General features: G+C 44.3%; 3 protein-coding genes across 4 annotated transcripts in view; all 3 read left to right on the forward strand.

The window, feature by feature from the left end:
* NPTXR (neuronal pentraxin receptor) overlaps positions 1-2,909 on the forward strand; it is a 44,809-nt gene extending 41,900 nt beyond the window's left edge. The window contains exons 4-5 of the mRNA XM_015419212.1: positions 1,091-1,270; positions 2,685-2,909. Coding sequence (XP_015274698.1) covers positions 1,091-1,270; positions 2,685-2,909 — 405 coding nt within the window. The remainder of the gene's footprint in view (positions 1-1,090; positions 1,271-2,684) is intronic.
* A 14,307-nt stretch (positions 2,910-17,216) lies between these two features.
* DNAL4 (dynein, axonemal, light chain 4) lies at positions 17,217-28,504 on the forward strand. Of its 2 annotated transcripts, none has more exons than XM_015419205.1 (4): positions 17,217-17,292; positions 23,197-23,384; positions 27,116-27,199; positions 28,258-28,504. In XM_015419205.1, exons 2-4 carry the CDS (start codon positions 23,313-23,315, stop codon positions 28,420-28,422), a joined length of 321 nt encoding a protein of 106 aa, XP_015274691.1. In that variant the 5' UTR covers positions 17,217-17,292; positions 23,197-23,312; the 3' UTR covers positions 28,423-28,504. The 2 variants fall into 2 exon arrangements, with proteins under 2 accessions (XP_015274691.1, XP_015274692.1); XM_015419206.1 differs by having other exon boundaries at positions 17,245-17,292; positions 23,194-23,384.
* Positions 28,505-35,825: 7,321 nt separating this feature from the next.
* Positions 35,826-59,820, forward strand: LOC107117117 (extracellular serine/threonine protein kinase FAM20C-like). Its single transcript, XM_015419170.1, has 10 exons — positions 35,826-36,322; positions 39,248-39,423; positions 41,401-41,479; positions 44,055-44,147; positions 45,680-45,795; positions 46,275-46,455; positions 48,502-48,611; positions 56,250-56,331; positions 58,587-58,646; positions 59,547-59,820. The coding sequence occupies exons 1-10, from the start codon at positions 35,826-35,828 to the stop codon at positions 59,818-59,820; spliced, it is 1,668 nt and encodes a 555-aa protein (XP_015274656.1).
* The last annotated feature ends 1,334 nt before the right edge of the window (positions 59,821-61,154 follow it).

Consider the following 61,154-nt stretch of genomic DNA (forward strand, 5'->3'; position numbering starts at 1 on the left):
ATGGGAGAGAGATAAAAAGGTTTATTCACTTTCTCCAGCCCATGCATAATTTTATAAACCTCTATCATGTCCCTCCTAAAAAGTCCCATACTCTTTAGCCTTTCCTCATAGGAAAGGTGTTCTAACCCCTTAATCATATTGATTTCTCTCTTTTGTACTTCCTCCAGCTCTGCAGTATCCTGTTTGAGATATGGGAAGCAGAAGTGTACCTACTATTCCAAATGAGGATGCACCATCTTGGCATTACAAGGGCATTACAATACTGGCTGTTCTATTCTTAGTCCATTACCTAATAATTCCTAGCACCAAGTTTGCCTTTTTCACTGCTGCTGCAAGTTGAGTTGAGCTCTCCAGGAGGAGGAGAAGTAGGGAGAAATTGTCAAGGTTGTCCCTTCTGCCTTTTGCATCAGTGTAGCCTCTGCTGCTGTCAGATGCCTTCTTGTGCTGGGGGCAAGGAGACATTAGATCCCACACTAAGTTGTCTATACATTTCACTGTATGTGCCCTTCTCGTAGATAAAAAAGGCAATTGATCTGTCATGCACACTACTATCTACTCCAACCAGAAGAGACTTCCCAAAATATTCTCCTGCTCTTTGGCCTGAGAGCCTTTGAACAGGAGATGCTACAAACAGAACCAAAGACTTTCTGCACCCAGAGCATACGATTTGAGTCATGAACCACCCATGATGTTTTCTAAAACACATATTCTAGCTTTCCCTTAGCTAGGGGGATTTGATGCCACAGCTCCATGAGCAAAGACCAAGTATGTTTATCCCAGTAAGCCACAATGGCTCCCATTCTCCTCCCTTCATAATCTCCCTTCAGATATGATATTCCTGATACAGCTCTAAGTAGAAATCCGTTATCTCTGTGTCTTCTTCCTGCTTCATTTCACCTTTTGTCACGGGCATTTTACAGCCAATGGGAAAGGACTGCCTTGTGTGCTTCTCAGCAGCTGTAGAGGTAGTGGTGATGTTAGCAACAAGCAGAAATCATCAGCGGGAGATCATTCCAAAAACTGAATTGTGCTACACACTGCAGGACAGAGGCCTTTCCCATTAACATGACTGTTCTGTTTTGTTGTAAAGGTGACTCAGCTGCCCACGAGTCTAAAGGTCGGGACGTGGCACCACATCTGCATAACCTGGATCACACGGGATGGCATATGGTCAGCGTATCAAGATGGAGTAGAGCGTGGGGGCAGTGAAAACCTGGCATCCTGGCATACTATCAAACCTCATGGGGTCATCATCCTGGGCCAGGAACAGGTAGGTCTAAGTCCTGGGTTGTCTTGGGAATGGCAAACCTAGACATTGTTTAAGGAATCCACCCAGCCTTTGTGGGGTATTTGTCAATCTCAGTGAAGAAGAATTTCACCACATTGATATGGGGACACTCCCTATTCACATTCTTGACATACCACATGTATTAACTTTGAAACACAAAGCCACACAGAGCTTCTCTCTTGGATCTAATGTAGACATTATGTAGAGATGTGGTCCTCAAAAGACATGCCCCCACATAGAAACTTTCCAAATTCTTGCTGCATTTTAATGCAAAATCTGGACATTCAGAGAGCCAACCCCCCTCCCCCAACCCTGTATCACTCTGGGCTTTGTGTATCCATTGTATCTCAGAACTACCAAAATATTATAGTGACAGAAATCTCTGAGGTTATGGAAATTAACAAAAAGCTGCCATTTGCGCACTGGTGCCTTAATGCAGGAGCGCATATAGCTCAGTGCTAAAACACATGCTTGGCACACAAAAGGTTCAGTCTCTGGCATCTCCAGCTGAAAGATTTGAGGCTGGAAATGCCACTGCCTGAGACCTTGCAGCAGACAATACTGGGCTGGATGAATCAGAGATCTCATTCCTTATACCCTGCAGCATCTTCACTGTTGGTCATATCTCCGCTCCAACCCTGTACTTCATTGGCACTGTGATTATATTTGCCAGGCATGGTATTCCAGTATTTATTTTGTGCAGTAACTAGAGCCTCACTGTCATATGACTCCTTGGTTGCCTCTTCTACCATGTCCAGTTCTGTCCATCTTTGCGACAGCTCCCCCAGTTAGAGTCTGGCATGACCGTTTTTGTCGTGTCTTAAGGAAGCCCTACTGCTCCAGAGTCTGGGAACCAACTGCTATTTTTGTTTATTTCTTTCAAAGTTTTATCTTACCTTTCCACCAGTTAGGTCTTCCAGATTGTCTACAAGAAGTGGATAGCAACAGTGCCTGGGCTATTCCTGCCACATAGCAGCAGTTAGGAAAGAGAACCATAGAGATATAAAGCTACAGCAGCTCCACTTATGAACAACATATTATAGTTCCCAAGCTGGGCAAATGCTGTGTTATTTAGCAACACAGTTTGTTTTTCTGCCTAATCTCAGGACTTCTGCCACTATGATTTGAAACCAGGGAAATACTCCTGTGACTCTGAGTCCCTTTATGTTCCTCCCAGATAGGATACAGTGGGGAATAAGACAATGGCAATCTTCAGTTACTTTATTCTCTCTTGCTTCTCCTCCCCTTCCAATATTTTCCTTCCATGTCTCCTCCTTTTATTCACCCCTTTCGTCTTCATCTCCCCATTTTGCTCAATTTGTCTGCTGTTTTCTTCCTTGAAATTATTCTCCTCTTTCCCTCCATGCTTCCTCCCCCTCCAATGTAATGCCCACAGGATACACTGGGTGGGCGCTTTGACGCAACTCAGGCCTTCGTCGGTGAAATTGCTCAGTTCAACATGTGGGATCACGTCCTGACGCCAGCAGAGATCCTGGGTCTGGCCAACTGCACCAGCCACCTGCAAGGCAATGTCATCCAGTGGGATGAAAACCTGGTCGAGGTCCATGGAGGGGCAAGCAAGAGGAGCTTTGAAGTCTGTGAGGAAAGGAAGAAGGCGTGAGAGGTCCTTGTCCCTACCAAAAGAAAGGAGCATGGAAGCTACTGCCGTTTCTTTCAGCTGACATAAAGAATGAGACAGCAAGGGGTCCTTTTCTTTTTCCATACAGAAACATCTTGGATGCTGAGTTGTTCTGCAGAATGTTGTGTGTGTGTGCGTGAGAGGGAGAGTGTATGCATGTGTGCAAAGAACAAGGGCAGCCTTCTGAACTTAATGGAATTGTGACACTGTGTTTTTCATTGTTCTAGTAAAAGTCTTTCTGATTCGTACCTGTGAATGGCAAGGGCCCTCCACCTAGAAAGCTGGGGTGATAAGAGGGTGATAGCCATATTTGAACAACAGGCCAGTAGCTGAGGTAGAGGATGGGAAGTTGTTGGTGGAACTGCTATCACCAACATTTTGCTTCTTTGACGTTGTGTCTGATACTGTTGGGCACTCAGTGGGGTTTGTTGGAGCTTTAGAACCTGTATGGTGGTGGCATTTGCCCATGAGAAGCCATTGATAGTCTAGGAATACACAAGCCAATATTCCTGTAGTTTCTGCATGCTTCTGCCAGGAATGTCCCGCCAAGTTCTCTACCTTCTGGCCTCCATTGCCTCAAGTAGGCAGTGATGCCAAGTCATTCCACCAAAGCCTATGTACTAGATTCAGATGATCTTTCTTTATCGCAGTGATCCAGCTTTCCACCTCAGATGAGCTGTGTGAATTGTCACATGCTCCTGCAATTCTGTTGATTTTCACAGAGCACAAGATTCCAAATTCCTTTTGTCAGTATTATTTTTAGACAATTCTTGTGGCAGCTTTTAAAGGAGGAGAGCACAAGTGGCAAGCAGAGTAGTCTGACATTTATGTCCAATCCTTTTTCTCCCATAGGTTTTCTTCCCTATCCCTTGCATTCCTCTAAGGGCTGATACACACGTGCATGTTCCTTATCTGATATCTTCTCATGTTGATGACTTGGAGCTGAACCCATGAACTGAGTCTGATGTGACATAATATGAAACCTCTCTCTGTTCCATGATGACCATTTCACACATTTAAGCCACTGTTTGGGATTTCAACCATCCAGTGATGTCTGTGCATATGTAAATCAGCCCGTATTCTACAGAACGTCTGAAATCCAATTCACTTTCTGACTATTGACCCCTAGCAGATTGCTTCCACTACTTAAAATAATGCTGGGAAATACTGGAAGGGATTGCAAATATGTCCTTGACCAGGAAGGAATCAAAAAGGAAGGTACTTGCCTTTTGTACATGTTCCAGGCTCCTTCCAAGTCCCATGGGGACATTATAACTCCTGGGCCTGTACAAGGTACTAGGCTTCCTAGCCCACAGATTTCCAGCTGAGCTCATAGCTGTTCATTACCCCCAGTTAGTCGAGACACACACACACACCTTTGAGGCTTCTTGTTTGGACTTATAAAAATATTAGCCATGGTAATTTTGCTTTGCATTCTTATGTTCGCAATATGCTCTTGGTGCATTAACGAAGTACCATATTTGGAAGTGAATGACAGAAGATGTATGTTACTGACCTGTTGCACAGTTACCACAAATCCTCTTTCCAAAGTAGCAGCAGTAGCTGTTGCTGAGTTTTATTTCATGAGAAGAAGTCTACTGGATCAAACCAAAACTCCTTTCAGTCCAGCATCCCATTTCCCACAAAGACCAGCCAGATGTCCCTGAGAAGCCCACAAGCAGAGCACAAAGTCAAGAGCCCTCAACTGCTCCACTCAGTGGCATACACGCTGCAAAGGTCTGAAGGCCACATGCCATGCTTGCATGCCATGCACAAGGAATCAAGACACATTAAACACGTGTAAAGGCTAGAGAAATGGCATATAGCTTTCCGTTCTGGGCCTAAAGTCACAGAAGAAACAGCCCTTTCACGATTTCTGTCTTGCTGAAATGCCAGACAGAGGCACCCCTTTGAGGACATGTGCTAGCAAATTTATAGGCTACTTGAAACAAGATATACCCATCTGATACTCATGGTAATAGAGAGTTGCAGCAGAGTCCTGCTTTCTCAACAAAGACTTCCCTTAGTTGTAAGCAAAGGTGAGGGAGCTGTTTAGTCACATATTTCTTTGGTAATGTCAGCTTTTAAGTTCCACGCCACCGAACACAATGCTTGGCTATATTATGAGCACTTCACATATTGCGTTTTTAGGTGTACTCCTAAAATGAGTTCAGTGTGCAATGCAAGGCATGAATGTGACCATGTGAATGTTCATTTGAACATGTTTGTATCCTACAGTTATGCTTAGCAGAGAGCGAGGACTGTTTGCATCTCCATATTGAGTGTGCACTTGATGGGAAAACTAAGGTTAGCAGCCTCATAGTGTGGAATGGAGAACAATCCAAGAAATCTGGATTTCTGGTTGAGGTGTAGTCCAATCCTGTGCAGATTTATTTTGAAGTAAATCCCAATGAGTTCAATGGAACTTGCTCACAAGTAAGTTTGCTTAGAACTGCAGCCTGAGTTACTTAGCTCACTCTCTTTTCTCTGTCCCATCTGACAATTAGGCATTTATCAAGTATTTCTCAATTCACTGTGAAAGATGCAGTGATTCTCCCAGTTATCTCTCCCCACTTTAAAAAGGAGTTTAGTTCAATTGCTTCTCAATTCCACCAGCTTTTGTATGGTCTCTCTTCACTACATCTTCTAGTAGAACGGAAGGGAGATCCAGATCTGTTGCATTTTTTACATGTTTGGGCTGAAGATTTCTTCTGTTTTGGATTTTGGCATAAGGCATAAGGCAAGTCTTGTTGCATCCTGAGTCTGTGACTGTGTGCACCTCTTCTGTGGCTCAAAAGACAAGGTAGAGGTAAACTAAGGAGGTTTTCCTATACCCCAGTCTGAACACAGTATGGTTAAGCCATCATCTGAAAACCAGATTGGAGCATTTTAGGATTTTTCTACACAGACACCAGTCAAACTTGTTTAACAATCCGTCTCCCTCTCCCTAGAGAACCCTGGGAATACTGTTTCCTGAGAGGGGCCATGATCTGTAACAGAATTCTCAACACCTCCACCAAACTATAATATTTATCATTATCATTAGCTTCATTTACTATCTGCCCTTTTCACTTTGACTCAAGGTGGGTTACAAATACGGTAAGTATTCAGTCAACCAGCAAGTGAGATACACAGGATTGGGGGGGGGGGGATTGTATTTAACAGCAAAGATTCCTGGTAAAACAGAATAACGGTGCATGGCTGGGAACTTCGGGGGGGGGGGGGGCCCGGTTCCAAAGAGTTGAAAGGAACCAAAAGCAATCTGTTTCAACCACTTGCCACAAAAGAGGACCATTCCCACATGCTCACACCTATACCTTCACATGTTGGTTTGAAAGTGAAAGAGTCCAGGGCAGGCAGAACCAAAAGCAGATCCAAACACAGAGCCCAATATTTTTCTATGGACCTCAGGGCTGAACCTGTTTAGCAGCACCTTGGGTAAAGGACAAAAGTTTTTGATGAGTCTGGAATGGGGCACAGTATATTAGCTATATAATTGCTTACGATGTTCTGCTTAAAGGCTGAGGGGGAGGGAGAAAATGGCTGTACTCCTTGCTGTTCCAGCAGCTGGCCAAACATCTAAAACAAAATAGCCATGGGTCACTTGACAATCCTAGAACTGACCTTTCAGGGAATTCCTTAGTATCGTAGCGGCTTTTTTTGCTACTAGTCATTCTGATTCAGGATTTGTTGGTTGCATGTGCAGTGACCCAGTATACACATTACATGGACCATGTGAACACTAGTTTGCCAGCTAGATGGGGTGAGGGGAGCGCCCCCTCCCTTTAATAGAGGTTTAATGTGTGGAAATCGGCAGTTAAAGCTTTTCACGCATGAAATTAAATAACCTCTCCTGATGTTTGCTTGCCGATCAAACTGTTATTAAAGGACAGCAAGACGAACCGATTTAAAAGCTGGCACCTCTATGTAAACATGATTGCATGGATGACTGGGGCATTGAAAGTAAAATACCATATGTGTGAGCCGGCCAGCCCTTAATCGGCCAAATTCTGTGATTAGATGCCATGGCTGTGAAGTAACATAGCTGTGCCCTTCCCCTGCCTACTGTTAAAGGGACATGGATTCCAACCAATGGATTCCAACAGCCATTCTCTGACATGCTTTTTAAATATGTCCTTTCCCCTCCCCCTTTCCCCAGCCCTGGCTTGTTCCATGCCATTACTAGGGGAGGGGGAAGGATTTATGGTAGTATCTTCAGCTACTTCTGTAGTAAAGAAAAACAAAAGGAGGGAAGGAGCCTTGATAACCTATTAAACCTGTTCAGGATTTGGGAGGCCGGGGAGGTTTGTAAGCCTTTTGAGTGCCTGATATCACAATGGTTTTGAAACCTATGAATCCACGGATAACTACATATATGTCAGATATTATTCTCTGGGGGATTTTGTGATTGCTTGTGTCATATTTTGCTTCTTTCCCCATCTGAAATGTCCCAATTGACATGACTGCTGATACAATAAACTTTTTGTTCTCTCTCTCTCTGAACAAACCAGGTGAGGGAAGGCAGAGTAGAGAAAGTTACTTCAGCTCACACTAGTGACAATTTTGGGATCTTCCTCTAAGGATTATTTTAGAGGCTGAACTTTTAAGGGGTGCATGTTACAGGAACCATGTGAGGTGGGCACAAGCATTTCACTATGCGTTTAACACAAAAGGATACTGCAGGGAACTGCAGATCGGAAGGCTGGTAGTTCAGCAGTTTGAGACCCGAGTGCCACATGAGCGAGTGAGCTCCCGTCTCTGGTCCCAGCTCCTGCCGACCTAGCAGTTCGAAAGCAAGAAATTGCAAGTAGATAAATAGGTACCACTTCAGTGGGAAGGTAACAGCGTTCCGTGCGCCTCGGTGTCTAGTCATGCCGGCCACATGACCACAGAAACATCTTTGGACAGCGCTGGCTCTTCAGCCTGGAAACGGAGATGAGCACCACATCCCTAGAGTCGGATTTGACTGGCTTTCAAGCAAGGGAAACCTTTACCGTTACCTTTACCTATTGTCATCTTGCATTTTCAGTGTGTGAAATAAGCAGGTACCTGCCTCATAAGGGTCGCTATTGGTACACATCAATTTTTAACATGTACCCTGGACAAGTGTTGTGTGAAACAGCCCTCAAATTGTCCTACTGCCAAAGGGACCAAAAACCCTTCTCAGAGGGAGGAGAATATATGAGTGGGTTAGAAGTTGGCAGTAATCATGCCATCTAACACTGTGATTTTAATGCACCAAGATTTAGGGGGGAAAGTAAATTCTCTCTCTCTGAGCCACTTTCTCGCTCTCCTTCTCTTTCCCCTCTTCCTTCTTTTGTACAGCTGTTAAACTGGAATTGACATGTGTGCACACATTTGTGTCATATGTATTTTTCTTTTGTATATTTGATCGTTGACAATAAACTTGGTGTTTATATTTGATTCTCTTTAGGACATTCGGGGAGTTGCATAAGAGACAGAAAAGAGTTCAAGAGATGTTGTAGAACCCAGACAAGAGTATACCTGATAATGGCCTAGGCCATACATACAATATTCATTAATATATATCATCTTCTCCCACACAAGTTGTCTTACTGCTGCTGTGTAGATCTTCAGAGGGCTTGGGAGAAAGGCTGAGGGAGGAGGGATCTTGAAAGAGAATGAAATGATAACTGAGAGGGTTAGAGGGCTGAAAACTCATGTGAGGTACAGCAATTGCTGGTAAAATGCCTTCTGCTAACCACACTATGTACAGTGATTTTACAGACATGGTGTCTAAAGGGTGCATTCCATTCACTCCTCCATAAGTGCCATATTGTCTTGCTATGGCTCTGAGACAGAGCAGGTGACTAGCCTGTAGCACAAAAGACACATATTGCCCTCAAGATCTAATGCCACAGTTCATAGTCCCACAGCTTTTTTGACTCGGAACCCAAGGAAGATAACCATTGATTAAATTTTATTTATTTAATTAGGGTTTTTGCTTGCCGTGGGGCTTAGGGCCGTTCACGACAATTTGATTCACTGTAGTGTAAAATAAGTCCAAACCATAAAAAGTCAATATTTAAAACATTCAGAGCATTTAAACATCTCAAAACATTTTAAAAACAAGATGGCAGTGCTAGCATTCAGCCATGGGGGGGGATGGTGTGCCAGCAGACGTAAGGAACCATCGCTGGCCTCAACCAAAGGCCTGGCAAAACATCTCTGCCTAACATGCCCTGTGAAACTTGAATAGATCAGACAGGGCATGGATGTCACTTGGCAGAGAGCTCCACCAGGCTGGGGCCAGGGGAGAGAAGGCCCCCTGGTTGAGGCCACCTGGATATCTTTTTGGGGCCGGGGACCACCAGAAGATTCTTACCCACTGAAATTAATGCTCTTTGAGGAACATACCTTGAGAAGCAGTCCTGAAGGTATGTAGGTCCCTGACCATTAAGGGATTTAAAGGTAAGCACCAAAACCTTGAATCTGATCCAGTGGTCCACCAGCTACCAATGCAGTTTGCGCAGCACTGGATGTATGTATGCCCTCTGTGGGGTCCACGTAAGGACCCGCGTTGCCACATTTTGTACTAGTTGAAGCTTCTGGGTCAGTTTCAAGGGTCCGACTCTTCACGACCCCATTGACCACATCATGCCAGGCCCTCCTGTCTTCCGCCGTCCTCTGGAGTTTGCTCCGAACAGTGGATCAAGATCACAGGAGTCCTATGAGGCTGCTCTCATTAGTTGTCACAGATTGTTATTTTTGTAGCAGGTCTTCAGCTAGGAGCACAGTATTGCAGCTAGAAACAGTAATCACAGCAGGTCTAGGAAACACATAGATGCTAATTAGTGTATAATGGACCAAAGTTTCCTCCCCATTAACCAAGCTTACACTGATACAGAACTGTATGCAAACATAGCACTTAGTTATTCTCTTTCTCTCTCTAAAAATCAAGAGTGCAGCAAACCACACAGAGCAAAAATCCAAATCTGTACTACACGTAAAAATATATTCATTATGGGGAAACCCAGTTACGAAAAAATACACACACCTTCTCAAATCCTAGCATTATTTAACACTGTTCGGTCTCTGCTTTGGGTGAAATTACTAATCCCAGAGGTCCAGACCTTTATGGGTAAAGGTTTATGGGTATGAGTTCACTGGATTTTGCCCCATGGTTTCTGATCTTTCTCCAGATGCCTGTCATAGCAGCAGGGTACCCAATTCAACAGAGGCAGTAATGTTGATTAGACCTGAGGATGAGATGGATCTTTGATCTGTAAAAAGCACCAGGAAGTGCTTCTCTATGATACTGACATCCTCCCAAGTGCCAGGCTACATGCTGCTGAGAGGCAGAACAAAGTGCCATGCTAGGGGTGCCAACTCTGGGCTGAGCAACTCCTGGAGTTTTGGGGGCTGTGCCTGTGAAGGGCAGAGGTTGGGGAGGGATCTCAGCAGGGATTTTATCCCACAGAGTCTATCATTTGAAGCTGCCCTTTCCTCCAAGGGAACTGATCTCTGTAGTCTGGGGAGAGTTGTAATTCCAGAGAGAGCCAGTTTGATGTAGTAGTGGTTAAGTGCACAGAGTCTAATCTGGGAGAACCGGGTTTGATTCCCCACTCCTCCATTTGTAGCTGCTGGATGACCTTGGGCAAGCCATAGTTCTGTCAGAGCTGTTCTTGAAAGAGCAGTTCTTGAAAGAGTTCTCTCAGCCGCACCTACCTCAAAGGGTGTCTGTTGTGGGGAGGGGAAGGGAGAGGAGTTTGTAAACCACTCCTTTGGGTAGTGAAGGACGGGATATAAATCCAATCTCCTCCTCCTCCTTCTTCAGAATAACTCCAGACCCAACCTGGAAGCTGGCAGCTCCATGCCACACTGAGAAGTTAGAGATACATATTAATTCTTTAACCAAATTAAGCTTGCCTTTACATAAACACCACACTTATACTAGAGTATAAATGAATTTAAAAAGAGGGGACAGAAGAAAAGGGAAGCAGGGAAGAAAACAAGTTTGGGGAAGTTTTGGGGAAAGAGAACTAGGAGGGGCTGTGACTCAGGGGCAGATCACACACATGTAGAACATCCCAGGTTCAGTCCCTGGCATCTCCAGTAAATCTCAGCAGGTGTTGAGACAGACCTTTCTCTGCCTGAGATCCTGGAGAGCCACTACCATTCAGAGTAAACAGTACTGCGCTAAATAGATGGATGGTTTATTTATTTATTTAAAACATTTATATCCCACTTTTCTCCTGATCAACAGGACTCACAGCAGCACATGCTCTGTCTCTCTATGGGCAGTTTCATAAGCTTAAGGGAAAAGAAGTTGTGGGGAGGAGGGTTCTTGTAAGGGTGTGCAAAAGAAAAAACACTACGGAGAAAACAAAGAATGTCAAAATGAAAAGAGAGAAATGCAATGGAAATAATTTTGGGGGAGGGGGGAGAAGAATGTGATCAGAGATGACCAGATCCTGTAACACCAGAGAAGAACCTAAAATCAGCTTTCAGTCTTCTTCAGTAACATTGTAGCGGGGCCCAATTTTTTGCAGCCATGTAATTTCTGTGGTTACCTGACATTCTTCACACAAGAGCCCAATCATTGTCCACTATGTCTTCATTAAGGAGAAGTATTATGATGACTCTAGGCTATGGGACAGAAAGCATTAGGAAGCTTTAATCTAGAAAAATATTTGATACAGATCAGCATGAGGAGACAGAGCAGATCAGGTCTGAAAGCTGATTCTGCATTGTTTTTCATTGTTATGAATGTCAGCTCTGCATCCTCTACTGCCTCCTCTCCAATGCTTTGTCTGTACCGTCCCAAATCCACACGTTGGTTCATCTTTGGTTGCACAGAGACACTCAATGAGCAAATGGGATCTGCAATCACAAGTAAGGACTGCACACCCAAATTGGTTGGTTTATCCATTGTCTGCACTCAGATGGACATCTTCATACCACAGATTTGCTAAGGCACCCCTTCTGTGTCATCACACATAGTGCCAATTCATCCCACTCCACATTTTAGAGATACAGTCAATATAACTTGCAACTGTTTCTTCAGGGATCAAAATATCAGATGAGAGGCAGCCCCCCAGGCATTTCCCCCAAGCCCGGCAGGTCTCACTGTTATTCAGAGCAGATCAAGTTACTAACAAAGAAAACTGGTGAGGGCTGAGATCAATTACATGAAACCCAGGAAAAATCTACTCTAGTTCAATATTTTATTTTCCATCCACAAGTGCACTTCAAGGCAACTAACGATCGTAATATTAATTCTTCCCCAAAAGTCAGTATCATAAAACACAACACACATTTAAAATCAATGCATGGAGAAGACAGCACACTTTTGTCCTGTGGTCCCTCTCCCCACTTCCACTTATTTACCGGTAAGTCTTCTGTATTATTGTGTATAGATCTGCATGGTACACTTTACTGGGGCTTGGAGCTGATTACCATGATATGAACAATTTGTGTCATTTCAGGAAAAAAATAGGCACGTCTCTTTCATCACTCATAGTACTGTATGTATGGGATGGGAATAAGATTAGGAAAGACATTAAGAGTAGGGCTGCCGACTCGGGGAGGGAAATACGCTGCCATTTCTTCCAGGCTGGCAACCCTAGTTATGAGTGTCTACTAGAACCAGATAAATCATATTTAGGTCTTGGTCTGTACAAAAAAGGCCCATCACCATGTGGCAGTCGACAGCAGGGCCAGTGCTCTCAATCCCATGCCCATTCATTGGTTATCATAATTTCTGTTTGTTGGATTGTCAAGAAGAAACAGAACATTCAAACCAGGTATGGTGGAATTCAAACACAAAGATTGTTGTTTATTTTACAACATAATAGGATTACAGGGGAAAGGGAAGAAAGAATGACTGAGATCAAAGAGCCATTTTCCCCAGATAAATAAATAGTTCCACATAAAGAATTTAATTAAAACGGTACAGTAAAAAAAAGTTATAAATATGTATGAATGTGGGAAGTTTCACAGAAAACAACAGATGATGCAGCATGCCTAACAATGAAAAAAAATGGATGGAATTTTTGAAGCATGATTATACAATGGAAAGAAAAATCAGATGGTTGAGACTGAAGCTAAAAAGAGGAAATTAAAACAAGCCTTTAAACTCTGTATGGAAGCTCCTTAGGGATGCCAAAAGGGTGTGCATGTCATCTTGATTTTAAAGCAAATAGGAAATGAAGCTGAGTAATAGGTCAAGGTTCAGAGGTCATGGGAGCCACACACAAAAAAGTGTAGTTTGACAAATGGAAATTGGGTGTTGATGAAAATAACAGAAAGAGACATAGCCTTTCTGGAAGACAGTGCTATAAATATCTTGAATAAAATTTTGTTGGTCTTAAAGGTGCCACTGGACTCAAACTTTGTTCTATAAATAAGATGTAAAAGTAGGAGAGAGCTGGAAGAGTAAGTAGCCAAATATGTAGGGAAGAAATACCAAACACATTGTAACTGATTAGCATTTCTGAAATTCTGGCCTACACAACTTATGACACATTATATTACCTAGGTTGTTGATTTCTTATCCCAGAACCTCAACCTTCTCACTTTGATTCAGAATTCTTGTATCCCATTTGGGGGGAGACGTCCAAAGTTATCCTTCTTTTCCACCTGTTTTTCTCATGACAACACCTTAATTCAACTTCGGCTATAATTTAAAATAGGTACTGCTTCGGTAGGGAGGTAACAGCATTCCATGCACCTCGGCGTTTAGGCATGCCGGCCACATGGCCACAAAACGTCTTCAGACAGCGCTGGCTCTTTGGCTTGGAAACAGAGATGAGCACCGCCCCCTAGAGTCGGATTCAACTAGCTTTCAAGCAAGGGAAACCTTTACCTTTTTAGTGGTGGCTAGAGGTCTCCCGCCATTACAACTGATCTCCACATGACAGAGATCAGTTCACCTGGAGAAAATGTCTGGTACTATACCCCACTGAAGTCCCTTCCCTCCCCAAACCCTTCCCTCCTCAGGCTCCACCTCCCCAAATCTCCAGGTATTTCTCAGTGTTGGCAACCTTATAGCCGGATCTCATTAGAACCTGGAAGCTGAGCAGGGTAGGCCTTGTGTAGTACTTGTATGGGAGACCACCAGGGAAGTCCAGGGTTGCTATGCAAAGGCAGGCAATGACAAACCATCTCTGCTTGTCTTTTGCATGGAAAAGCCCTATGGGGTCGCCATAAGTTGGCTGCGACTTGGATGAAACTTTCCATCATCACCAGTGTCCCACCCTTCTCTGCCCTCTTCTCTCTCCCTTGTAAAATTGCCCCCAAAACTCCACTCCACTTTTCTAGTAGCCCTGCCAGAGGAGCAAAAGCAGCCAGTCATTTAACTGTATAAATATTGGAGGATACACTATTATGCAGAGAGAGGGAGGGGAATACAGAACCCAAACTCCTCTGCACAGCAAACCATTGTGATTGGTCTAACAGTAACAGGAAAGGGAGAAAACCTCTCCCCAGCTATTTAGTATAGCATCCAACGTACTTATACACTTGCTGGAGACTTGGTATGAAGTGTAGTCATGATACCCAACTTACTGCTGCTGCACTATGCAATTTTTTCTGTTTGGGAAAATACCAAATTCAGCTATCAGAGAGAAGGATACTTTGATAAGAAGATTGCTCTTCAAATGGGGTTTTGCTTATGGGGGGGTCACTTGCTGTCCACCCACTAGGTCATATTGTCTAATCTGACTTACATTGACTTCTTAGCACAATTTCTAAACTAACCTCCAACTGTGTTAATTTAAGGACCACCACATTTTCCTGTTAGGCTTTGCCTTATAAGTGACATTTGTGTCTCACAGTGCTGGAGGGACATTTGACTAATGGCTGCCTTTTCACAAAGAGAGAATGACACTTTTTCTTCTCCATGATTGTATCAACTGTCATTAGTATGACTTGAAATCCTGTTCTGCATCTATCACTTTAGCTTGCTGCACAGGTTGGGCTGCATCCACACTGTGCGTGTGTGCACATGCATGCAAAAATGTGCCCCAGCCAGGGCAGCAGACGCCAGTAGGGTGGGAACACGCAGCAATGATGTCCATGTATTCTTGTTCCCATCCCTATGCACTCCACTAAAGCATAACAGCACAGCTTGGCCAGGAAAGGTACAAAACTCTTCAAAGTGTTTAAAAGGGGGGAAGGGATACTGAAAGCAGCTTAACTTTGCCCCCTGCACTGGAGACAGAGGGAGCATTCACATGGATGCTCCCCTGAATCCATTATAAAGAACCCTTTTAAACCAGATCACAGTAGGTATATTTTTTGCTGGTTTAAAGGGAACAGGACCAGCAGGAAAGGTATGAGTCACCCTCACAATGAGCACAACATTCATAGCTTGTGGGCTGTGTAAACTGCTTGATAGGTCACAAGCTGTGAACTTGGAAACCCAGTTATACCAGGTTTAACACAACAAATTTGAATGGCTGGCAAAACCTGACCCTACACTACCACTGCCACCATCACTGTTGACAGTATAAATTGGTTGTACAACTGTCACAGTCAGAGGCACCTATTCGACACTGACCATAACATCACTTAGAAAAGAGGGGGGGGGGATCTTCTCCATACTCAGGCAATTATGGTGAATGATTAATTTTTGCTTTTGTCACTGTTGTCTCCAAACAGTATACATTTCCCATTTGCCTTCTCAACAGTATCTGAAGGTGGTAGCATATAGTTATCAAAGACCAGAGGCTGACAGCTCAAATTCCACTAGACAAGTATTCTGAAACTGAGGTTAAGTGGATTTGTTCGATTTATACCCCACCCTCCCCACCAAAGCAGGCTCAGGGCGGCTGTTTGGCGAAAGGGGGGAAGGGTCCATGGGCCCTTTGAAAGGTCAGAGGGTGAGCCCGTTTCACACCTATTCAGCTAACATGAAAAACAAGGCCTTTCGGTTTCCTAGAAGAGGGGGGTAGGGTTCCTCAGTCTCAGGGGATGGAATCTGTTTCCCTGTCTTTTAAAGGGAAGGAGTTTACAGAGATACCACCTGCAGTCAGCTAGCTCCAACTGGTTGCTGGTAACCAGCCAGTCTTAGCCAGTGAGCAACAGAGTCAGTTGCACCAGGTGCCATTCTTGGGTGGGCTGACTGCCCAGAGCCCCATCCCATCAAAGGAGGGGGGGGAGAGCAGGCTCCTCCTCCTGCTTGCACCTGCCCCATCTGGGACTAGGGTTGCCAGCCTCCAGGTGGGGCCTGGGGATCTCCCAGTTTTACAACTGATCTTCAGCTGACAGAGATCAGTTTCCCTGGAGAAAATGGCTTCTTTGAAGGGTGGATATGGCATTGTACCTTGCTGAGGACCCTCTCCTGGATCCACTCCCAAAATCTCCAGGTATTTTCCAACGCAGACCTGGCAACCCTATCTGGGGCTCAGGCAGCTGGCTTCTGGCAGCAGGTTTGACCTTGCTTGGCCCTAGTGGTGGTGGCAGTGATTCCGGGGGCCCATCCTGGACTTTTGCCCAGGGTCCAAGAATCACTAAGACTGCTCCTACTTGGAAGGATTTTTTTTTTGTAGAGTCACAAGGGTCTTATGCCAACCCCATGGGGTTTTCAAGGCAAGAGATGTTCAGAGGTGGTTTGCCATTGCACTGCAAAATGCAAACGCCATCAAAGAGCTTCCACTGATTGTAATCATATATTAGGTTACCCATTACTAACCCTAAATTGGGACCTGGAGATCTCCCACATTACAACTGAACCACAGTCCCCCTGGAGAAAATGGTTTTAGAGGGTGAACTCTATGGCATTATACACTGCTGAGAACACTCCCCTCCCCAGGTTCCACTCCCAAATTTCCAGGAATTTCCCAACCTGAAGTTGGCAACCCTAGTAAAAAAGTGTTATTTTTACAAATTCAAAAATAATATTTATAAAGACGGCAGCTTCTACACCACAGGGGCTGTCTGGGGACTGGGTGAAGCAAAAGCCTCGTTATAGTTTAGGGCTTATAAAACGAGCCATTGCAAGCCTGGGGAAAAATTAAATTATTAATTATCGCTATTCTTGATGAGGATAGCTGATGTCACACCTGCAAACTTCCCTGTGTCTTTTTGACATGAAAATGATACAGAGGCTTGAACTTCTGAGACTCTCACAACTTTCCCCACATGCCACCCGGGGTTTCATCAGGCAATTGATTGGGAACCTAAACTTACAAACACTAACTCCGCCTTCCGAAGAGGCCGAAGGACCTCTTTACATAATAGACAACAATAGAAACCTATCCAGACCTTTGTACCGATCCTTCTCGCCCTATAGTCAACGAGAAGGCGGGTCTTCCGGGGTCGGTTGCTAAGACAAGCACGTTTCTCTCCTTAACAACCACTGGGAAGCTGGCGTCTGGGGTATTGGGTCGAGGTGACGCAGGTGAGAGAGAACGAGCAGGTTTTTCGGTTACCGCGCGTGGGCAGAACCGCGTCCCGTTACTTTCTCAGGCGCACCGGAGTAGAGCCTTGCGGGCTCCCGCTGGCCCGAGATCCCTCCATGCACTTCCTTGCCCCCATTAAGGGGCCAGCACTCTCGCCGCACTCTCGGTGCTTCTGGTCCCCACACTTGACTGTCCTGGAGCAGCCCGTGCCGCTTCTCCCTTTGCCTTGGGGGACGACCGTCGGCCTGGGTATGATCTGCCCACGTCACAGTCCGTGCTCGCCACACACTGTTGTTTGACACGGAAATCGTCGCTCCTGGTCCTGGAGAAGCCTCGTTCGCGGAAGGGGCCCAGGGCCGATCCTGCCATTACCGCTATGATCCAGGTCAACTCTTGTTGGCCTCATTAGGTGGCCTTAGGCGCGCGCGCTCTCGCTCTCCTCTCCCCCCCCCCCCCCCCCCAAGCCGAATGCGATATGGAGGTAATATTGCGCTGCGGGACTCTGGCAAGGATTGCAGCAAGAAGTGCACGTGGCGTTCTTTGACAATAAAAGTACTTTATGAATGCTGAATGTCAGGCAGAGGAGGCAGCTTGGCAGAGAGAGCAGACTGTCAATTACTTAGTTTGTTGTGCTTTATTAAGAACTGAATTTGAATCAGAGGTCCATCAGTGGCTATCAGCCACATAGGGACTCTGGGGCAAGTGATGCTCTGTCATCTTGGTGCTTGGGGGGGTCAACAGTGGGAGGGCTTCTAATGTCCTGGCCCCACTGGTGGACCTCCTGATGGCACTGGTATTTCTGGCCACTGTGTGATACAGAGTATTGGACTGGATGGACCTTTGGCCTGATCCAACATTGGCATCTCTTATGTTCTTATGAATCAGGATTTTGCATCAAACTATTTCCAATGATAATGTTATCCTTCGAGCCTTGAGCGTGTGCAGATTTACTTACTGGTGGGTAGCCCACTCTCAAGCAGCTGGGATCAGGGCAGGGATTTCCAGGTTAGCAGATGTCACTGTTCAGGAATGAAACTCTGGGAATTCTTAATTCCTCATATTTGAGGGAGCCCCCCCCCCTTCATGGCTTGAGTAAAGCAAATAGGATCTGCTGAAAGTTTTTCATAGGTAACAATTCTAGGATACAGTGATGCTTCAGAATTAGCAAATCAGTGAAACTTTTGTCATTGCTTCACCAGTATAAGGATTGCAGATCTTGAATCATGTACTGGAAGCCATGTGATAGTTGATAGATAGCATACCATTTGGCATGGGGGCTGGGTAGCCTGCATGTCCAGCATTTCCGAGGATGTAATGGTGGACAAGCCACATAATTGGAGGTTCTATGTCACTGCTTCCCAATGAAATTATAAGTACAAGGTGGCTATTTTGTGGTTCTGACAGTGCAATCCTAGGCAGTTACACCCTTCTAACTCCACTGAAGTAAGTAGATTCAGAAAGATATCACTCTGTTTAGGGTTGCACTGTGACTGTCAAATATGAGGACAACATGCTAACTGTATTTTTCCCGTGAGCAAATGTCTTGGTATTTCAGTCCTAAGACAACTACTTTCATTTTGTTTTGTTCAGATGTTGTACTTCCTCCCTGGCATAACTGCTGCCCAGGTGCCATGGGAACCTAATATATTTATTTATTTTTACATTTATACTCCACCCACCCTGTAAACAGGCTCTGGGTGGCTTACAGAAGACGGCCAACAGGCCGATACAAATAAAACAATAAAAATATTAAAATCCCTTAAAAACAATATTAACAATAAAGTGCTCACTACATCAGAGTAACCTTAAGATGAATGGTTTGTGTCTGCATTCCTTTTGTCTTCGGGTCTTAAAATCAGTCCCGCTGGTGAGGCTCAGAGTGGGCCAGTCCAATATTCCGGATTGATGGTAACTATGGTGGCGGCTCCTATTTGAAAGCCTGGCGGAAGAGCTCCGTCTTGCAGGCCCTGCGGAACTGTGAGAGGTCCCGCAGGGCCCTGATCTCATCCGGGAGCTTGTTCCACCAGTAAGGAGCCGCCACCGAAAACTCCCTGGCCCTGGTAATGGCAAGTCTTGCCTCCTTGGGGCCCAGGATAGATAGGCATTGTTGGGCCCCAGACCGTAGTGCTCTCTGGGGCACAAATGGAGAATGGTGGTCCCTCAGGTAAGCTGGACCCTGGCCATATAGGGCTTTAAAGGTAAGCACCAGCACCTTGAAGCGAATCCGGTAAGCAATTGGCAGCCAGTGCAGCAGCCTAAGCACAGGCTGGATGTGCTCCCGACGCGGGAGGCCCATCAACAGCCTGGCCGCAGCATTCTGCACCAGCTGCAGCTTCTGGATTTGGGACAAGGGCAGCCCCATGTAGAGAGTATTACAGTAATATATCTGTTGCTAAGGTCAGTACTTACAGTATTTGGAGTATCCATCCACATAGAATAATATATCCCTAGAACTGTGGGCTGTGGACTCCCACCTGCTGGCTCATGAACTCTTATAGAGTTCACACTGTATTTTTATTGCTTTTTGGAGGGATCTGCTCCTAGTGCATGTGTGCAGAGAGCAAGGCCACCAGTCCTCTCTTTGTATGAATGCTGAGAGGAGCAGCAGGACAGTGGGATGTAGTTATTCAGCAGTGAAAGGATTCTTCCATGGTTATACCCTTGACTTGTTCCTCACTGCAGTATGCCAGTTGGTGCTCTCTTCTGCTTCCTGTACCCAGCAATTTTGGTTGGCCCCCATGTCTCTGGCCTTGACACCAATGAGGTAACTAGATCCCATTCTTCCTGTCAGGTTCTTGCAACTCACAGGATCCCATGCTGCTGCCTAGGGGTTAAAAATGGAACCAAGGTCTGAAAAGGTCTTAGAAAACCTAAAGACAATGGGCAGAATGGGAGCAATAACATTTTCAGTGAAAACTTCACAGTAAAATGAAAATGGATGATTCACAGATGGAGTCTTATTTTGCAGACAAAAAAGTTTGTACATGAAATACAAAGTTATCAGTATAAAACTAAAGATAACACTTCAGTATGAAATTATAATAGTGAAGCATAGGCAAAAATCTGTACTTGAGCAAAGGATGTCTACAGGATCAGGCAATTGACACAGAGAGTACTCCATCTTTCTGTGTTATACCTCTGAGGATGCCAGTCACAGTTACTGCCGAAACGTCAGGTTCTACAATGCCAAGACCACGGCCATACAACTCGGAAAATCTACAACACTTAATGAACTCCGGTCGTGAAAGCCTTCGACAACATATTGATGTCTACAGTGTGTATTTAAAAGATCTCTCAAAGTTATTAACATGAAAACTTCAATCTTTCATGCTTGCAGATTCTTAGCACTGCTGATTCTTAGTTCAGGCATGTATTCAGAAAACATTGGGTCAGTAGAAGCCAGCTTCCAGTCTCTCAAATCACTGAGACAACATAAAGATGCTGTGCAATCGCATAGTTCAGTTAGAGGCCAAGGACACCTACCAGAAGAAAAACTGTACATGCTTCCCATTGCATTCATTGTGTAAGCTCTTATTTCACAAACTACTCTGCGTGTGGCAAAATTTCTAGCAGCTGTTAAATCACATGACAACTTTTGCAGTAACAACCTTTAAATTCTTCCAGGTTTTCCTGTGGAATGAGGTTTATTGTGGGATGAGGGTTTGTTGTTTATGACTCTGGTTGCAAAAACAGTAAATACAATTAATATTTCACAGATCAGAGAGTAGCTGCAGCACCTCTTTAAAATACTGCTGATGAGGATGACCTGAAATGTTGTTTTAGGTAGACACGCTGGAGAAATTATCTGAGCATCACATGGAGTGTTCTTCCCTGCATTACCTACAAAAAGGCTGGTTGGAAGTGAGAACTAAAAGCAGCACAGCTCATGAAAAATGTAGCAGACAGGCCCAAGTTACCTCACAAATCACTGTTCCTGAAATGCAAACAAACATTTCCAGAACATCCATTTGTAGTTCTAGTATGTTGGCATTATTAATGGAAGCATAAACAAATAGGAAGCTCATCTGTGCAAGAAATGTTGAGAGAAATTAATAACAGTGCTTCTTGTTTACCAGTCTGTAAGATTGCTTTGGGCATATTTAAATGGTTCTGTCTCCCCCTACTTCTATGGCTCATCCTTGGTGTTTGTGGCAAATGTTTAAATGTATATAAAGACATGATTTATGAGGCAAAAACCACAGCTCCAACTAGGCTGAACTTTGTGGTTTGTAAACTGCACAATTTGAGTTCTTTATATAGCTTAATTAATCTAATTAATCAAACGTTGCCCCCTGCACTGGAGTTTCATTTGGTATAGTTGTATGGATTTGCAATATGAAGAGGTGTATTTCAGTGTTTTATCTCAGCGGTTTATGCATTTAGGTATTGAAATTTGGAATGCAACACTGCAGGATCTCTCGATGGGCAGCTGCTGTGAACGCATCAGTAGTCACCATAAGGCTGTGGCTTTATGCTAACCCTCTTCTTACTGCTTTTAAACTACTGGATATATTTGCAGAGGAGTAAAGCACTGAGTCCAAGTGCACTTAGCAATTTAGACTGTTAGCAAGATCTCTTCATTTCTCGGCCTGGGTGATAATACTTAAGTAGTGTTCAAGACCTGCATGTTCTGCTTTCAGGGTTTTTCAGAGATTCCAAAATAGCTTCAACTTCATGGCTCCTCAGCCAGGAGCAGATCTAACCAAGTCCTGTGTCCTCAGACCAATAATTGGGTTGATATGAGGGAAGAGGACATGGAAGTCCTACCCTTTACAAGGGGAAAACCTTCAGGACTGAGAGGATGATAATTTCTTATAATGGGAACCAGTTAATATTTTAAGCCAAAGGGACTAGCAAGAGACAGTAGTTGTTAAAAGACAACAAAATAAGTCCATCCTAAAATGGGGTTTCCATTTCTTGTGTTAATGAAGGTTTAATTTGGATTAAAAATTCTAAGCATTCAGCAGCTTTGCCAGGAAAGATAGAATCTCTCTCATTATAGCTGCCTATGGTAATCTGATCAGTTGCTTTCAAACTGCTACACTATTTGAGGGTGACCAAGTAACCATTAATTAGGCAGGATGAAGCAACAAAAGAGCCACCTGTTGACTGGGTGACTGAGAGGAGTCCATACCGCTAATCACTTCATGAGTGTTGTCCCCTAAAATGGAGCTTGGACATTTGAAAATGGTAATGGGTATAGCAGGTGGGTTAGGATCATCACAGTCACCACAACTGGAATTCTCATTATTGTTACTGATTAAAGTGTGCATGCTATGTTAATAAGAGGTATCATTTAAACCAGGGGTGTCGAACTTATTTGTTATGAGGGCCAGATCTGACATAAATGAGACCTTGTTGGGCCGGGCCATGTGTGTCATAAAATGTAATGCCAGGTAGCGGAGATATAAACTTTATAAAGGACACAAGAACAAAAGGGGTTTTTTTTACTTAAAATAAAATCATGCTTAAAACATTAACACTCTTGCAATATTTTGTTTATTTAACAGTGTCTGATAACTGACACCTCTTGCTCTGAATTATTGCATCAAAATATCTGTACTGTAGCAATCTTGAGTATGCTGTTCAGGTGTGTATCTTTAAGCTGCAAACCTACAATGACGCAGCAGCAGCAGCAGAACTGGAAGAAGAAGCAGAAGACAGCCAGTTTCACTGCAGGCCTGATAGAAGCCCTCTGGGTTCCTCATCCGGCCCCTGGGCCGCATGTTTGACACCCCTGATTTAAACTAGTAATTCAAAGTATCATAAAATTCCAGGTACGTAAGTGACTAATTCTTTATGCTTGACCTTTTGAAGGTTTCAGCTCTGCAATGTCTTCAACATTTTGCTCTGCAGATTGTTGACTGCCTTTCTTTTTGTTCTTTGTTTATTCCTCAAAGCAGCAGAATGCCCTACTTATGCAAAACTGTTTGGCCTGAATTCTAACCATTCGTAGCCTGCGTCTGACTGGCTTCCTGCAGGCTGCTCTGCCACTTTCCAGGGTCACAGTGGACCGGCAATGGCAGACACCGGGGAGGGAAAAAAAGAGGAGGCAGACTATAAGAGACTTCACATGTTCCCACTGATCAGGGTAAGAATGAGACCAAACAGGTATGGTATGTTCTTGACTCAGGTCAGAGAGCTCTGTGCTATTTCATTCTTTTTTCATTGGCCCCTTAATCCAGATAGGAGAGTCAGGACATCCCGAGGTCATTCTAGTGACTATAGATTCTTAATATAGTGGTGAAAATATAACTTCTTAAAGCACATGCAACAATCTTTTTCCAAACAGACATAAGGGAGTTCTTGCTGTTGCATTTGTCTTTTTTTTTTTCCAAGGCTACTTCACACTAGCATGCGTAATGTAATGGAGATACGGGGATCTTGGTGGCCGGGACATATTGTAGTTTAACAATTTCTGAATGATTTCCCCGAAAATTTACTGGTGCCACCATGTGCATCCCATAATATGTGGCTTTAGTTTGGTTTCCATGACCTGGATACTAAATGCTATGTTTTGGAAAAATGAAACTGAAGCAACCCTCTGCCTAACTTGTGAAGGCAAGGAAAGATCTGAGTTACATCCAAGAAAATGTGAGATTAGCACTGCTCACAGAATGGATCTGTTCCATACTCTGCATCATCCCATGTTTCTCTAATAGGAGCTTGGGACCAGTATGGGCTGTACTGTAAAGCGTTGCAGCTTCAGTGAGAAATCTGTAAAAATCATGGATCTTTCCTTGTGGAAATAGAAGTGCCTGCCTTTATGTAAAGGCTTGTACCTTAGAATCCAGCCTTTGGAGTACATTACTGAGGAATCCATGTGAAAGATGTGAAGATATAGTGAGGCCTGTCCCTAATGCCTTTACGGTGCCCTTTAAGTTGTGGGAGAAAATTGGAAGGCGTAAGGTGCAAAAAAGGAGCAACAAGTATAACCAAAAGTAAAAAAGGAGCTAACATAGGCAGCAAGAGTGCATGCATAGTGGATGGGAAGAGAAATGGGCAGTTGAACGTGAGCAGGGATGGGCACAAACCACATTTTTGTGGTTTGGTTCATGGTTCATGGCTAAACCATGAATCAAGCCACAAACTGATAGACTGGTGTGCGAACTGAACTGGTTTGTATCGGTTTGTGAGCCATTTAAAGTTTAAACTCCTGTTTTCTGCTCCTCACGAAAAGTGGTGGGGAGCAGAAAGCAGGGTTTAAATGGCTCCAAGTCACTTAAACCAAACGGCTCAGCTGTTATTTGTGAAGAGCAGAAAGCAGGGGTTTAAAATGGCTCAGAGACATTTAAACACTTGTTTTTGCTCTTCACGAATCGCCACAAACTGCATCAAAACTCATGGAAGTTTGTGGCAACTCTTCAGTTTGTGAACATCACTTCACAAACCATTAACCAGCCAAAATTTGTGATGAGCTTTAGTTCGTCAACTGGTTTGTGCCCATCCCTAAACATGAGTGTCTAATTATGGAAGAAGCAGCAAAAGGAACTAAAGAAATATTTCAAGTATGCAGACAAAGAATAGTCTGGCTTTGCAGAACTGCAAAAGGCAAGAAAACTTGGAAAAATCTGTAGGTTGCGTTCCCATGGAGGATTTATGTGGATGGCGAAGTGATTTCTATCCACAAAGGGTGACTTCTTCATTTCCCCATTTCTGCTGCAGCCTCAAGTGCCCCCAGAAATTCTGCTCCTAGGGCAAGATACACACTCCTGGAATAGGTTCAGGTGGGTAGCCATGTTGGTCTGAAGCAGCAGAACAAAGTTTGAGTCCAGTGACACCTTTAAGCCCAACAAAATTTTATTCAAAGTATAAGCTTTTGTGTGCAAGCACATTGTTTCTGACGAAGTGTGCTTGTACACAAAAGCTTATACTTTGAATAAGACTTTGCTGGTCTTAAAGGTGCCACTGGACTCAAACTTTGTACCTCTGGAATAGTTTGACAAGGTAGTGTAAGTTCTGCTGTTGGAGAGGGGGCAGAATAGGTGACTGCCTCTTTCACCTGTGGAAATCCTCCGTGGAATCTAACCGTAGGACTAGTAGATGTTTACTGGGACATTTAATTGCATGTAATGGAGAAAGGCAGGGTGATCTGAAGCCATTTGGCATCCTCCAAAAGCAGAATGATCCTCATTAACTCTAAAAAAGGTCCTGGCATTTGAACGTCTCCTGGGGTTCTGCCTCTTCCTTTTCTGTGTCCGTGAGACTGCTGGCCTGGAGCCCTTGTTTTCAGGAATTTAATAGCATTTAATATTAGCCATATGGAGAAAGGAGTCAGTGATGCCTGTTTGTCTGTTTTTTTAGGCCCAGTTGTCTCTAAGCAGTAATAGCTGGTGTTCCCAAAATCTGATGAAGGGTAGAAGCGTATCCTATACTTTGCTAGCCGAAAACACACACAGATCCTGAGTGGTGTGTACATGCTGGTCCTATGCAAAATTACTTTTGGCACCACACTAGCAGTCCAAATTCTGTAGTATTTATTTATTTAAAACATTTCTAACTTGCATTTCTGAGTGCTCCGCTTACAACATCTTTTAAAAACAGATAATAAAAACAGTGTGCAAATAATTAGAACCATAATTATAGCAGCACGGAGCAAAACCGTCAACAATATACTGTAGTAAACCACTATTCCTGGAAAGCCTGCTGTCTGACTGAGGCCCTCACAAAAATGGGCCTTTTATAAGTGTCTGAAACTCAATATACATGAAGCTTCTCAGGGAGGCTGTTCTGCAACTTTGGGGCAACCTGGTAGAAGGCCTGCCTATTTAGGCAGCTGTTTTAGTTTCCTGAAATGAAAGGACCTAGAGCAGGAGTGTCGAACTCGTTTGTTATAAGGGCCAGATTTGACATAAATGAGACCTTGTTGGGCCGGGTCATGTGTGTCATAAAATGTAATCCCAGGTAGCGGAGATATAAACTTTATAAAGGACACAAACACAAAGGGTTTTTTTTACTTAAAATAAAATCATGTTTAAAACATTAACACTCTTGCAATATTTTGTTTATTTAACAGTGTCTGGTAACTGACACCTCTCGCTCTGAATTATTGCATCAAAATATCTGTGCTGTTGCAATCTTGAGTATGCTGTTCAGGTGTGTATCTGTAAGCTGCAAACCAGTGACGCAGCAGCAGCAGAACTGGAAGAAGCAGAAGATAGCCAGTTTCACTGCAGGCCTGATAGAAACCCTCCAGGGGCCTGGTTCGGCCCCCGGGCCACATATTTGACACCCCTGACCTAGAGGGATTCAATACTGCTCCAGTTCTGTCCTCCAATTCATTCTATTGTGGGATCCTTCACTGGGGGTCCCACTAATTTTCCAGTCCTCTTCAAAAATACTTCCCCCCCTAAGTTAAACCACTAGGTTTACTTTTAAACAATTCAAAACTGTAGTAGGTGCCACCTGTTTTAAAACTGGAAAACCTCCCCATCACAATACAGAACGGCTGGGTGGAACGACATTAGGGTGGGAAGAAAGAAACAGGACTCCTGTGAACCCTCCTTACTGTGGGTGTCTTTAAAAAATCTCTCTCTTTGGGGCTGCTCAGTCTTCTGAGATGATTAGAGACATCACCCACCTTCCATTGCTTAAACAGGCTTCTCAACAGTAAAAGGAAGTTGCTAGTTCAGAAAATCTCCTGGCACTGTGCCGGACTTCTGCCGTCTTCCCCTCCATACTCATGCTTCTCTCCAAGTATGCGTGTAAGAGAAGGTGCTGTCAAGGTGTGACCACCTGCTAGCAGATGGGGCTGTAAGAATGGGTGCCTTTTTTTGTCAGTGTTGTGATGCTCTTCTTGTGTGTGTGTGTGTTTTCTACCAGCATTCAGACATGCCAGAGGAAATGCGAGTAGAGGCCATGGAGTTGTGTGTTACTGCTTGTGAGAAATATGCCACCAACAATGAGGTATTATAGCCAGCCCTGAAAAGGGTGTGCTTTTTACACCAAAATGTCTCTGGTTCTTTTTGACCTAGCTGAAAGATAAGGGAGAAGACAAAGGTCACTGTGTTGTTCAAATGAGTGTGTGCTCTCATATTATTCTTTTTAACAAATCACAATCTAACTAGTTGTGCAAGCGCCCTCAATCCCATTTCTTGCTTCTAATTACTAAACTTCTATAAAATCCTAGTTGGGCACAGAGGCGTTGCAGCATTCCTGTGCCTGCTTTTAACAGAAGGAGAGTTTGCCAGTTTTCTGCTTCCTGGAGTCTGGCAAAGTAGCAACATGAATTGCAGTCCCTAGTTTCAAGCTAGTCTTCCATTTTAGATAGATGTTCACACTTTTGCGACAGGAGCTGTTTGATCTCAGTTTTCATTTCCCTTTAAAGTGAAATGAGAATGGCAGATCCATAACTGAGACCAACCAGATGATACATCCTTTTATCTACTCCATTCACACATTTTGCAAACAATGGGTGTTATCCTTCTTTTCCTGATGAATATTCCATAATGGAAATGAAGTTGTCTCACTCAACTGGAGGTTTGATGGTTTCTTTTAAAAAGGAGGGGAGAAGATGTTCTGTGTCCTGAGAAGAATGTCATGCAGACTAGGATAGTTCAAGTGGTGCTGGGGAAAGCTGGTATCCAGTTGCACCTTCAGCCTTCTGGGAAGGAGGAGGAAAAATAGCAGCCTTCAGTCTAGTTTTAAAGCTGGAAAGTATTTCCACTCCGTTCTCCACTTAAGCAGAATTATTTTTATAGTATACTGCATTACCTTTTCAGGGTATCTCTGTTAACTCCTTGGATCAACATATATTGGAATTATTATGACTAGGAAGAAAATCTCGGTATAAATATTCTTGTATACTTTATTGGGCTTTCATACATTGGCAGCAGAAGTCCAGTTAGATTAATAAAGTAGAGAAGAGACTGTTATTGCAAATAACACATCCCGTTGTTTAAACTCTCTCTCTCTTTTTTATGCTTCTGTTCCCTTCTTGTTGAATTTTCATTCTCCCCCTTCAGAGTGCAGCCAAGATGATCAAGGAAACCATGGACAAGAAGTTTGGCTCCTCCTGGCACGTAGTGATTGGCGAAGGCTTTGGTTTTGAGATCACCCATGAGGTGAAGAACCTGCTGTACATGTTTTTTGGAGGCAGCCTGGCAGTTTGTGTTTGGAAGTGCTCCTGACATAACTCAGCCTGTGTACCAGCCTGCCACAACCGAGAGATTTTTTCAGAAATTTGATTGGGTTTTTTTGTACCACTTAAAGGGCAGCTTTATTTTTAATAATAAAATGTTGGGCTTTTTTCTTATTTATATACCAGTTTTATGGACAATATTAACGTGTGCGTGCGTGTAAATCTGTTGAGCTACCTAATCCAGCTCATAGGGTTTCTGATTTTACCAATGTGGCTTTTTACTGAGATGATGCAAGAGGAATCAGGGAATGGTGATTTTTTTTTTTTTTGGCGGGTGGTGGGGGGCACAGTTTATGAAGCCATACCTCCCGGATGGGAGAAGAGAGAAGAATCCTAACCTGCAACTGCCTTCTCCATGCTGTCTTCCAAACCTTCCTATTTTCTGGGAGAAGACCAGGGAGGGGGGAAAGGCAACTGGTTTCTCTCTGCCCAGATGACAGCTGCCTGTTTTTGAAAAGCATGCAGTGCCAGCCTTCCAAACCTGACCCGGTGGACGGTTGCTAGGATAATTGCCCTCCCGCCTCCTCACCACACCTACAGAGCACTGATATAGCGTGTAAAGCGTATGGCACACAAATAAAGACTATTTTACATAGCATGCAGGGTGGGATGGGGGGGGGTGTCATGATGGCAATATGTTGTTATCTTGTTTAGAGACGGGTAGTGGGAAGCAGCTCCATCTGAGCTGCCAGTTTTTCAGACTTTTTAAGTACAGTTGTACTTCCATTTGTGTAGAGTTTAATAATGCTTTCGCAAAGGTGTTGATTAATGGAATGACCATAATTGTATTTTGTATATGTCTTATTTGAATTCAGAGTGTGAAAGGGACTTAAATACTTTTTTACAATAATAAAGCTTTTAAAATTCATGGGGCATGTCTGGGGGCCTCACTCAGATCAAGTGTCTGTATGGATGGGAAAGAGAGTTAGTTTTCCATCCATGAGCCAAAGAGGCTGTAATGCAAAGTTGTGAAGGACGTCTTATGATCTTGGAATTTGATGCTGTGACATTTTTTATCCCTGTGAATGGACTCCTCCCCCCCCTTTCTCTTGCGCAATGGGGATTGCCATAACTAGAGACAAGCTGTTGGACAGCATAACCTTTCACCTTAGTAAGTTTTCCATGGGGAATTCCATCACTCATATTCAAAATGTGATAGTTTTGTTTGAGATCCAATACGGCGTCTGCCCCCAAAGGCTAATGACTCTGGAAGGTTTCCCTGTATGAGTTGTTTGAATAATCTTGGAAATAGCGTGTCTGCTGGTGGCTAGGTGTGGTCATGATTACACAGCAGAGGGTTAGTAGGTGGATATTTGTGCTTTGGCATTTTTGGCCCATTTCAGCTCGTCATAATGATTTCACCTGGCCGGTTACCTACATGATAGAGCTCATGTGCTGCAGCAGACAGTTTTAAATGTGCGAAACTGCCTATTAACAAAATATAAAAACAGCTCAATTGTGGCACATTCCTTCAGCATATCTGGGCAGTTCAGCGGACAACAAACACTTCCCACCTCTTTCAAATTACAAATAGTGTCCACTGAATTCACACACCGTTTTTGAGTGTTACAGGGGAAAGCAAGGGATGGAGCAGACTGGCATTGTGGTATGTCCTCCATTTCGAAGGAGTATCTGAACAGTTAACACACATAAACGGTTTGAACACATGAACGTCATTAACACAGTGCTCAGTGCTGTTATAGGGAAATGTGATGTCACAAAACATCCTGAAAAGGGCAATTCACTGGATTTGTCTAACTATCAGTGGCACTCTAATGATTTAGCCCCTTGGAGGAAAAAACGTCAGCATTTCTTCACATATGCACTTTCCTTTTTATTGTTCTGCATCATGGTTTTTACTCTGAATCGCATTAACAAGCCATCTGACTCTTTAAACAGATCACATATTGATAGGGGGGGAGAGAGAGTCCTTCTCAGTGCTGTGATTCTGGTGCAAAGCCTTGGAGAAGAAAAGTAAGTAATCCAAGAATGTGAAGGTGGAACCTGCTTATGTGGAATCACTATGACATTCCAGAAATAAGTTAATACTCTCCATATCTTTATGCACTTTTGGTTATACGTTGGTCATGACAGCACATTCAAGTATCAGAGTGACCCACAGAAACCAGATGACAAGCAAACGCTTATCTCAGCAAACAAATGACCACTTTGCTTATCTATGGTAAACATGCAGTTGACATGTAGCTGCTGCCAGAGATTCTGTGACCTGCGTGAAGCCAGCATGGCCAACCTAATTCAGTGATTCCTCAGCCCTTTCATCAGAATCCACTGCAGGAATATTAAAAACCTCTTGCACTCCCAAGAGAAGAGTGGTCTCTGGAGTTGCCATTAGTGTCTTTCCCATTTCCTTTGCAGTCCATAGTGAGGAATGCTTCTTGGCTCATTTGTAGAATGCCACCCTAGATGTATGCAATAGATATTTGAAATTTTTGATAGTGTTCAATTTAATTGGGTCTCTGTTGTCTGGGAGAAAAGCAGCCATATAAATATTTTAAGTAGATAAAATAATAGTATTCATGTCTTACTCAGTGATTCCATAACTTTATCACCAATGATATTTCTCATAACAAACATATTTCTCCTTAATTAGGAGAAATTTTTTATAATGGTACTTTTTGTTCCACTTTTCACCCATACTTATCAGGGAAAAACCCCAGTCCCCCAGTCAGGGGTGGGAGTCAGTCAAGTCTCTTTAACAAAGGTCTTTATGGATTGCTGGGGTCCAGTGTTCCAGAATGCAGGGTCTTTTAGAGCACACATAATATGCTTTCCCAGTAAGGGGACCAAGCAGGCATGATGCTTTTTAATTTGGGTTAGTTTATAATACATGTTCAGTGATAGCAATGGGAAAGGGCTTTCTGAGCCCAGCAGCCTTCCTGTGGGTCGTGAATGTGACTAATGTATTGTCGTCAAGGAATAGGCAGTGGGCCGCCCATAGCTGTGGTGCGGTGATGTCATGGCAACACATTGTCTAGGGTGGAAATTTGGAAGTTCACTGTCTCCGTCATTTCACTGCATGCTTAGACCTGACTTGTTAAATGAATCTTCCAGTTAATAATTAATGTTAGTATTGAAGAGATGCAGAGCCCCAGGGCTGCCAGATCACAGCCCGACCTCATTCCCACTTCACATTGTGACACAAAACCAGCTGTTACATGGGGCACAGAGAGAGTATTTGGCAGAGCAGGCTGACATTTGAAGGCCGCCAGGAATCCACAGTGACTGAAGTAAAGAATGAGAATTCTAATAGCAGTTAAAGGGCCTTTTCAGGTGCGAGCCTTAAACTGGTTTGTGCTTAAATTGATCTAAACTTTCCTACATCACCCCCATTTTCAGTTGCTTTGTGTTACAGTGCCATGCCGCATAAACAACATTCATGTATTGTGCACATAATATGAGAAAGGCTCAAAGGCACTTTAGTTTCAAGGTTGCCCAAGATGGATTTGTCTGTTAATTTGTTTCACATAAAACACCAAAAACCATTTCCTCTGAAGGAGCAAGGGAGTGGGTGGAAGCACAAGAGTTGCCTTTCCTCTTCCCCGGCTTCTGGGTCAGAAAAGAACTGGCATAATTTAAAATGCCTAAGCAACTATATTTGACCATGTGAACTCCAAGGTGTTATGTATAAATCAGAAGAGAAGCAAGAAAAGAGAAAGTAACTTAGTTGCACTTTCTTGCATCCTTAGAATACTTGGTACCTCTCAAAAAAAAAATCTAGAAGTGGTAGGGACCCTGTTGTTAACAGTTGTTTGTAGGGCTAGAGAGTTGTGCCATTTTACATTACCCGCAATATGTCTGAGACTTTTTCAGACTCTGCTCAAGTTACGTGCTCAGAAGCATCATCCTGTACCATGTGGATTGCTGCAGGCTGCTTGATTCATGACATCTGTGCTGAGATTGTTTCCAGGATGAACATTTGTCCATGATGTTTGCCAGAAGGCCACAAGTCATCACAGTGGACTGCTTGGTCATTGTGTTGGCTTGTTTTTTTGGCACACACCTCTTCCATTTGTATAAGATTATAGCAACCTATGTAGACTCAAGGTCAGTTATCAGCCTGCTGCAGTGGCTACATATTCCGAGATGAATGTCTGGTCTTCTTCAGCAATTAATTTGGTCCAGTGTTCATTATGGGCTCAGATCTGGCTTTCAACTTCAAGTTCAGCTTTGAGGTGTGCAGTAATAATAAAGTACTTTTAGCATGTGCAGAGAACTTTGACACTGGCTAACCACAATCGTTCCCTACTGATGCAGAAATAAAGGCCTGACATCCAAGATCAGGCTGACCTGATCTTGGAAGCTAAGCAGGGTGAGCTCTGGCTAGTATTTGGATGGGAGACCACCAAGGAATACCAGGGGCGTGATGCGGAGGCAGACCATGGGAAACCACCTCTGAACGTCTCTTCCCTTGAAAACCCTACGGTGGCATGGGCGTGCGCACACACACATCTTTCATGCGGGGGAAGCCATGACTCTTCTTGACAGGAAAACGCATGTGTTCCTGGGGCAGCACATCATGTCTGGGTCTCTTCTAGAGCAGATATGGATCCCTTACAAAAATAAAGCTCATTGTCAAAGTTTCTGTGTCATTCACCTCTATCATTGATTCCCACTGCTTGATGCTTCAAACGGAATGAGATCAGCCATTTTGACTGGAAAGCTCTGCTCATGCCAAGTTTCAAATACGGTTGCTATTAAGTGTCCATTTCTTCAGCAAAGGCTCCAGGGAGAAACAGAGCTTACATGGTTTGCCCTGGCTGTGATATTGCTGCAATGCAAGGGAGGGGGAAAAAGAGAAAGAAATATAGTGTTGTCAGAATCTGGGGCGACTGAAAGCATTAGCTGGAGACAGTTACTAGGCAACCATTGCACCATGGGACATGAGCAGAGAACTCGTTGTTCTCTCAGCAGTGGAGGGTGGTTTGTGTGTGTGTGTGTGTGAGAGAGAGAGAGTGTCGCAGAGAATGTGTGGTTGTATGGCATGCAGGTGAGAAAGTGACTCTGTTTTCAGAGAATAATGAGGTTGTTTGCCCACACTGGTCATCCGTCTCCTTCAGTCCCAGTAAGACTCAAAAACAGTAGAAACAAAGATTTGTTACCTTGACTCAGCTGGGAGCTCAGTAGGTGACCTTAGGTGAATAAATCACTGTGTCCCTTTCAAGGCCGTTGTCAAAATATAATGGGAAGACCTCACCCATGCCCCCTTGAGCTCTTTGAAGGAGGGTAGTGATACAAGAAATAATACCCCACTCTTAGGACATGCGGACATAAAACTAAAAAAGCCCTGCTGTATCAGGTAAAGGTTCGGTGTAGTTCCGCATCCCACAGTGGGGATTCCTAAGGCTCTGGAAAACCCGCAGGCCTGGACAATTCAGAATGATGCCGCTTGAAGCCACAATCCCTGGTTTATACAGTCGGTCTTATAATTAAGCTTCCATGGCTGACTGGTAAAAGTGATTTGTTAAATAGCACCTCTAATGCATACAGGGTTGTTGCGGAGCGGGAAGGAGGTCTAAGGTCCCACACTGAGGTGTCTCATATCAAAAAGTGTATATAACTGAGACACCCTCAACAAATCTTTTTCTGCATCAGTGTGGGAGGAGATGAGGGCACCTCTGTTGGAGTCCCTTCCTCATGAGGAAAGGATTTTTAGGTTAGACAGAAGACTGCTAACAGAGAACACGATAGAGAAGCCGATAAGCTACACATGGTTTGGATAACACGGACAGAAATATTTCTTCCTCTCCCCTAACCCTAGAACCCAATAGAATTTATTGATAGTAGCTTCAGAGCACCCTGACCTGGCCAGTTCAGGCTAGCCCACTCTCATCAGATCTCAGAAGCGAAGCAGGATCAGCCCTGGTTAGCAGTTTCTGTCAAGAGCTCTCTCAGCCCCACCCACCTCACAGGGTGTCTGTTGTGGGGAGGGGAGGGGGAAGGAGAGTGTAAGCCGCTCTGAGACACCTTCGGGTAGTGAAGGTGTCTCAGAGCGGCTTACACTCTCCTTCCCCTTCCCCTCCCCACCAACAACACCCCGGTCGGTGGGTGGGGCTGAGAGAGCTCTTGACAGAAACTGCCCTTTTTCAAGAACAGCCCTTATCAGAACTACGACTTGTCCAAGGTCATCCAGCCAGGTGCAAGTGGAGGAGTGCGGAATCAAACCCGGTTCTCCCAGATTAGAGTCACCCCACTTAACCACTACACCAAACTTAGTAGTTGGATGGGGGACCACCAAGGAACTCCAGGGTTGTTACAGAGGCAAGCAATGACAAACCACCTCTGCACTTCTCTTGCCTTGAAAACCCTACCGGGTCGCAATAAGTTGGCTGCAACTTGACATCACTGTCCACCCTTACCACCTTCAGAACAGAACAGCAACAAAAGGTATTTCCTCATACAGTGTATGATTACGGAATTCACTGCCACAGGATGTGATTGTGACTACTGGCTTAGGGGGCTTGGGTTGAGACAAACTCCTAAAAGACAGGGCTATCAGCAGCATGGTGGAGTCTCCAGGTTCCGTGTCAGAGAATGTCAATCCCATTTGCTGGAGGACGCAAGGTGGTGAAGGCCTGTCCCAACCATACCCTCTCTGCGGGCTAACCAGCTACATTCTACAGAAAACAGAACGTTGGCTGAGATGAATTTTTTTTGGTCTGGTTCCACAGAGCTTGTCTAATGTTGCCCATCAGAATCCTAGGAAACTTTTTTTAAAGTCTACTTTTGTTTAAGTTGTGGCTGATGTGTACCACCATTAGGCAACCTGCTTTGAAACTTTTAGGGGGAAGATTTTATAGAGTGATGAATGATGATGTAAGTGGAGAGTGAATGTACCTGAGTGCGGGATGATCGTGGAGGTAAACGGGTGAGATTAGATGGGTGGACAAGAGGTGGGCAGAGAAGTTTCTGAAGGGTTTGTCATATGAGAAGATAATGTTTAAATAGATGAATGGCATTGACCAATCTGCTGTTGCCGAGTGAGAGCCTGGCCTGCTCTTGTTAGCCTTGGCACCACCTGCTCTTCCCTTATCGATGGTGATAAAGCAATCTGCAACCTTATTTCCTGCCTCTTTCCTGCAGAAGAATTCTATACGAAAGGAATTCTTTCTACTAGAAATGGGGTTACATGAGACTGAAAATATTTTTTTTGCATTGCTATAAATGATCGGAGAATACTTTTTAAGCCTTGTATTCTGCCTGGGGAAAAAAAATCTCTTTTTTGGATTGTAATACTGGAATTCTAACTCCAGAAGACCTTTGATCCATCACCGGATGGGATGCTTCTAGCCTTTTTTGTGGCAGATATTGTGCTACTCACACATGGACCTTGCTACCACATTTTGTCTTGCTGATATCTGGGGCTCTGAGAGGATGTTACGCCATCTGCCTTCCGTGCTTCAAAGGAAGTTTAAAGTTGTTCTTTTCTTTCTTCTCCTTTTGGCTCTCCTGATACACATGGTCTTGGATTTAGCATTTTCTTCTGGCCGTGGTTCCTGTGGCTGTAGCCCCAAAATAGCAGATCCCATGGGCCTCCTGCCAGCCGATCCCAGTGCTGCAGTCCAGAATAAGCTGAACCTGAGGATTCTGCAGGACTTTAGCGGTAGTAATGGCTCCCTAGAAAAAGGCTCTCGCTTGCTGGGGGGTACACCTTATCCAGGTGACAGGAGCAACATGGATCACCAAGGTCACAGCTTCAAGCATCAAGAAGCCGAAGAAAAAATAGTATGGGCAGACAGGTCCAAGCTTGCTGCTCTCTTTGATCATCCTCTCTATAAGATTCCAACACCAGCTGTTATGGCAAAAGACAAGCTGTTTGTTACCAACGCCAAGATTAAGTTCCAACTGAAAAGCAGTAGGAGTGATGAATGGTGAGAGACCATCTCTTTCTTCCAGGAATACAGGGACAGTGGTATGGCTCATCCATCCTGGTACTGATCCACTTCTGTGCTGGCCCTTAAATGTAATCTTGCATAGGTTATGAAACAATATTCAATTCTCCTCTCCCCCATATTAGAAGAGTCAGATCCTCAGGGCTGTGGAGATAGAATACTGGGTGACAACACCTGAGACTATGTCTTGTCAACCTTATGCTCACTGGCCTGGCTTTTAATGCTGATTTTTTAAATTCCCATATTGGATATTGCTTCTAATGCTGCTAAATGGTTGGCTTCTGATGTCTTTATTTTGCCTCTTAGAGAGTGGTACTGAGGCATGGTATTATGTAGAGATCAAAAGCATATTGGGCTGGCATTGCTAAGGATATGTTAGGAATGCATGGCTCCCAATATGGGAAGAGGGTTGAAATATGCATGTGCTGTTAATACTTTCTAGGACACGTTATGAACAGGAGACAGAGGTGAGAGCATGCCATGGATTCAGAAGATACACATCTTATATGCAGCTGTGCAATTTGGTGGTTGAATACATGCCTTGCATGTATTGAGCCTCCGGTTTGGTCCCCTGTGATCTTGTGTAGATGAGATCTTTACCTAAAGTTCTAGTGAGCTGAGTTTGAGACCATTCCTGAACGAAATGGATCATTAGTGCTGATACAACCTTTCTAAGTATAGATACATAGAGTTGTATTACCAGTCCAACTGTGTATAATGTATCTATACAATCTATCCTTAGCACAACTTAACAGGGTCTAAAAGGTCTTTCACTAGATCCTGCAGGTGGAAAGCATATGATTTGCTACTGAGCAGGGGTCTTTCCTGAAAATTTCAGAGGTACCACTGTCATGGCCCTTGGTAAAATGGTCTCCACAAGTATCTTTGTTTTGCCAAGAGCATGTGGAATTTTCTCAGATGGTTCAGGTTCCAAGTTGCCAGACCATAATGAAAAGTTCAATTCTTGTTCCATCTTCCCCAACGGAGATAAGAACCTTTTTATCACTTGCAAAATGAGAAGTTTGTAAGGATGGGCCAGATCAGTCCTTAAAGGAAGCCTGAACCTTCTCTCTTTAAAGAGACAAAGACTCTTCTTCAAATAAAAGACTCCAGGCTCCCCCCCCCCTCATGTTTCTTGATTAGACTGGGTGGCATTTATTTTTGAGTGTTCCCCCCCCCCTTTATTTAGGCATAGAGATGACAATAAAACATCCATTTCATAAAAGGGGGGGGGACTTGTACTGAAAGCCATCTGTTACAGAGAAAGGGAAGGAACAACCATGTCTATTGAACAAAAGATAAAATGAGAGAAATGCATTCCTCTTTCCCTGAGTCTAAAACATCTCTACAATGATCTTGACAGGCAGAATAAACTTGTCAACAGGTTCCAGTTTTCATCTTGTGTTGGTTCTGCCCACCTGATGTTCTTGAAGCCATTTTTCTCTGTCTCCCCCACCCTTGGAAAAGCCACAAAAGACTTCCCTTTCTCTTCCCCTTTCTCTTCCCCCAGCTCCCAAATATTTCAGGACTTCAAGCAAGACCTTTAATGCGATATCCTTACCCACTTTCATGCACTTCAAATCCCACCTCTTCTACCAGGTGGAAACCTCTAGAGGGTGCAATGGACTATAGTGTTCCTCTACTGAGTATGTGACTCCCTGTTGACTCAGAAAGAGAAAAGGCAGTTCTAGCCAGAGAAACTGGCTGTGCAGACTTTGTCTCGTGAAACTTATGGCATACTAGCCTTTTGAGTATTAGCAGAGGACAAATAGAAAAAGACCTGATGGCATTTATTTTTGAGCTTTGTAAGGAAGAAAGTCAGTTAATACATTTTTTTCAATAAATAATTTTTTAAAAAATAGGCTGCAGTCTGCAAAAGCTTATGCTGGAATAAAAGAGATATTAATTCTTAAAAGGTGCTCCTCCTTATTTCTTTTCCCAAGCTTCTATCTGACACAAGTTTCCTGTGGAGTGACATGTCACTTCACTACATGGCCCTCTGCCTTACACGGGCTGGGCTTGGTGTTAGGCAATGTAGTGGCCATGACTTGAACGGCCACCTCTACTACTAACACCCAGCTGCCTGGGCTTTCTCACAGCCTTTTCGAATGGGACAAGGCCACCTTCCATACTAATCAAGGCATGAAAAGAACTTCCTCCTGAGCTTCTGTAGTGACTGCTCAAAACCTATTAGGCTAGTATGGGCATCCCTGTGTGACAGTCACTGTAACTGAATGCTGAAGATAAATACAGATTGTGGAATAATCGATGCTTTCATCATATCCAGAACCATCTGATCCTTCCCATTCTTGTTGCCGTTCCTTTCCTCTGCAGCCTCCAGTGACCACTCAAGCTGCTGTGGTCCTAGCTAGTCCAGTGTTCCCTCTAAGCTGAGTTAGTGTGAGCTGGCTCACAGTTTTTTAGCCTCCAGCTCGCTGATTTTTGTCTCAGCTCAGGAAAGATGGCTCCAGAGCAAACTAATTTATGCAGTAGCCAAATAGTTTGCTCACAACTTTAATGCCAGTAGCTCACAATGTAGAATTTTTGCTCATAAGGCTCCACAGCTTAGATTGAACATTGCTAGCTACCATGTTTGATGGTTTACAGGATATACGTGAACCATAGCCTTTGCCAGCACCCAAAATGAGGTGCATGTGTCTCCTACTAATATGGCATTTCTGTAGTTTAAAAAGAATTGTAGCCTCAGTGTTTAAACAAATGTGGTGATAACTCTGGGGGTATACAAAGCGATACTAGGCAATACTAGGCCATGACTAAGATATCAGTGGCCACCTTGGGGAAAGGTGAAGAGATGTGAAGTATTCATTGACAACTTGAGATGCATTTGTTTGACACCAAATACTATTGTTGTTGCGTGTGGTGGTGGGTGTCTTGGATCTGCAGGGTCAGTGGCAGTATGGCAGTCATGGCCCGTCTAACAGAGCAAATGGCAAAGGATCCCTACCCTCCTTGGCTCCGGTTTAACACAGGCATCAACCGCTATGAACTATATGGCCGCCATGACCCCGCCCGTCATGCCTTGCTGGAGGATTTGGCCACACAGGAAATTGTCAGTTCAGGTACTGTGTGCCACGTTCTGATCCCTGCACTGATTAATCTTTGGTTCTTCCATCGTATCTTCTCGCCTCTTCCTTCCTGTTCTCCTTCCCCTTTTGATTTCACTTTGTCTCCCTCTAGGTTTGGCACCTAGCCAGTGAAACCACCCTGACAGGAGAGGTGGAAAGAGAGTCCCTTTTCTCCTGGGTTTTTTTTGCTAGTTCTGCATCAGTGCTAACTCATGAGGGATTTTTCAGATAATATGAATGCAAATGAGGAGAGCCAGCTTTCTTCTATCTCCTAGCAGGGAGCAGGAACAACTCTGGCATTCTGATGAGCTCTTATTTTTTGTTAATTTCTGCACAGCTTTTGGCTTTATCTGCTTAATCCTCAACTGCCACTCAATCTTCATTCCTAACCGTAACCATGCTTTAAATATACCACTGTATTTCCCCCCCTTCTTCCCTCCCTCCCCAAATGTATTGTAAAGAGGCTGGATCCCAATCACTGTGGCTCTGACTATATAAGTAGAGCAATGGTGATGTGTCTTAATTTAAAACCCTGTTCAGCCAGGGACCAACATACCTAATAATCACCTTTTCCTATATAAACCTATGTGTACACTCTGGTCACACATACAATGCTGCCTTATCCTGAGTCAGACCACTGGTGGTCCATCAAGGCCAGTATTTGTCTACTCAGACTGGCAGCAGGCCCTCCAGGGACTCAGGGCAGACGTCTTTCACATCACCTCCTGCCTGGTCCTTTCAACTGGAGAAGCTGGAGATTGAACCTGGGGCCTTCTGCATGCCGAGCAGGTGCTCTGCCACTCTGAGCCACGGCCCCTCCCCATCTTCAGAGGCCCTGCTTTGGTTGCCCCCACCACCTGAAGCTAGATGGGTGGCAACCCCCAGAAAGGGCCTTTTTGGTTGTGGCACCAAAACTTTGGAACTCCTTCCCCAAGGAGATCCGTCTGTCTCTCTATTGGTGTCTTTTGCTAGCAGGTGAAGACTTTTTTGCTTCCTTTGGCATATCCCCCAAAAGGTTACTGGCCCTCCTAGTGTTTGTTTATGTGTTTTCAGTCAAATTATTTTATAATTGAACTATTTCTAATGGCTTGAATGTGTTAGTGTTTGGCGTTTTTTTTTAATGTTCACCGCCTTGTGGACCCTGATTGGGTGGAAAGGTGGCATAAAAACACTTTAAATAAATGAATAAATATTGTGGACTGCCTTGCAGACCCTGGTTGAGTGGGACGGTGGCATGAAAACGCTTTAAATAAATAAATACCCTCAACAGATCTTAATGGCTCTGGTCAACCAGCCAACAGGGATTGGCTAAGGTGACCCCCCCTCACCACCACCACAGGGAGTGGGCAGGTGTGTGTGAGGAAAGGAATTCCTCTTCTTAGATGTGAAAAGGGATGGAGAGAAGAGTGGAGAGCTGCTGCTGCTGAGGGTTGGCTGAAACACCTGGGGGGGGTGCAAAAGCTCTTTCTGGGGTAGCCAATCTGCTGCCTTGTAAAAAATCTTTCCCTCCATCTTTGCCCCAATTGTACACTTGAGCATGAAGTGTACATTGCAAGAAAGCCACAATGCTCCAGCATCCCACCCTCCAAATGGAACCACCTGGGGTAAGCGCTGGAACTTTTCACAGCCTGGAGAAGTGGGTCATGCATATAATCGGAAACCTGCATGTGCAAACAGGCAGCAGGAGGGGAAGGGAGCGATTGAGATGGCAAACATAGCATGGTGGCAAGAGCACCATGACCTCATTATGCCTCTCCTGCTGCTTTTTAATCCTGGGAAAACAAACACACAGCAGGAGACCTTTTCCTCAAACACCCCCATCATTAGGTCTAGTTTGGCCTTTAGAACTGGTGAGCAGCTCCTTAGCGGCAGGAACCTCTCTATTCCCCACCCCCTCTTTTTTTGCTAATGTAAAGCACAATGCACATGGATGGTCCCGTACTAAAAATACTTGCAATAATGTTATTTCAGTCCAGAAGCCTGGAGGGACCCAACTGAAGATAATCATGACCTTTCCCAACAAAGGCAAGGCCCTCTTCAAACCCATGAAGTGAGTAGAGCCAACACCTGTGACGTACCTGCGCCCGTGTTCTGACTCAGAGTCCCTTCCTATGCACCGAAATAATCTTTGCAGGACTCTGCTTGGCAAATAGATAAGCGTGGAGCATTCTTACTTTCTCTGAGTTCATGAGTAGCCAGGAAGTCTTTCTATAGAAATCTGATGGGGTAGCCCCTTTCATTCCCACCTCCACCAAAGGTAAAAATGCTGTGCATGAACTGTAGGGGAAAAAGTGCATGAAGCTTCCTTGGTGGTAATTTCCTCACCGTGCGGGGGTGGTGGTGGAATCAATACCGACTGCCTTGGCTTGTCCCTCACTGTACGATGCCAACTGTTGTTGAGTGAAAGAGGCTTTTCCAGATTTTCCCATGTTCTTGGAATCATCAGCCAAGCTCCCTCACATTCCTAATGACAAGATTGCCCATGGGAATCTCTACCTACTGCCCTGGTGAACAGGGAGGAATACGTCACCATTTCTGCAACTCTTAATCTGGATTGATTATCCCCCTATTCAATTTAGATTGATATTCCTATCTGCAGAACTATAACCTTTCAATGGTAATAACCCTGTTTCAGGTTCTGCTGAATTCTTCTCCTGGTCAGTGGACGATAGGAAGAGAATTTCTTCACATCGTCCAGTGATGGGGATAGGACTGCAGCTGGTCATTTGAAAGGGAACGAAGGATTCTTCTTCCAGCTGCTCCCCCAATCATGTGACCTCTTACAGTGAAGAGGTAGAAGCAACTTGTTTTCAGACTGTTATATCGGACAGATTCGCCTGGGTTACTTTCAGACCAGAGGACGGTGTTGTGGCTTGCTCGTTCATCATTTTTTAAAAAAACTTGGAGATGCCAGGGATTGAGCCTGGGACTTTCTGCATGCAAAGCAGAGGCTCTTCCACGGTCTTAGGTAACTTTCAGGTCCTGCAGTAAATGGAGAACAGGGCCATGCTTGTTGTTGTTGCTGGTTTTCAGTGGAGAAGTGCGACCTCTGGTGGTGAAAGGTTTAACCTTTGCAATTATTTATTTATTTATTTATTTAGTGCATTTTTATCCGACATGTCAAGCCGTTCAGGATAGTTCTCTCTGCCTCCGTTTTATCCTCGCAAGAAATCTGTTGAAAGAGTTAGGCTAGAAGAGAATGACCAGCCTGAGGTCACCCAGTCCAGGAAATCTTCATGATGAGCTGGTGTTTGAACCTAAATCTCCCTGGACATAGTCTAACACTCTGACTTTTATACCACATTGGCTTTGTGCTGTGGATCACTGGGGCCCAAACCAGATGAGATGCTGCAAGATCCATGACCTGATGAAACAATCATTTAAAATAAAATGGAAATAGGAGCTGTGCAGGGAAAGAGAGGCTTTAACCATCCTCCCTCATCCCTGAGATTTCACCAGTTGAAGCTAACATCCCTTCCTTTCATGGATCTGCCAGCAGCATCATGTTTATCTTGGCCCTTGGTTTAAAAAACAATCCCAAACAGTAACCATAATTAAGGAAGCTTCATGTGGATTAGTACAATGTCTAAAGTCATAAACCGTGGTTTGCAATTGGTTGGTAATCCAAAATCAGAAACTATAGTTTGAAGTGGGCTTGTGCTAACTGTGGTTTGGTATGATGACTGAACTGAGAAACCAGAAGCAGAGCTTTAGTGGTTCTAAACCATGGTGGGCTTACATAACTTCCAAACTATGATTTGCACGCTAAACAGAGGTAGCTGCAAACCTTGATTTGGTGTGATGTCTTTGAATGATTGGTTGAATCTTGTCAACTTTAAATCAGCTTGCAAGCATGTCCAGGACCTGAGGTGGGGTGGGGGCAGATGTATATTCACAAGACATAAGAGCACTGCTGGATCAGACCAATAGTCCATCCAGTCCAGCATCCTGTCTCACACAGTGGCCAACCAGTTCCTCTGGACAGCCAACAGCAGGGCCTAGAGGTCAAAGCCTTCCCCTGATGTTGCCTCCTGGCTCTGGGATTCAGAGGATTAGTGCCTCTGAATGTGGAGGTTCCCCTCAGTCACTATGGCTAGTAGCCATTGATAGACTTATCCTCCCTGAATCTATCTAATCCTCTTTCAAAGCTGTTTATTCCTGTGGCCATCACTGCATCCTCTGGAGGCAAATTCCACATTTTAATCACTCTGTGCAAATTATTTTCTTTTGTCCCTCTTGAACCTAATGCACATCAGCTTCATTGGATGCCCTCGAGCTCTAGTGTTTTGGGAGAGGGAGAAAAGTTTCTCTTTGTCAACTTTCTCCACCCGAAGCATCATTTTATAAACCTCTGTCATGTCGTCTCCCCCTTAGTCATCTCTTTTCTAAACTGAAAAGTCCCGGACCCTTCAGCCTTTCCTCAGAGGGAAGGTGCTCCTTCCCCCTCACCCTCTTGGCTGCCCTCCTCTGTGCTTTTTTCTAGCTCTGCACTGTCCTTTTTGAGATACGGTGACCAGAACTATATTCCAAATGAGGCCACACCGTAGATCTATACAGGGGCATTATCAACTGTTTTATCCACAATCCCTTTCCTAATATTCCCTAACTCCTCTCTTCACCCCCAGGCAGACTCGAGACCAGGAGACTCCAGCAGACTTCTTTTATTTCTCAGACTTTGAACGTCATAATGCAGAAATAGCAGCCTTTCACCTGGACAGGTGAGTCCGGTGCAGCGGACGGTTTAACTGTGCTAGATCACTGCACCAGCCTTGGCTAGTTTGAGATCCTGCCACTGGAACGGACAAAGATCTGCCGAGTGCAGCGTGGCAGGGCCCAGCCAGGGCTGTGGGTGTCTGTATCTGACTCCATTCCAGCAGGGCTGGCTCTCTAGCCCAAGGTCTTTGAAGTCAGAGACTGGAGGCTGAAGGAGGAGGAAGCAGAAGGCACAGCCGACATTGATCAGGAAAGGGAGGAAAGGGCTGTCGAGCCATAGCCAACCTACAGCAACCCTGTACAGTTTTCAAGGCAAGAGACTTTCAGAGGTGGTTTGCCATGGCCTGCTTCCGTCTAGTGACCCTGGACTGCCTTGGTGGTCTCCCATCCAAGCAGGGCTATTTTTGGGCAGGAACACGCAGGAACAGAGTTCCGGCTGGCTCCCAAGTTGGCCACGCCCAGCAGGAACTCATTAGCATAATAGGCCACACCCAACAGCAGAAACTCATTTGGATTGGCTACAATTAGGGGTGTGTGGCCTAACATGCAAAAAGCCCTGGGTTTTGACAACAAACAAGGTAAAGAGAATAAGAAGCAAAAGGTGGGTGTGGCTGGATGACCACACTTCTGGTAACATGGGGGTGTGGCCTAATAGTGAATGAGCTGTGCTGTCAGGGGTGTGGCCTAATATGCTAATGAGTTCCTGCTGTTGGGTATGGCCTATTATGCTAATGAGTTCCCGCTGGGCTTTTTCTACAAAAAAAGCCCTGCATCCAAGTACTAACCAGAGCTGACCTTGCTTAGCTCCTGAGATCTGATGAGACTGAACTAGCCTGGGCCATTCAGCAAAGGCTCCTCTGATTTATTCCAGACCTGGTCAGAGACCGCTCAGGTGGCCAGGGGAAGGGGAAGCAGCAGCCTTTCACCCTCTCCTCACCCTGTCCCTACCTTGCTGCCACCACCCCCTGGAAGCCAAAAAAAACCCCACTAAAGCTTATAATCTCTTTTCGTCCAAGTGTCTCTAAAACCAACATAGCAAGCTATGAGTGTCTTGTGGGGGCTTCCCACGTTCTCATACCATTGCCAGGGCACCAAAAATGATGTCCAAACTATCATGAAAGGAGTGAAACTAGAGAGTGTTCAGGGTACAGTGGCAGCAAGGTAAGGACAGGGGAGGGCAACATGGTGGGGGTGGGGTGGGGGTGAGGTGGAAATGGTGGTGGCTCCAGGACTAACATGCCTCGAGTCACCAACCAGTCCAGAGGTTTCATCATAGCTGCCAGCTGCAGAGGCTAACATCACACATCCTATTCCTTCCTCTGCCTATCTGAAGATGGCTTTGTAGCCTAAGTGTGATGGCTCACTGGGCCAGGAACCAGGTCCCTGAGAGTCCCAGAAATGGTATTCTGCATCCAGTGGGAGCCAACAGAAGTATTAGATACAGAAAAGACTGTGATTTGCCTCTAGCTGCATGCCCGGTGTAACCACGAGAGGGGAATTTGTTTGAGTTTCCTGCTTGCTCTTCTTTTCTGGGAAGGATCCTGGACTTCCGAAGAATCCCTCCAGTTTCTGGCCGTTTGGTGAATATAGCCAAGGACATCCGTGACATCACATCCGACCAGAAACTATTTAAAACTTTCTTCATCTCCCCAGGTGAGTATTTTTCCAGCCAGCCACCTTGCACAAGTTGAGCTTATTTGGAGCACCGTGAGAACAGACCTACAAAGCCAAACTGTATCCTGTGTCGTCCCCCCCCCAATGAATAGCGATAACTGTGTGAATAACCAGGCCAGATGTGTTAAATTTTCTCCTACTACGAATCAATGTTCCCTCTAAGCTGTGGAGTCTTGTGAGCAAAAATTCTACTCTGCGAGCTACTGGCATTAAAGTTGTGAGCAAGTGATTTGGCTACCGTATGAATTAGTTTGCTCTGCAGCCATCCTTCCTGAGCTAAGACAAAAATGTGTGAGCTGGAGGCTAAAAAACTGTGAGCTAGCTCACACTAACTCAGCTTAGAGGGAACACTGACTATGATATTGTTAGTTGTTATCATCACATGTCTGGTTTTGCTGGCATTACATTTCCCAGACCTTTGCTTCCCTCCATTTTCTTTTTCTTCTGGGTCACCTCAGCTGGAAACGTGTGCTTCTATGGCGTATGCTCCTACTATTGCTCCACTGAGCATGCCTTGTGTGGCAAACCAGACCTGCTTGAGGGATCCATGGCAGCTCTCCTGCCTGGTGAGAAACTGGCTAAGCGGCGTTCATGGAGAAGTCCCTGGAGGCGTTCTTACTCCAAAACCAAGAAAGCTGAGTATGTTGCTAAAATCAAAGAAAACACCCAGCCTAGAGATGGTTCTAGTTACACAGGGTCAAGGGAAGAGAAGTGACCTAGAATACTGTGGCAAGGGTGTTAACAAGATCATGCTGCACGGGTCATAATATCCCTCTTAAAAATACACACACACACTAAACAACTACATTTGTTGCCAGAATTCAGAAGTGTAGATGTTGACCTTCAAAGCTCTGGCCCCAGGATATCTAAAGGACCATCTCCTCCCATATGAACCTACTTACAGCTCACATGAACCCATGAAGCTGTCCATCAAAGTCAGTATTGTCTACTCAGACTGGCAGTTCTCCAGGGTCTCAGGCTGCGGTCCTCCACATCACCCACTGTGTGGTCCTTTTAACTGGAGATGCCAGGGATTGAACCTGGCACCTCCTGCATGCTAAGCAGATGTTTTGCCACTGAGCCACAGCTCCTTGTCTTCTGAGGTGACGGAGATGGTGACCAGGGTTATGGCTTTCTCAGTAGAGGCACTACATCTGCCACACTCTCTCCCTTTTCCATTTTGCCTGGTGCTTTTTTGATCTGTGCTTAAATGCCAGATGGAAACATGGTTGTTTCTGTCCTGGTTCTGAGTTGTTGTTGTTGTTCTTCCTGATTGTGACCAATGCTCCCTCTAAGCTACGGAGCCCTGTGAGCAAAAATTCTACTTTGTGAGCTACCGGCATTAAAGTTGTGAGCGAGCGATCTGGCTGCTGCATAAATCAGTTTGCTTTGGAGCCATCCTTCCTGAGCGAAGACAAAAATGTGTGAGCCGGAGGCTAAAAAACTGTGAGCTAGCTCACACCAACTCAGCTTAGAGGGAATACTGATTGTGACCTTGTTGTGCCGCCCCTGCGTGTTTGGGTTTTTTAGGAGATAAAAATAGCTTGCATATATGTTGCTTTTAAGACTTGTACTGCATCACCTGTTCACTCTTTAACTACTACCCATTTATATTCATGGCTACTTAGTATTGTGTGTTTTTGCGATGGTGATTTTAGTATGTTCCAGGTTACTTTAAACATCAGGAAAAGTGAAGTACAATATTTTAAATGAATTAATATGATACAGGCATAAGATTAATTAAGCAAATGGGGATCACAGCAGAAGGAACCATGTTCTTTGTTGGCCATGATGACATGGCCGTGTGCTGATATGTCCACCTACCAGCAACACTCACCCGGGGAAGGGTGGTGGTGAAACTACTGAACCATTGCCACTTCACATCTGGCTTGAAAAACTGACATTACAAAATCCTGATTCCAAAGTAGAGACCTTACTCTGCTTCTGGAATTTCTCCTCAATGTCTCAGGGAGTTGCTGCTATGCCTTAAAAGACCCCCAAGAGTCCCTTTCCCCAGTGAACTTAACTCATTTCACTTTCTCCTGCAAAACCCCTGTGGAGGGGTGCGGCATAATTCCATGGGCATTCGTTTATTCCCATATCCAATTGACTGAAGGGAGGGGAAACAGAGACAGAGAAAGCTGGCAATAAGGTCACCAGACACATGACGGGGGCCCACTGGAACAGCCTCTGTTTTGCATGCAGGAGGCACCTGGTTCAATCCCCAGAATCTCCAGTTAGAAGGAACAGGTAGTAGGTGATGCAAAATACCTCTACCTGAGACCCCGAAGAGCCGCTGCGGTTTCAGTGGACAATACTGACTTTTATGGACCAATGGTCTGATTCAGTATAAGGCAGGTTCATATGTGTGTATTCAGTTGCCAACACAGCTCTCATTTTTAGGTGCTTGGTTGTAGGTATCCTGTTCTTCTGAGGCTCCCTCTCCACCAAGTGAGCTCATAATTCTGGCCCATCCTCTCCCTGTCTCGTGACTTTGATGTCCTACCATAGCAGTTCAGTAGGTCCTGTGTTACCATCTGGGCATTAAAGGTGGGTCTTCAGTCTGGAAAGGTTGAGGAGCACTGATCTAGGGGTAATATCAAGGGGCTAAAAGGAAATGTGCAGACAGTTAAAACAATCATATGCCATTTATAATGATAATGTCTGATAACGATCTCTTCTAAGGTGGGAGCTGAACCAAAATTACTGCATTCAGGTACGACAGACACCACCATATGACCAGACTTCCCGTCTTCTCAACCTCATTGACATGACTGTACTTGACTTCCTGATGGGTAAGCCATACGAGCCTTTTCCCATAGGATGCGCTGTATGTTTCCTGAGGTTCCTAACTAGTACGGCCTTATTCTTTGCCAGTCCAGACCCTTTAGCTCAGCTTGTAACCGAAAGAGCTTGGCTCCGTCCTAGTTCCCTTTTGAACACACAGCTCAGAGTTCAAGAGTTGTTGATTCCCAGTGTACTGGCTCAACTGGTTACCACATACTGGAAATTGGAGACGCAGTCTGGAATAAAGTCAAATAACAGAGCCAAGGGTCAGAGAGCCAGGAAATCAGTCCAAGGTTGCAGGGGCGAAGAGCAAAGAACGGTTGCTACGAGCCAGGAGCAGATCTGAGCTTGCACTGTTGCTACCGCGCTGAGGCAGGTGCGTGGGGTGTTTATGAACAAGTCCTCTCTTCCCTGGGAGTCAATCTGCCAAGACTCACAGCTCCTCCTGTTGCTTTTGCAAGAGCTGCAGCCTGGCACTCTTCCTTCGCTCTTGCACATTCAGCCTCCGGTGTGCCCTGCGTCTGGGGCGCTCAGGAGAACTAGGTGGGATTCTGGCCTCGGGGAGTCTTCAGCTGGGGGTGCTGGGCCAGGCTCTGGATCAGTCTCTCCCTCTCGCTGCACCTCCTGTGCAGCTGCTGGGGCCTCTTCTCCCTCTGGTGCTGTTGAGGGTTCCTCTTCTGGGCTGACTCCAGAGGAGGCTGGGTTGCTCCCTGCCTCTTCCTCATCTGAGGAATCGTCAACGTCAGCAGAGCCAGTACCCACGACACCCAGCTTACCACTGCATGTGTGCGTCTGTCTCCTCTAGAATATGCTTTTCTGGCTATATCAAGTTAATAGATGTTAACTATATACAACTACAGCCCAGATTGTCTCCCTGTTACTTTGTGTTCTCACCTTTCTTTCAATGTGGTTTATTCTCTGGAGTGTTCAGCACATGGGACTGCGTTCTTGCATCTTCCTCAATCAATTTTCACACATCAGATGAAGCAGATTGGTACCTATGGAAACATGTCACAATAAACCAATTAAAGTCCTTCCTGGCGCTATTTTCTTCATGCATGTATGCATTTTGAAAGCGCGTTTAAGGACACAGGCATAAAATGGCTGATTCTGAGAGCCACTTAGAAGCATGTCAAAAGAGAGGGGAGTGAGTCACGCATCTCCTGAAATGTGCAAAGTGGGATTTGCAAAGCTCACCCACACGGGAGCTGTGACTGAGTGCCATGGATCTCATCTGCAGCTCTAGCTAGTGACTGAGGCATACAAAAAGTATTATTAATCAGTGCTGTTCATTGCCCCCTTCTAAGTTCTTCTGCTGATATCAAATCCCCATTGCATGTTGGATCATCTATCCCTGTCTAAGGAGTCATTAAAATTTCTGCAGGACATGCAGCTTATCTTTCAAGCAATTTTTGTGAGAAAATCTTCCTTCCTTTTTGAAATCATTTGGAGCACTGCAGGGACCCTGATTATGGATCACGCAGGGGTAATGTCAATCCCAGGCAGACATTCGCAGCATGCAAAGTCGCTTCTAGGGGAAGCAATCTGAAGCAGCGATGTGGTGGGAGGGAAAGGGTGCTGAATGCACATTTGGAACCCTGAGGGGTGGAGGGGGCAGCAGCAGTGGAAGAATGGCCACTGGGGAAAGAGCTGAGCATCCGCCCTGCTTGTCTGCTCCAAACTCCCCCCCCCCCCCCTCCCGTGGTTGCTTTTCCCAAGAAGAGGCTGTGGGAATTGGTTGCACACATTTGTGTGTAGAATAGGGTGATTTTTTTACAATGTGCTGAAGCGATGTTGATTTCAGATTGTATCATATTATTTTAATCCGCTAGTTGTGTTACTCACCTCAGTTCCTTATTAGAAGAAGGCAGATTACGCTCACCGAGTTTTATGACAATCCCATTTTGCATGTCACAGCAGAAGTGCTTCCCATGCTCGTGCTTCTTTTCTGTTGTTGAACCAGCATTCACCTTTTTGTGCATTATCTGTTGTACGCTAGCTTTCACATTTTCAAGCTGCTTCCCTATAAGTTTTTGCAGAATGCAAGCAGGGAAAATAATATCAAGCAGTCCTAATTTTCCTCTTGTTCTTACTATGGCTACTTAGGTGGAATATGACAGCGAGCAGTGCCCTCTAGTGGGAACACTGCAGTGCTGCATTAATAAATTCTGCTTTCTTTTTGCCTACATTCCACATTGAATAAAAATTAAGGCCAAATCTGCATTTCATTTTTAAAGCAGTCTTGATGCCCGTCTTTCTTTATACTGGTGTGATGCTTTTTTCAAAGTGGTACGAAAAAATCTGCTATTTTTTCCTGCTTGCTGGCCGCGAATGCTGTTGTTCTCCTCCCTCTTTGTTGGCACTCATTAGCTTTACACAAGGCAATAAATTACTTAAGGCAACAAGCCAGCAAGCTATAAACTTCTCTTTACATTCAAAGAGAAGGATTTTCTCAGCTTTCAGTTTTGCCCAGCTTTTGGTTTAAACAAGAAAGCCAAAATAGCCAAAATAGCCAAAAAACCTTAAAGACTGGGTGTTTAGTTTGCAGAATGTATGCATGTATGCATGTAGAAGGGATCTTTCTCTAACTTTTCAGGCAATATAAAAATCACAAAACAAGATAAAATCATTCACTCTTAGCTTGTCAAGCAAGGGAAAAGTTTCTTACATTCCTCTATGTGCTGTCAGAAGGTAAACAGAGCAGATAAGCCTCTGATTAGCACTTGGGGGGGGGGGCTTAAAGTGCTTTTAAGCACATCCATTTGAGCCGGAGAGAAGCCACAATCATGACAGGAGCCGAAACCACAGGGCAATAAAATAATGCAGACAGCAGAAATTATAACAGTGCAGTAGGAGAGCAAAACCTAAAGAGATGTGGACATCTCTTCTGGAGACGGAGCGAGAGTGTAGCCGAAGCAGTGGAAAATGCCAGTGCAGATTCCACCTAACTCTCACCAGCGGATGCACATCCCTGTCCATTCACAACTATGTATGAAAAAACTGATATGCACCACATCAGATTCTTGAGAATGGGCAATAGGGAGTGTTTTTTGAAAATATCCCCACATCAAGGATCACCTTGAGCAGGAAAAGCCAGCCAAGCTTTCCCGACTGGTTAAAATGTCCCCGTGCCAGGTGCTTTCAAGCAAGTTACTTACTGTATGCATTCTGAATCATTTGGAGGACTGTATTGACAGACTTCTCTGAAATCAGAGTAAGGTCTAAGTCTGCATCCCTAAAACAGTTAACTCTCTAAGTGTCCCTAAAAAAGTGACAAAATCATGAAAAATTAGAGATATTAGACAACATTAAGAAATTGGAATGTGGACATAAACGTACTTGTTCTAAACAAGTTTACAATTGTTAGCAGAATTGTTACAGAATTGTTAGCAGAAAGAAAGTGGTTGGAACCTACAGATTTGTCCCAGATACAAAAAAAAATTGCTCTAGATGAAACAACGTAATTGGCAAAAATCAGCAAAATCTATGAAGCTACTGTCATGGAGGGTCAAAAGGAAACAGACAGATCTATACACTTATTGAGAGATCCATTGGGAAACATATATACAACCTCTAAAGACATATTGGCAGTGCTAACAATTTTTTATAAAGCCTTATATGATTCTAAGAAGCCCTCTGTGCACAATATTCATAATTACTTAAATTCACACAAATATATTAAGCAACTTTCAGAGACACACAGGAATCTCCTTAATAAACGGGTGTGTGCCCAGGAAATTAGAGATATTACAAAATCTCTTAAAACAAATGTAGCACCAGGTAATGACAGTTTTAGTTGGAATTTTATAAAGCTTTTAAGTTCAGTTTAGCTGATCCCCTAGCTAAAGTTTCTAATCATATTTTAACCTCAGGAAAGTTCCCAGATTCATGGGGAGATTCGACTTCAGTGCTAATCCCAAAAGAAAATAAGGATTGGTCTAATCCAGCCTCATATAGACCGATTGCCCTCATCAATCAGGATGCAAAGATTTTTTTCATCAGTTTTGGCCTCTAAATTTAAGCATTTATTTACTTATTACATACTCTGTGACCAAACTGGTTTTATACCTAAAAAGAAATCTATCCAGTAACGTCCGGAAAACACTCAGTATATAAATTATTGTAAAATGAAGGAACAACAGGCCATTTTATTATCATTTGATATCAAAACAGGTTTCAATACTTTAGAAATTTCTTACTTGCAGGAATTATTGACTTACATGGGTTTCAGTGACAGTTTTTTAAAGTGTTAACGACCATTTATGATCATCCTACTGCTCAAATAAGGGTTAATGGTCTCCGATCTTCCAAACTGAATTTAACTCGAGGGACTAGGCAAGGAGATCCGTTATCCCCATTACTTTTTGCCTTAGCTTTGGACCCTTTGGCAGAATCATTAAGAATTAACCCTCAGTTTAAAGGTATCTAGACAGGTGGCAAGGAATAAAAACTTAGTATGTATGCAGGTGACATACATTTTATTTATTTCTGAGGCAGATCTTTCTTTAACTACACTACAAACGATATTGCAGGAGTTTGGAAGTATTTCCGGTCTAAAGTTTAATCAGACTAAATCAGATCTTTACCCCATAAATATAACTCAACAATTAGAATTGAAAATTAAATCACAATACCCTTATAATTAGATTTCCAACTTTTGGTGCTACATTGGGATCAATATTCCCCTGGATTTAAGGAAATTATTTAGTTGCAATCATAAAATGAGTTATCAGGAAATTTTATTGAAATTCAAATCTTGGAATTTACTACACTCTTCCTGGCCAGATAGAATATATTTAATTAAAAGTTACATTTTACCAGCATTTTTGTTTCTTTTTCACACTGTGCCTATTGAGCTTTTAGATAAAGAACTTGGAAAGTGGCAAAAATCCTTAACTGACTTTATATGGACCTATAAGAAGCCATGTTTCAAAAGTCACATTATGTGTAGAGCCATGTTGTATGGTGGATTGGACCTACCAGATTTTAAAAGGTATTATTTAGCCGCCGATTTGGTTAAAATACTGAATTTTCCATTTTTAGAAGACTGTCTGGATATTATTACTCCAAATTCCCTTCAAGAAACAATTTGGCAAATCCCCCCCCCCCTTCAGGTCCTCTCAAATTACATAATGAATTTCTATATACTTCTTTGAAATTATGGGACAAAATCCGTAATAATCTAAGTCCTAATGTATAGTTTTAGTCCTTTAAAGCTTACTCACGATGGTATCCTACTCCAACAAAACTCTCTCACATTCATCCTTCTAATTCCCCAAACTGCTGGAAAAGAGGAGGCCAAGCTGGAACCTACCAGTATTGCTGGTGGTGGGAATGTATCCATATAAATAAATTTTGGTCAGAGATTGTAACCCGGATTAAGAATGTCACAGGTATTGAGCTAAATTTTACTCCAGAAGCATTACTGGCCTGACATATTTATTATAAGTACTACCAAGGAGTTGATTGCTCTTTTACTGGCAGCTGCTCAATTAACAACTGCTGCAAAGTGGAAAGATCACACACACACACACACACACACACACACACACACACACACACCTCAATAGCTAGCTGGCATGAAAAGATTTGGGACCAGTTTATAATGGGGGAAATTTCAGAGAATGTGTCACATTTAGACACAACAAATAATCAATCAAAATTTGTGGCAATATGGTACCCGGTATTTAGGCTTGCCAAGTCCCCCCGGATGGCGGGGAAACCCCCGCCCCAGAGGCCCGTTCCCCGCTGCCGGGGGATCGGGCCCCGGGGAGAAACCCCCCCGACATGCACGTCACCCGGAAGTGACGTGACAACGCGGGGCATGCTGGGGGCAGGGCCATGGTCATCCGAGGGAAATCTCTATGGTGCCCCAGCGTGCCCGGCATTGTCACGGCACTTCCAGGTGACGTGCGTGCGGTGTGTGCACGCGCTCCAGACGCAACCCGGGAGTCCCCCGCTCCAGGTAAGAAAGCACTTGGCAACCCTACCGGTATTACCTTCTATGTCAACAAGTAGCATATTTGTAATCAAGATGGCTAGACGTTTTTAAACTTGGCTTTTAGTAATATTACAGTACTTTGGCTGGGAAATGTTATTTGATTATATTATAATTAAGAGATTTTCTTTTTTTGTAGAATATCTGGCTGGAATTTTAGTATTGTTAACTCAACTGATAATTATTTCGATTATTATCTTAATGGACTGTTAACTGCATATGTAATTGAATTAGAAAAATGAAACAGTTAACTCATATTAAAATCAATTGAAAAGTAGAGAGGGCAATTCTATCACTCTAGCATCTGTCTTTCTATCTGAGTGTGTTTTATGTGCTTGCCTGGAAGTCATGGTGGACTTCTGGCAACCCCTACTGGATGTTTTTCAGAGAGGTGGCTCGATTAGCCTGTCTCTGCGTCCCTTCCAAGTAGTTGCCAGAGTTGGCCCTGCTTAGCTTCCGAGATCTGACAGGATCGGGCTTGCTTGGGCTATTCAGGGCAGGGCAGGGCAGGACAATCCTTAACAAGCCTACTAACAAGTCAGTCCCATTGTATTCAGTGGGCCTCACTCTCAGGAAAGAGTTCTTCCGATTGCAGCCATAGTCTTCCCCGGGGAACCCTGAGAACTGCTAAGAAACACGTAGCAAAGGTTCTTGGCAGTCTTGAAATCTACAGTCCCCAGGACTCTTTGGGTCAAGCCATGACAACTGATCCAGTTTAGACCAAAATTCATGGTGTGGACACAACCCATGACCATGCGTTAAGTAGCTATCAGTGGGTAGGGAAATAATGCTCTTTGGATTAGTCGCCAAGAGCTGTAAATCAGATTCAGGCCTACATGGTCCACCTTCTGCTACAGAATAATCAGCATTTTCCATCTAGCCTGTTAATATGGCCATTGTGCTGTTGTCCAACCTACCTCTTGTCTTTCATAAACTTGGCTATGCTAGCAACTCTTCATATCTCACGGCAGTCTGTTTCTCTGGGGATTTTGAGGGAAATGTCCTATTAAAGCCGAACACTTTAATTAGATACATAAACTGGACAGGTCCCACTCATCCCTTTTGTCACTGATGCCTACGGCTGCCAGCCCTGGGTTGGGAAATACCTGGAGATTGGGGGAGGGGAGCCTGAGGAGGACAGGGTTTGGGGAGGGGCTTCAATGAGGTAAGATGCCACATAGAGCTCACCTTCCAAAGCGGCCATTCCCTCCAGGTGAATCAATCTATGTCACCTGGAGATCAGTTGTAATAGTTGTAGCTGGTCTGATATCTGAACCTCAGCTCTAATCGAAGGGCCAAACTCTTGGTGTTGTGCATTTCAAAAGGCCACTGCACATCTCTTGTTCACCATATGGGATTATGCACATTCAAAAGTTCTGGGTAGATTCTGCCAAAAAAACTGTAGACTTCCAAAAAGGTTAATTTCATGGTGGGTTTTGAGGCACTAAAAACCTAATTCTGTATGTGATGGCAAATTGCTTGGAGGGAGGGCAACCAACGAAGAGAGCCCTCCACGATCACTTGTACTGAGAAATAGGGAGATCTCATGACATATGCTCAGTTTTCTTATTTTATTAATGCCATTGCGGGGTTGGGGTGGCATTCTCGTCTTTCACAATCCTCATCTGCCTGTCTTATCTCGGCTCAGGGAACATGGATCGCCACCACTATGAGACCTTTGAAAAGTTTGGTAATGACACCTTTCTGCTTCATCTGGACAATGGCCGAGGGTAAGAGTGCAACGTGTCCTCCTGCAGGGTTACGGGAAGGTTGTGAGTTGTAGGATCTACATCACTGAAGAAACGGTTGAAGTATTTCTGTTTCAAACTGTAACCACAGATAAGCTTCTGTTCTGGGAATGGGCTGAACTGAAAGTAGGATTTATACGACAGACACCTGAAAATGGGAAGCGCAGGATTCAGAATAACCTCCTGGCAGCTTCATCAAACTTCTTTGAGGTCTCAGTGCTTAAAAGCAATGACTTCAGCACGCCAGAGAGTGCTTGATGGGTGGTAATTACGCCAGAGCTATATGGCACTACCACCACCCCATGAGCCTGGCCACCAAATGAGAAGGGAGCACTCACTGGAGAAGACCCTGATGCTGGGAAAGACTGAAGGTCAAAGAAGACGGGGACGGCAAAGGATGAGATGGTTAGACAGTGTCATAGATGCAACGAACATGAAGTTGAGCCAACTTCAGAGGACGGCGGAAGACCGGAAGGCCTGGCGTGATCTGGTCCATGGGGTCGCAAAGAGTCGGACTCGACTGTGCGACTGAACAACAACAACCACCCCATTATTGTAAGGCATACCACTCAGTTCAGTTTCAAAGTGCAGTAATGTCCTCAAAGGCTCCCCCTCTCTTTCTGGTGGGCTCCCCCCACCTCCTCCATTTGCCTAGGGAATAGGCCTTGGAGGAGGGGGGAGTACGCCCAGTGTTATGTTGCTGCAACCTTTCTGCAACTTGCGGAATATATTGTCGTATATGATGTCCTCAAAACTATCTTTTAAAAGAACAACTTTCCATACCAAATGGTTATGGGGGGGGGTGGTTATTTAAAATGCATAGATATCTTCTGCTGATTATTTAGTAGTGTTCAAGGGGTGAACACCCTTTTGGCTGGATCTCATCTCACTCTTCAGTACTTCCCCATGATGCCCTACCCACTTATCCCTTCCTGCTGTATTTCTAGGTTAGGGTGGTAGTGGTGGATGGAGAACAGCTAGCATGAGAGAGCTGTGGAGGACACACCCACCCGCTTCGTCCTTTTCTCCACGTCATGGCAGAAGAAGCCTCCTAAATTTCTACCCAAAAAAACCTCAGCTTCACAACTATGTTTCAGTTTCAGTACCTTTATTGGCATACAGTTGCAATTATGTAAACATGACCAATTTATGCAGTATATTCCAAATGTAAAACTAGGGCTTTTACCGTATTTACCTAAAAGGGAGATGACCATGACTGTAAGATGACCCCCTTTAAAATGTTATACACAAAATTATAGTTGGACGTAACTGTAACTTATATCAGAATTTAAGACAACCCCATCCCTTTTTTGATCGCATGCCTATGAAAAATCCTAGTCTTGCATTTGAGTAAATACGGTAAATCACAGAACATGCTTTAAAGCAGGAGTGTCAAACTCATTTGTTATGAAAGCCGGATCTGACATAAATGAGACCTTGTTGGGCCAGGCCATGTGTGACATAAAATGTAATGCCAGGTAGCGGAGATATAAACTTTATAAAGGACACAAACACAAAGGTGGTTTTTTTTACTTAAAATAAAAACATGCTTAAAATATTAGCACTCTTACAATATTTTGTTTATTTAACAGTCTCTGATAACTGACACCTCTCGCTCTGAATTACTGCATCAAAATGTCTGTGCTGTTGCAATCTTGAGTATGCTGTTCGGGTGTGCATCTGTAAGCTGCAAACCTATGATGACGCAGCAGCAGCAGAACTGGAAGAAGCAGAAGACAGCCAGTTCCACTGCGGGCCTGATAGAAACCCTCTGGGGGTCTGATCCGGCCCCCGGGCCACATGTTTGACACCCCTGCTTTAAAGGGAGGTAATAAAACCCTAATCTTCTAACAGTATTTGATTCTGCTTTGTTTCTTGGAATGCGAAAGTAGGAAACAAAGCAGAATCAAATATTTTGGAAGATTTGGGCTAGGAGCACAAAATGAATCAGGAAAGCAACTCAGAATTCTGTGAAGACAACAATTTGTGCATTATGAATATGTTTCAGGCAACCAAACAGACCATTGTATACGTGGACATCACCGGATGGCCAATACAGAAACCAAATAGATTACATAATCAGAAGCAGAAGATGGAGCAGCTCTATTTTCTCTGCTGAAACAAGACGAGTCACATGGTCACCATAGGTTGGAAGCTGCGCTACGGCACTTAACACACACAAAATATTACCCTCACCTGAAAAGCAGACACAGTTCTATTTGTTTTCTTGTTCTCAGGTTTGGGAGACACTCCCATGATGAATTGTCCATCCTGGCTCCTCTCCAGCAGTGTTGCATGTAAGGATCCTTTCCCCCTCCCTCTGCCTTTGTTCTGTCTTACAAGGAAGGTTTATCTTTTGAGATCAAGACAGGTCATCAGCTAGGGTGACAAGATTTTTTTGGTGCCAAACCCAACTATTCTTGAAAAGAGAAGAGATGCTCCTTAGTAACCCCAAGTAGTTACCAGGTTCTAAGGGCTGTGAGACTGATCAAATCTCTAATTCTGCCATTGTGCACCTTGTTGCAAATGCAGGTGCTGGATTGTAGGACTGTGATGGGCAGTCACTGGGCTGCATCTCAGGACTATCTCCTTTCCAGAGTCTTGGTACAGGAAGTTTGCTGCACTCTGGAGGACCAAGAACAGGGCACAGCTACTAAGGTCTTCCCCTGGTGTTATCTCCTGACACTGGCAGTCAGAGGTTGACTGCCTTTGAATGTGGAGGTTCCTTTTAGTCACCATAGCTAATAGCTGCTGATAAACTAATCTTCCATGAATCTGTCTAGTCCCCTTTTAGAACTCTCTATGCTAGTGGCCATCACCACATCCTCTGGCAGCAAATTCCATATTCTAAACACTCATTGTGTAAAGAAGTATTTCCATTTGTCTGTCCTAAATCTACTGCCCATCAGCTTCATTGGATGCCTCCAAGTTCTAGTATTTTGGGGGAGAAAAAGTTCACTTTGTCAGCTCTCTCTACCCCATGTATAATTTTATAAACCTGTATTATGTGTGTGTGCCCCCCCCCCCCATCACCTCTTATTTAAACTGAAAGGTCCCGGACTGTTTAAGCCTTGCCTCATGAGAAAGGTGCTCCAAGTACCATGGAGACTATTATGCCTATATTAATAGGAATATTGAATGTGATGACTGAGTGGTGTTTTTAATGGCTACACGGTTCTCTTTCTTCATGGGTCTAGTATCAAAAAGTCAACATTCTTGCGGCTGCAGCTGCTTGCCACCGAGCCGTACCGCCTGAGCGATGTCATGCGCGAGTCGTTAGCCGCTGACCACCTGTCACCAGTCTTGTCTGAGCCCCACCTGAGAGCACTGGACCGCCGGCTCCAAAAAGTGTTGGCCGTGGTGAAGAGCTGTCTGACGAATGGAGAGGAGAGAGTAGTGCTGTTAGATGACCAAGGAGGACAACAGGCTGCGACCTCGGAGCAAGAAAAAGAGACGAGTAGTGCAGCGTGAAGGGACTGGGACACCCAGCCTTTTATTGAACTCATTTAATTTAAAACACCCCCCTCAGTTCTAACTCTGCATCCAATGGATCTGCTGCAGAAAAGTCACTGGGCATGCTGTGTCTTTTAAAGAGACGGGTTAGTGAGCAAACCTACAGCAGAGAGGCTTATAATCTATTAGGGAAAGGTGGGGGAGTGGGGGCAGAAATGGAAAATAAAGAATTATCTGTAAATAACACAATTAGGCACTTGGTGTCAGTGTGGAAGAAAGAGTTGCTAGCATCCACCTCTTGAGGAGTGCCGAGGCTTTTAGAGAAAAAAGCCTTGTTAAGCATGAGGGACAAGAAATAGTTCTGAGTGCAGAGGTAGCCTAGTGGTTAAAGCACTCCCCTAGCGGAGATCTCTGTTCCACTCCAGTCCTGTTGTAAAATTAAGCTCCTGAGCTACTATAGGGAAGGTGCCCCTCCTGTGGTTCTGAGAGTCATTCACATCATCAAGATGGAGAAGACAGAGCTCTCCTTGCTGTTTACCTGGGGCCAGGTGTGGTCTGTTCCACTGCAGAGAACTGCTGTTAATAATGTTAACTTTATCTGAGGATGAAAGAGAAACATGGCAGCTGCTCTGGGTCTTTCAGGACTGGCTGACTCTCTTGCAATTTCTCTTGACCCCTGGTTCACCCCTTCAGCCTCTTATTAGTGTCTAGTGTCTACCTGGAAGGGGGTTCAGGCCAAAATACGGATTGTGTGAACAGGGTTGCTGTGCTGTTATCACTTACCTGCACTTATGGTCAAGGGCGAGAAAGGAATAATAATGTGGGATTGGCAACTGCAGCAGATGAACGGCAGTATCCCTTCTCATAAAAACCTAAGTAGACCCTGAGGCTGTTCTTTGTTCCTAGCACCTGGCATTCAGAGGTATACATTTTATTTAACTGGCTAACAGCCATGGATCCGTCCTCTATAAATTTGTCTCATCCTTTCCAGAAATTGTTCATTTTACTTCATTTATGCCCAGCCTTTCTCTCCAGTGGTGACCCAGAAGCTTGCATCATTCTCCTCTCATTCATTTCGCCCTCAAAACAACCCTGGGAGGTAGGCTAGGCTGAGTATGTGACTGGCTCAAGGTCACCCAGCGAGCTTCCGGGGCAGAACAGGGAACTGGACGGGGATCACCCAGATCCTGGTCTGTCACTCTAGCCCTGACCACCACCCTGGCTCTAAGCCAGCTAAGATGCTGCCCATCGCATCTGGCCATAGTGAATTGCATACATTAATTATGCATTGTGTGTTACGTTCCTGCTGTGAATTTATGCCTGTCCAGCAAACGGCTCGTTTCCTATCCCCC

This window comes from Gekko japonicus, unplaced genomic scaffold, assembly GCF_001447785.1.
Source record: "Gekko japonicus isolate JY-2015 unplaced genomic scaffold, Gekko_japonicus_V1.1 scaffold37, whole genome shotgun sequence".
NCBI classification, from domain to species: domain Eukaryota; kingdom Metazoa; phylum Chordata; class Lepidosauria; order Squamata; family Gekkonidae; genus Gekko; species Gekko japonicus.

What these genes read in the sequence shown, in the direction of transcription:
- DNAL4 (XM_015419205.1), top strand. Translation starts at nt 23,313, where the DNA reads ATGGCAGACACCGGGGAGGGAAAAAAAGAGGAGGCAGACTATAAGAGA. An exon ending in ACATGTTCCCACTGATCAGG is followed by an intron (nt 23,385 to 27,115) that starts GTAAGAATGAGA and finishes GTTTTCTACCAG; the next exon opens with CATTCAGACATGCCAGAGGA. An exon ending in AATATGCCACCAACAATGAG is followed by an intron (nt 27,200 to 28,257) that starts GTATTATAGCCA and finishes CTCCCCCTTCAG; the next exon opens with AGTGCAGCCAAGATGATCAA.
- LOC107117117 (XM_015419170.1), top strand. Translation starts at nt 35,826, where the DNA reads ATGTTACGCCATCTGCCTTCCGTGCTTCAAAGGAAGTTTAAAGTTGTT. An exon ending in AGCAGTAGGAGTGATGAATG is followed by an intron (nt 36,323 to 39,247) that starts GTGAGAGACCAT and finishes TTGGATCTGCAG; the next exon opens with GGTCAGTGGCAGTATGGCAG. An exon ending in AACTTTCTTCATCTCCCCAG is followed by an intron (nt 45,796 to 46,274) that starts GTGAGTATTTTT and finishes GGGTCACCTCAG; the next exon opens with CTGGAAACGTGTGCTTCTAT.